The sequence below is a fragment of the Eucalyptus grandis genome, chromosome 9 (assembly GCF_016545825.1).
Source record: "Eucalyptus grandis isolate ANBG69807.140 chromosome 9, ASM1654582v1, whole genome shotgun sequence".
NCBI classification, from domain to species: Eukaryota; Viridiplantae; Streptophyta; class Magnoliopsida; order Myrtales; family Myrtaceae; genus Eucalyptus; species Eucalyptus grandis.
Window position 1 is genome coordinate 13,779,235 of NC_052620.1, and position 72,089 is coordinate 13,851,323.

General features: G+C 41.0%; 1 protein-coding gene and 1 pseudogene across 1 annotated transcript; both read right to left on the minus strand.

The window, feature by feature from the left end:
- Nucleotides 1-7,595: 7,595 nt before the first annotated feature.
- Nucleotides 7,596-29,273, minus strand: LOC120288406 (annotated as a pseudogene).
- Nucleotides 29,274-41,842: 12,569 nt separating this feature from the next.
- On the minus strand, nucleotides 41,843-45,765 carry LOC120288407 (plant intracellular Ras-group-related LRR protein 5-like). Its single transcript, XM_039302369.1, has 2 exons — nucleotides 45,169-45,765; nucleotides 41,843-42,307 (listed from the first exon to the last, which is right to left on the minus strand). Exons 1-2 carry the CDS (start codon nucleotides 45,763-45,765, stop codon nucleotides 41,843-41,845), a joined length of 1,062 nt encoding a protein of 353 aa, XP_039158303.1.
- Nucleotides 45,766-72,089: the final 26,324 nt, after the last annotated feature.

Here is a 72,089-nt window from a genome sequence, read left to right on the forward strand (position 1 = left end):
CAATTTTATCTTCGGTAGATGCTGGCCATAATCTGATTGCGAACTTCTTTCACTATGTGCTCATCAAATGTATGTTTGAGAAGTTGGATATTCCATTCATTTTGTACTGTGTTGATGTAGGCTGCGACTGTTCTTGGTTCATCCCTATTAGGAGGTCCACATATTCCCATAGGTAGCCATTTATCGTGTCTCACATTGATTCTCTGGCCATTGCCAACTGACCAACTTAGCTTAGGAATAATTGAATTTCGGCCCAGTATAAGACTTCGCCAACCCCAAGAGGGTCGGGATCCCTGTTCTGCATGCCAAAAATCTGTAGATGGAAAATATAAAGCTTTGAATAGATTGCACCACAAAGATTCAGGGATTTTGAAAAGTCTCCATGCCTCGCTTTCCCGAGAAGGGCTTTATTAAAAGATAATAAGTCACGAAAGCCAATCCCCTATACTTTTCCTGTCTTTTAAAGTATCCCAAAGACTTCCAAAGTGAATGCCGACTTAGTGCTAGAATGTTGCCACCAAAACTTAGCCATCTTTTGTTCAACAGACTTGCATATAGAGACAGGAATCTTAAATATGGACATTGCGTACTGTGGTAGAGCTTGAATCACAGCCTTTAGCAGAATCTCCTTCCCTCCTTTAGAAATCAATTGTTCTTTCCACCCAGCCAATTTAGCATTCACCCTTGTGTGAATCCAAGCGAACATATCTCTCTTGGAGGACCCCCAATCTGAGGGAATACCGAGATACTTTCCGGTTTATCAAGGATAGGCACTCTTAGTACTCCCCATATTTAACTTGAGGGACATAGGATAGTTTTTGCTTGCAAATATGCCTGATTTATTTCTTTTATCTCGCTGTCCCGTTGCAATACAATACCGGTTTAAGATGCTCGCCAAATTTTGACATTCTATCGTTTTACCATCCAGAAAAAAGATTGCATCATCGGCAAAGAATAAATGTGATAAAACAGGACAATTTCTGTTAAATTTCAGTCCTCGGAGATGACCCATGTTTATAGCATTCTGAATTAGAGTTGATAACATGTTAGCCACAAGTATAAAGAGGTAGGGTGAAAGAGGATCTCCGCCTAATTCCCCGGTTGGTATAAAGTAAGGTAGATCTTCGCCATTGACTTTGACACTGAGTGAGGTAGTTTTAACACATTGCATCAGCCAAACCACCCATCGATCATGAAACCCAATCTGACGCATATAGTCCTCCAAGAAGTCCCACTCAACCCTATCATAAGCTTTCTGCATATCCAGTTTTAGGATTGCCTGGAATCTCTTCTTTCTCTGTCGAATTCTAAACTGATGTAAGACTTCTTGAACGATTAGAATGTTATCCTGTATCTGTCTGCCTGACACAAAGGCACTCTGTTTTGTGGCAATCAAATCTGGTAGACAGCATTTTAATCGATTTGCTAGGACTTTGGAAATAATTTTGTATAGAAAATTACATAAACTGATGGGGCGAAATTGATCTAACCTCTCTGGATTCGGTACTTTGGGAATCGCATATAGAAGTTCTCGTTTATAGCAGCGGGCAACACTCCAAAGAGTGAAAAAATTCTGCACCGTAGTGAACACATCATCCCGTAGAATGTCCCAATGACTATGGTAAAAGAGGCCATTAAAACCATCAGTCCTGAGCTTTCGTTGCTCCCAACTGGAAAGTAGCTAGCTGTACTTCCTCTCTTGTGACTTCCGCTATTAATTGATTATTCATTTCATTTGTAACGATCTTTTGACATTGCAGTAAAGTAGGGCTATAATCTCTAGGACCAGCAGTAGAATAAAGGTTCTGAAAAAAACAGTTGGTCATGTACTTCACCTGTGCTGGGTCCCGAATCCACTCCTCGTTTATATCTTTGAGCATGTTGATTCTGTTTCTCTTCCGTCGTTGAATCGTAGTAGCGTGAAAAATTTTGTGTTTCGATCCCCCTCAACCGCTTGATGCGAGATCGCGTTGCCCAAAGAATGTTCCTCCCGTATCCATATTTTCTGAATCTGGTCCTGCAGCGATTTAACCCGATTGTTATTATGACTTGCTAGCGTGTTGATTAATATGATACTTTGGAGCCGCCGCTTTAAGAAATCTAGTTGATGATGAGCAGCAGAAAACTTCTTTCGACTCCAATTTGCCAAAGCTGTAGTTATTAGCTGTAATTTTTTGGAGATGCTAAATGGATGATTTAAGGCTGTCGACCATACATCCGATACCACCCTATGACATTCATCATCTTGAAGCCAAAAAGACTCGAAGGTAAACCTCGTTTGTCTCCTTTTTGATTTGACTTCTGTATTTAAAAGAAGTGGACAATGGTCGGAGCCTATAGCAGGTAAAGCATAAACTTCAGCTTCCGGATAGTTTAATCGCCATTCCATTGTACACACAGCCCTATCTATTCGCTCCTTTACAGCTTCGTCACCATTTCTATTGTTCACCCATGTGTAGGTACATTCCTTGGTTTCAAGGTCCATCAAGGCACGTAGTCTAATAAATCTCTAAAAGATTGCAATCGATATTGCTTTGAGGTAAGCGTTTTCCAACTTTCTCCCGGTGATTCGAATTTCATTAAAATCGCCGATGCACATCCAAGGTAGGGTATGTAGATGGCCGAGCCGACGCAAAGTAGTCCATAGTTGTTGCCTCTGTTGAAATACGGCTGGAGCATGCAGAAAAGTTATACCCATGGTTTTCCTTTTAAGAACATCTGAGCAGATAGTATCAATATGATGCTGGTCATGAGAGTGGATAGATAGATTGACCCGATCATTCCAAAAAGAACCAAACCTCCAAACAAACCTAGGGATTGATCACAAAAAGGTTTTCATAATGAAGAGTTCGCTGCAAACGCTTGATGATCGGTTCCCGGTTTTGGATTCCATCAAAAAAATAATATCGGGCCGTTCATGAACCACTAGGTCCTTAAGAGCTTGAATTGTTAGGGGGTTGCCCAGCCCCTGACAATTCCAACTTATAATTTTCATTGTTCCGGCGGTGGCTGTTTTGGGCAAGCCACCACAACCCTTGTGTCTACCCCTTCAAAGAACAAAGATTGGGGTATCCATAAGAAGTGAATCATCCGAGGTACTTGAGCAAGTAGAGAGAATCCCATAAGGGTTGTAATGCTTTGATTTTTATGGGGATCGGCCTTAACCACCATTCCGGGTTTTTAAGTTTCTTGCTGTTCACCACAGGTTCTGTTAATATCGGTTCGGTAACAGAAGAAATCTGCAGGGTAGGTAAGGGACTGCAATGAGGGTTCTTAGTGGTATGAAGCTCCTCGGATGGAGTTTGAGCCTTTATACTTGAAGGTGCTTTGCAGAAGTAATAAAGGGATTGCACCGGAGTTTCTGGTATAATTTCTTCAACTTCATCCTGGTCTGATTGTTTCTCATAGAAAACTTTCCAGAATGGACTGTGCTCTTTGACCTCGGCCCTCAGCCAGGGGCCATAGGATAGCTTGTCTTTCCCTTCGGTCTTAGCCTCATCAAAGGGAATATTGTGACATTGTGTTGCATAATGGCCTAATATACCACATGAGTAGCAATAATTAGATAGGCGCTCATATTTGAAATCAATCCATATATTCTGTCCCTCCAATCTGAGTAGCTTGCCAGATTTCAATGGTTCATTAAGATTAATATTCACTGCACCCGCCCGTTTTAATCGCTGAGTTTTCTTTTGTTGCTATGCTTACTTCCCGAACTCGACCAAGATGTCGAGCAGCCTTGGCAAACATACTCACAGCATCTTTCCGTAGGGAGTCCTAAAATATGCACCCAGAAGTTGCATGTGGTGAAATCATAGCAGTGCAGAGGCATAGTAGGAAGCCAAGGTTTTAGTATCAGAAGATGGTGCCCAAACAGCCAATGGCCACTATGTAAGATTCTTTGACGTTCGCATCGAATTAAATTTAAAGACATACCAACCTTCTTCGGGTTGAGAAATTTGCACACGGTCATTACGCCGACTCTTGTTAATGTACTCGCAAAGCTTGAAAATTAACCGATGGGTCCGAGAGAATTTTACCCACTAAGGTTGCCTTGCATTCTTGCAGCGTTTCCGCGGTATTTCGTCATCCTGCATCCACATCTTCTTCCGACCAGAGTCGGCCAAGTCGATTACATAGGGCGGCAAGGCGAGCATCTTCCGAAGGGTGAGATGAAGTCATAACGGAAACTGTCTAGAGATGGCGGAGAAATCCACATGCAAAGCCCCGATGAAATGAAAGAAGAAAACCCCATCACTTGACTGCCAGGGAAGCGAGAAAAGAAGAACATCCTCAAACCGGAGAAGAGGAGAGTGAATTGTAAGAGAAAAGGAAAACGAGGTTAGGAAGGGGGTTTAGTCGAGAAGAAGAAAGATGAAACTGGGATAACCCAGAAAAAACTCTGCATGTCGAGAGAGAGGACTCTGCATTTCGAGAGATGATGAAACCGTCCTTGTTTGATTGTCTTTGTTTGTCATTGTTTTGCATTGCATGATCATATTACTTGGCATATGTGATTGTTTAATTAATTGCTCGCTCATTTGATTGATTGGTTGAGAATCAAGGCCATATGACCTAAGTGCTTGCTTTTTCTCTCAAATGCATGTGATTTTTAGATGGATGATTTAAGTGCAATGCATGACCACGTGGGGAACCTTTGGGATAACCTAGACCCAAATTAGGACCATTCAATCTTAATTACCACTTGTGAACACAAGTGATAATTAATTATCGATGATCATGAATTTAGTTGATTAGGTGTCATAAGAAGGGATGACGTATGCAAATCAAAGGCCGATCTCAAGGCCATGTTTGATTGGTTGAGTGCATTTCCTCAATTCATTGAATTGATTGTCCTCGCTTGAGTTCATTGTTGTATGTTGTATGATCTTATATGTTAGTTTAGCATTAGTTTAGAATTAGGATAGGTGCAAAAGGCAATCCTTGGAGGTGGTGACCTGAAGGGATGAAGATGGTGGATGGTCGATGTTTGATCTGGCCTTTTTCATTTGTAATATTCATTTCTTAACATATGTCTCGGGTCCCTTCTACATTATATAAATGTCCGACGAGTTGCGGGTTTTCCTTTCTCGCACATAAATTTGTTTGTTTAGGTTTTTCTTGTTATACCTTTAAACTATATGGATGTTTACTTTCCCACTCTGTCATTTCAATTACTTGTGTGCTTCATTTTTATACTTTAGATAGTTAGTATAGAAATGGTACAAATGAACCATCCGTATGTGATCACCTATCTTTTTTTTTTTTTGGTAACCGAGGACTCCACCACGGCCCCCCGTGCTTGGACGGCACTGAAGGACCGGGCCCTTATACCTCAAGGGAGACTAGCATAGGACCCCACCACCATGGTCTCTCACTTAAGACGTGTTAGCAGCTGCAAAGTTTCAACCCTGGGACCTTTGCGATGAAGTGCCCAAAGCCGAACCAACTCAGCTGCCCATCGGTGGGTATAGAAATGGTACAAATGAACCATCCGTGTGTGATCGCCTATCTTTTGACTTGCACGAAGATGTAAAAAAACTGTATGACCACTTTAGATAACAACTGTACTCATAGGTATCGAAAGAGCGCTAATAGAAATCTTTAGCGTAAGTCAAGTCTCCGAACCCACGAAATCTCTGGTTCTATGAAAATTAAGGGTGGTCTCTCAATCCTTGATTGGGTTTTTAGCTGCTCCCCAACAAAGAGGTCAGTGGCAACTCATAGATAATGGTTTTAGGTAGTGTAACAACTTAAAATGAAATGTGGTCACATGAAGTATGAGTTTGAGAGGACTCGAGTTTATAACTGACAATCCGTTTGTGTCGTTAACAAATTGGGAACCCATTCAAAACTGCCGTTCGTATGTGCCATTTAGATTTTATATCCGTTTGAGGGGGTTTTTCCGCATTTCATTTGAGAGTTTCATTTGTATGAACCATTCGGATTGACTTTATAAACAAATGCTTCAAAAACCTATTTCTTGGGATTGTAAGGCCTAGATGGGTAGGTCGCAACAGTCCCTAAGTCAATCTTATAGGCTTGAGGTTTCCTCATTCACACAAATAATTTGACTAACTTTTGGATTATTGACCAGTAATGAAGGAACTCAACGACACACAATGTAGAAGTTATACAAAGTCATAAAAGCTTGAGCGAAATTAATCAAGCAAGTCATTTATAGCAAGCAATCTGAGATCTTGGTTTATTATTAAGGAAGTACTAATAATGAACGTTATAGAGGTTTGCCAACACGTTAGTTGAAGAAAGAGATAGTGGATCGACAAGAATGCACAATTGCTGAGTGGTTACACCAATAGTCTCGAGATTTGTTACATCTTGCATATAATCATTGCTAGATAATAGGAGATTGTGTCTAGAGATTTTAACTTTCTACCCGTAACTGCAAGTGGGGTTAGGAAGTTATTTGTAAATACAAAATCAATAACTGTTTTGCAAAGGTTCGTCCAATTAATCACATAACTTGTGTTCGTGCATATTTATGTTTATCTTTATTTTCCCAACAAATATTTCTAGCACTTTAGATTCCTAGCTATTGCATTTTCAATTCCATTACATTTCAAGACATTTATATTCATGTCCAGAATAAACAAAGGAAACTTTCATGATTTTTGCATATTCAATTCAATCCATCCCTTTCCAAAAGATTTTTTTTTTTTTGCTTGTTTGGTGAAACATTCGGATTATAACTTCGATAGAATAAGCACGGCTCAAATTTTTAGAGCAGATTTAGGTAAAGTGCTTTGATGTCATGATTAAGAAAAGAAAATACTAATACATACTGTAAAATCAATATATAAGGTTTTTTTTTTTTGTTTTGGTTGATTGGCAGAATATGTAACGCTTTAATAGTGGAAGGGGATGAAAAAGTTGAACTAAACATGAGTTCTCGACTGAAGTATGACTGAAGTATGACTCTTCTTCTCACAAAGTTTTTCTTTGAGGTAAGCCGCTATGACCATAATCAAAGTGAAATTACCAATCAAAGGTATCATCGAATCCATTCTCTAATATGAGTTAATTGTTTTGTACAGCCTGAAGGACTGTTAGGAAAATATTTGAAGATGTTACAATAGAATTCCAAGCCAATTCACCAAAGATAGAAACTTTGTATGTCAAAACACCTAGCTCTGTAGTAATTTATTGTAAATGGGCAAAAGTATAGTAGCTTCAGAAAGACCAAAAATCCCTTAGCTTCCCACGAAATACAGGAAGCCAAGAAGAGTAGATTCAATTTAATATTTGGATGGCTCGGGATCACATGTTCCAGAAGAAAAACAGTTTAAAATTGAAAATAGGAATTCGTCAATTATGTTCGGATGCTTCAAACATGTATAACTAGCACACATCGGAACGCAAGATAGAAATATATATATATATATATATATATATATATATATATATATATATAAAAGCATAATTCTACGATAGATGCATCTGTAGCGACACTGTCTCCATCACTTGCTGGTTTTCCCACAAAGCAATCTGCACAAGAAAAAAAAAAGTTGTTGGACAATGATAAGACAAGGTTGGAGCAATCTTAGGTCGAGCGTATCATGCTAAAACAACTCACATTAGTTACTCGATTGGCTTGCAGAGAGATGAGCGACAACTATTACCAGTACAATGAGCAAAACGGCGACTTGCAATTTAGATCGTCATAAGCTATTGTTCTCTTTTTGTTTGGTTTGCTGTTCAGCACATAGTTCCAAGACCAGCCAAACAATGTGAGATGAATAGTTGTAAACTCACCAGGACAGAACTATTTGTGGGTTTAGTCGCAAGGATGTAAGATTTCCTGTCGAAATTTACAAACGGAATTTGTTTTAAGTAGAAAGGCATAATCAATATCCACTCCACGGAGAGAGAGAGAGAGAGAGAGAGAGAGAGAGAGAGAGAGAGAGAGAGAGAGAGAGAGAGAGAGAGAGAGAGAGAGGGAGGCATGGAGATGTCCAGAATCTCTACAAGCCTTCTGTACCCTCGATTATGCTCAATGTTTTTGTAGCATTAGGATCATTCTTGTCAACCTATGGGAGCCAAAGGCATAATTTGGTGAGTAATTGATATAGCTAGTATAAGCACCTAGAGGGAGTGAATAGGTGTAGAAATAATTTTTCGAGATATAAAAGCAATACTAGGCAAACAATAGAAAGGAAGCTCTCCTTTAGTTAACAAAACAAACTATGATCAAAGTAAAGCAGGGAGTAGGAAGAGAAAATTGAACACAAGGTTTATAGTGGTTCGGCTTATTCCAAGCCTACGTCCACTCATCCGCACCGACAGCCCACCGGCTGGATTTCACTATGAACAAAAGAGATGTTACAGCAATGCTTTCCCTTGATTCCACAAAGTGTAGATACTCGCCACACTTCCTCAAGGTATCTCAAAATATAGACTCTCTTTGCGTACAAGATTTCGCTCGCAAGTGAATTGACTAAGAATCAAAGAGCTTCGACTTTGGAATTTTTCTATCGTGCACCACCTCGAACAACTGGAACGTCTTCCTTTATACTCCTTTGTGCCATCATACGCGTTGGCACTTACCAAAGGAATTCTTCCAATCCTCCCATTGACAGAATCAATTAGGAAGATCATTCGAGCTATTAAAGAAACATGTCGATAGCCCATCAATCCCGCCGCCCATACAATCGGATTTTGGTTTCCATAAGTAAAACATTCCAAGAATACTTTGCCAATCATCGGATCTTTAATCATTCTTGATTTGAATAAAGGAATCCATTATGTCATATCCAGCCAAGAGATCTTCTCCAGTCGATAAGGCCAAATCCTTAATGAAGCACTCAGATTTGGATAGCCTTTTCTTCAACGGGTTAGAAACTGTCAATGAGAATAGACTTTGAGTCTTGAGTCTGGTAGTCCGGAGGTCTTCAGACTTTAATAGTTGAGTCTGCAAATCTTCGTACTAGACCGATAGAAACGTTTTGTCATCTTCAAAATATTCCGTAAAGATTTCTCCAACAATCTCTCCCTTTTTATGGTGACAAAACTTTCCTGCATTTGAATAACTTTGACTCCGCAAAACATTACTCAAGCAAATATGGATATCTCATAAAGATTAATGGCTTAATGATAATACTAGAATCTGCAACCACGGAAAATAGGTTAGTTTTGCATGAGAGTAAAGCCATTCATAAGATATCAATAGTTCTTAATATAAGCAAAGTCAAATCCAAATCCACATTTAGTCACCCACATCCGACACAAACACACAAGTCAAACATCAAAACAAACTGAATTTTCAACAAGTTTAAATTCAAAGATTTCAAATCTCGCATCTCTCCCCTTTTGTCATCATAAAAAGGTTGAGATGGGAATAGAATGGAGTCAAGTTTGCTTGGGAACGCGAACAAGCCGGAAATCTCCCATGGACTGGATGATGCCTTTAAGCTTTTTCAATTCTTCCTTCAGTTGATCCACCTCTTCACCTTTAGCATTGGCTTGAATATGAAGAGCAAGGGTTTGGATCTGATCAGATAAGGTATCAGCATAATCACGCAAATTTGGCGATGAAGCATCATGTCCCTCCTCTGGAAATTGAGAGGCATGGATGTCCTCTGGATCTGCTGGAGAACGGCTGACTCCTTCACTGTTAACAGGATATGAGGACATTCCTCTTTTCTCACCATCTCTCCCTATTTCCATGGCTTCAGGTGGAGAAGAGTGTTCCTCATGCTCTCCTTCCTCTTGATTTTCTCTTTCTTCTTCTTCTTCAAACCTTTCCTCCTCTGCTTCTCTTTCTTCAGCTTCTCTCTCCTTTTCTTCCTTCTCCTCTGCTTCTTGCTCCTCTGCTTCAGTCTCTTCTTCTTCTTTCTCCCATCCTTCTCTCTCCTCTGCTTCTTTCTCCTGTCGTTCCATTGATTCTGGAACAGAACGACTCAGCTTCTTCAATGCTATAGCAGAAATTGTGAGGTCATCCTCATCATCTTCATCAATGATGAGAGCTTTTCTCTTTTTGGATGGAGTAACCATGGGCTCCTTCCCTTTTCTTTTCGCCGTTGAAGAGACTTGATGAGATTTGACAGGGGTTTTCTCCTTAAATTTCTCCAACGCCTTGTCGAGTTCTTTCAGACGCATTTTGGACACCATTTTCAGTCACACCACCATTTTGTCACATGGTCGAACACATAGAATTTGTGGAGGCTGAATATTCAAATGTCTGAATATCTTTGACACAAGACCTGGATAAGGAAGTTGGCCCTTGTCCTTCACCACTGCTTTATACATGTGGAACAAAATAGTGTGAGGAAGAGAAAACTTTTTCCCAGCATTGATGGCATACATCAGCTTTGCCTCTAAGTTAGAAACATCAGTCTTGGAAGTTGATTTCAGTCTGAGGCAATTGATCACAATCTTGTGAAGCAGAATGTTGAACGCACGCATCCTTGAGTAGGAAATCCTTCCCTTTGTCCTTCTGTCTTTAACAAGTTCCAATGTGGCATGAGCTATAGAGACACTGATGGGTTGATATCTCCCTCTCTCAACCCGAATCACATCCGCCAACATATCCACATCCACTACAAAGTCTTGATCTCGGACACTGAAAGAGAATCTATTCGCATTCAAGAAACTAAGATTTGAATAGAAATATGCAGTTAATTGAGCATAGGCTTCTGTGGTGTCAGAACAGAACTGTTCAAGTTGAAGAAAACTGAACTTTTCCCTCAAATTGACATTCACATCATCAAGGAAATCAAAATCCACACTCCTAGGGTTTATCACCCCATGCTTCAACAATTTGGAGTATAGATCCTTTTGTTCCTTCGATCTAAACAACTCTGTTCTTTTTCCTCGAATTTTTGCCGCAACACCAATTCTCGGTTGAAATTGACTGTACAATCTGTCATCATCATTTCCATCTATCGGATTAAATCCCCCAACACGTGGATCACTTGGGATATTTGCAAGGGTTTTTTTCTCGCCAACCCTTAGAGCAATTTCCAAACTCTCCATTTTTCGCAAAAGATGTACTCATTCCCATATCCCTTGTCCTTAAGAAACTCATCGATGTAGTTCAATGGAGTACCAATGCTCTTTAAAGCACGGTAAAGCTTATAAATAAAAGAGGGCCTTTGAATTCTTACAGGATCTGCGTCTTCAACGATTTCTTCCTCTTGTTGATGACCAAAGACTCCGTGGACTAGATGGTGGAGAATGATGCTGCCGAGAATGTTGTGGGCTCTGCTATCGACTTGGTGACTCCTCTTCCTCGGTGAGATCAAAGTGAGTAGGCCCCTCACTCATTCGCCGTGGTCCCCGCTTGTGATCCTCGAAGAATTTTTGAGGACGACATCTTTCTCGCTTCGAAAGATTCCTTGCTTGACTTTCCCAAGAAAGATGACAACTTTTCAAGATCAAACAAGGGAAGAAGACAGAATGGATGATCGATGCTTTTTAGGGTTTTGGAGTTAAGTGAAGAGGAACCGACTGTATATAGCTCAGTCGAAATAGGGGGAATGCTAAACATCATAAAGGAAGGTTAAAAGATGCCTTTAAAAAAAAACTGCCTTTTCAAAAATAGATAACTGCCATTAACTCTTTTTGAAAAGGAAAAATTGCACTTTTCACGGAAATTGAAGATAGCATAAATCAATTACAAATAGATAAATGATCGTACCTTTACGAGATTTAATATAAGAGAAAATAAAATAACTTACAGTCAAGAACCATGATTGTCTCGAGTCCGAGAGTCTCTAGACTTTAACTTCTTCAAGCTTCAAGATGTTGAGTCCGGAACGGATGATTTCAAATTGATTTTTCTCCGAGGCTTTGTAAATATATCCGCCTTGGTTCTTTGAGTCAACAAACTGAATCAAAACTTCTCCATTTTGAACATGATCTCTAATGAAGTGATGTCGAATCTCTATATGCTTTGCTCTTGAGTGAAGAATTGGATTTTTGGTAAGATTGATTGCACTGGTGTTGTCACAATTAATCTCCGTGCATGAATCTTCAATTCCAAAGTCTGTTAGCTGTTGTTTTATCCACGTAATTTGTGAACAACAACTTCCGAGAGCTACATACTCGCTCGCCAGAAAGAGCTACTGTATTTTGCTTCCTTGAAAACCAAGACACTGTCCTGCTTCCAAGTAACTGATAGGTACCCGAGGTGCTCTTTCTATCAACTCTGCAACCTGCTAGATCTACGTCTAAGTATCCAAGAAGAGTAAAGTCTCCTTTTAGGATACCAAAGGCCGATGCTTGAAGTTGAAGCAATGTATTTGATAATACGCTTTGCGGACTTAGATGAGATTCTTTAGGGTATGCTTGAAATCTAGCACAAATGTAAACACTAAACAAAATGTCGTCTAGAAGTAGTAAGATAAAGAAGTGAACCGATAATACTCCCGTATAGCTTCCGGTCAACTTTCTTTCCTCTTTCATCTTTGTCTATCTTCAAGGAACTTGACATTGGTATATCAGTCTTTTTGCAATTTTCCAGTCAAACTTTTGACAAGATCATTAGCATATTTTTCTTGATGAATAAAGTCCCTTCCTTCAATTGTTTCACTTGAAGTCCAAGAAAGAAGGTTAGTTCACCCATCATGCTCATTTCAAATTCATCCCGCATAGACTTAGAGAATTTCTTGCACAAACTTTCATTAGAGGATCCAAAAATAATATCATCAACATATATTTGAACAAGCAGAAAACTTTTGCTTTCTCTTTGATAAACGAGTAGTGTCTACTTTACCTTTTACAAAGCCATTTTGAATTAAAAACTTACTCGCTGTCGTACCAAGCTCGAGGTGCTTGCTTTAAACCATACAAGGCTTTTTTTTAGTCTCGAATACGGAGTCTGGCTTCCTTGGGTCTTCAAACCCAAGTGGTTGTTCCACATAGACTTCCTCATGGATAAATCCATTTAGGAAAGCACTTTTAACGTCCATTTGGAATAACCTGAAATTCTTCTAACAAGCAAAAGCAAGTAATAATCGAATTTCTTTTAACCTTGCTACTGGTGCGTAAGTCTCGTCATAGTCTATCCCTTCTTCTTGCGTATATCCCTTGGCCACAAGTCTTACTTTGTTTCTTATGACTTTTCCTTTTTCGTTCATCTTGTTCCTGAAAACCCATTTAGCTCCAATAATATATTTACCTTTTGGTTTAGGAGTCAACTCCCAGACATCATTAATACTGAATTGTCTGAGTTCTTCTTGTTGGAGAAATCTTTGTGAAGTGTTTTGAAGTTGACAAAACATTTCCATCGATCTAGTCTCGAAGGTCTGCAGACTACTGTAGTTAAAGTCTCGAAGACTTCCGGACAGCCGACTCAAGACTCAAAGTCTATCCTCATTGACGTCTCTAATCCGTTGAAGAAAGGTTATCCGTAACGGATGTTTTGTTCAGATTTAACCTTATCATCCGGAGAAGATCTCGTGGTTGGAGAAGACGTATCAGAATCCTTTGATTGATCAAGATTGATTCAATGACTGAAGATTCGATGATTGTCTAAATATTATTGGAAGGTTCTACTTATGGAAACCGAGATCCTTGATTGTATGGGCGAACAGATTGATGGGCTATCAACACGTTCCTTTAATAGCTCGAACAATCTTCCTAATTGATTCCGTCCAACGGGTAGATTGGAGGAATTCCTTTGGTAAGTGCCAACGGGTATGATGGCATAAAGGAGTATATAAGGAAGACGTTCTTAGTTGTTCGAGGTGTGCGCGATAGAAGAATTCCAAAGTCTCAAGCTCCTATTTGTTTAGATAAATCCTTTGAGCGAATACTTGTATACAAAAGAAAGTCTATATTTGTGAGAGACCTTGAGGAGGTGTGGTAAAACATCTACACTGTGGAATCAAGGCAAAGCTGTGCTGTAACTTCTCTTTGATCATAGTGAAATCCAGCCGGTGGGTCACATGGTCTTGGAAGAGTGGACGTAGGCTTGGAATAAGCCGAACCACTATAAATCCCGTGTTCAATTTTCTTCCTCACTCTCTCTACCTCAATCGTATTTCATTTTGTTAATTAAGAGATAATTTACTTTCTATCATATGTTAAGAATCGCTTCCGTATATCGATAAATTGTTTAGGCACCTATTCACCCCCTCTAGGTACTCATACTAGCAATATCAATTGGTATCGAGCCTGTACTCACTTTGTTTGAAGTGTTTTACTTGAGTTAAAGATCCATGGCTAGTATGCTAGCACCGTGGCTGATGGAAGGGCAAAGCAATACCAGACCACCCTACTTTGATGGAAAGGATTACAACATCTGGAAGAACAAGATGAAAGCTTTCCTACGATCAAAGGATCCTCCGGAATGGGACGTTGTAGAAAAAGGAATTACTCCTACCATCGCATCGGTCTCGAAAGAGGAAAAGAAATCGAAGAATCCAGCGAATGTCTCGGAAGAAATAATCAAGAGACGGACACTCGATGCAAAAGCAATTTACTCATTATATTGTGCTTTATCACCAACTGAATATAATAGAATATCTTCTTGTGGTACAGCAAAAGAAGTTTGGGACAGATTGCATATCACCTATGAAGGAACAGACGAGTGAAGGAAACAAGAATCAACATTCTTCTCGGTCAATACGAAGCCTTCGAATGAAACTGGAGAATCAATATCGACATGTTTAGTCGCTTTACGTATATTGTGAATGGTCTTGAAAATCAAGGTCAACCAACTTCTGATCCCATGAAGGTAAACAAGCTACAGTGACTCTCCAGGATTGGAATCACATAAAGACTTCGATAAGAGAGACTCGGAGAATCATGCCACTATCCGTCGACGAGCTGATTGGAACTCTTCAGTCTTATGAAGTGGAAAGGATCAATGAAGATGAAGATCCAAAAGGTAAGAAATCCATTGCATTAAAATCAAATGATGATTCTGATGATACAGATTTTGAAGATGATATGGACGATGAGGAGCTTGCTCTCATGATAAGAAGATTCGAAAACTAAATAGAAAAGGAAGAAGGTTCAACTCAAAGAAACAAAACTTTCAAAGACAGCGACCAAGTCTCGTTGATGATGAGGAACCAAATAAAGATGTAGTCCTTTGAATGCAAGAAAAAGGGACACATCGGGCCAACCTCCTCTTCGAAGAAGAAGAGAGGAAAAGCTGAAAATTTCGAAAAGCTCTCAAAGCCGAAACTCCGGAGTGATACGAGTGTGAAGAAAGTGATAATGAATATGCCAATCTATGTCTGATGGCACACCGTACTCGGACTGGATCGACTCGGGATCGGACTCGGGCATGTGAATTTGAGGCAAGTGATTTTAAAATTCTGTCAAAGTTTCTAAATATATTGATGAACTATGCTTTAGTCTTAAGACTTCTCTCAAAAGAATTTCCGAATTGAAAAAAAGAAAACTCAGCTCTAAAACAAAAGGAAAATGTTTTAGCGAAAGAGTTAAAAGTCTAGACTTGTATGTTTCCAATCTTAAAGAAAATGAAGATAATCTTTTAAAAGAAAATGCTTTTTTAAAAAGACTTATCAAATATATCAAAGAAATTTTCTATAGAGTTTGAAAAACTTGAAAAAATTCTTTCAAGACAAAGACCTTACTTCAATAAGTCCGGTCTAGGTATGACAGAAGAAACAATTCCCTTGATTGATTTTCCTAAAGTAAAAGAAAGAATTAAGAAAAGATTCTCGAGTGAGGTTTACAAAATCACTTCAAGAAAGTTTTTGTAAAACCTGTAGGTAGAAATGCTCTCGATGTTCTAAGTGCAAATACTGATCACTTTGAAAAAGAGTGTTCTATGGTATGGAAACCTGTTAAGAAAGTATGAGCTAATACCGTTTAACTTACTAACACCAAAGGACCCAAGAAAATTTGGGTACCAAAGAAAGCTTGAGACTTTATTTTAAATGCAGTCTCCGTCAAGAAACAGTAAAGTGGTATCTTGACAGCGGATGCTCAAGACACATGACAGAGACTCAAATTGCTTTATAAAGATTGCTCAAGTAAATGGTGGAAAAGTTTCATTTGGAGGAAACAGCAAAGGAAGTATTGTGGATTTGGAACCGTGAAAATTGGAACTCTCACAATAAGTAATGTTTCCTTAGTGGAAGGACTCAATTACAATCTTCTCAGCATTAGTCAATTGTGTGATACTAGTTTCAAGATCTTCTTTCAAGAAGGAACATGTTCGGAATCGCAAAGACTCTACTCAGTCTTTCATGGGTCGAAGACATGGAAATATCTATCTTCGGATGTGAAACCAAATGAATCGCAATGCCTTATCTCAATTCAAGACGAAGCAAGCTTATGGTACAAAAGCTTGGTCATGTCAACATGAAGCAATTAGCCAAAATCTCTTCAAAACAGCTTGTTCGAGGACCACCCAGATTGCCATACCAAAAGACTCGATTCATGCACTCCATGTATTCCTGGGAAAGCAGGTAAGAAATTCTTTTTAAGCCAATAAATCATGTCTCTACTAATCATGTACTACGCTTGCTGCATATGGATCTCTTCGACCAACCAGAACTCGTGAGTATTGGGGTAAGAAGTATTGCCTAGTAATTGTTGATGATTACTCCCGTTTTACTTGGGTATATTTCCTTGCAAGTAAGTCTCAAACCTTTTCGTATTTTGAAAAATTTGCTAAAAAGGTTCAAAATGAAAAAGGATGTGTTATCTCTAGTATAAGAACAGATCATGGAGGTGAATTTGAAAATCAAGATTTTACAAAATTCTCGTGATGAATCTGGCTTTAAGCATGAGTTCTCCTCTCCATATACTCCTCAGCAAAATGGAGTTGTGGAAAGAAAGAACAGATCTCTTCAGAAATGGCTAGAACTCTCTTAATAGAAAGCAAGATTTCTTCACGATTTTGGGCTGAAGTCAAGCTTCAAAGATGCTATATCATCAATAGAGTCTTCTTAAGATCTATTCTTCAAAAAACCCCTTATGAGTTATTCAAAGAAAAGAAGCCTATTGTTTCATACTTTCATGTATTTGGTTGTAAATGTTTTATATTGAAAAATGCAAAAGATCGAGTTGGTAAGTTTGAAGAAAGATCGATGAAGGTATCTTCCTTGGATATTCTACATCAAGCAAAGCTTCAAAGTCTATAACAAGAAGAGTCACCAGGAGGAGTCAATGAATGTCAAACTTCAAGACTCAACGCAAGATGAATCAAGTCGACTCATCAAGAAGAGTCTCGAACCGCCCTGCACCCTCCAAAGTCTACAACTCAAGAAGCATCTCGACTGAAAACCAGCATTAGGTTGTTAGCGAAGATCCAAATAAAGAAAGAGATCATCATCCGCACAAATCAACAAGTAACCGGAAACATAAGTCCGCCATCCCAAAGATCTTATAATTGGCGAAATTAATGAAGGAATTCGCACTGCATCCAAAAGGCGAGAAGAGTCTAGTCTTGGCACTCGTTTCTGAAATTGAACCAAAGAGCATAGAAGAAGCTTTATCTGATGAAAGCTGGATTGAAGCTATGCAAGAAGAGCTCAGATAGTTCAGCATAAATGATGTTTGGGAATTAACATCCAAACCAAAAGGTAAAACCGTTATTGGAGCTAAATGGGTATTCAAACAAGATGAACGAGAAAGGAAAAGTCGTATGAAATAAAGCAAGACTCGGGCCAAAGGGATATACGCAAGAAGAAGGAATAGACTATTATGAGACTTACACTCCAGTGGCAAGGTTAGAAGCTATTCGACTATTACTTGCGTTTGCTTGTTATAAGAATTTCAGGTTATTCCAAATGGACGTCAAAAGCGCCTTCCTAAATGGATTTATCCATGAGGAAGTTTATGTGGAACAACCACCAGGTTTGAAGATCCAAAGAAGCCGCATCACTCGCTTCGGGACGAAAAGGCTTTGTATGGTTTAAAGCAAGCACCTCGAGCTTGGTACGACAGTGCATTAAGTAAGTTCCTAATACAAAATGGTTTTGTCAAAGGTAAAGTAGATACGACTTTATTTATCAAGAAGGAAAACAAAAGCTTCTTACTTGTTCAAATATATGTGGATGATATTATTTTTGGATCCTCTAATGAAAGTCTCAGGCAAGAAATTTTCAAAGTCTATGCGATGAGTTTGAAATGAGTATGATGGGAGAGTTAACATTCTTTCTTGGTCTTCAAGTAAAACAATTGAAGGAATGAACTTTTATTTATCAAGAAAAAATATGTTAATGATCTTGTCAAAAGGTTTGGACTGGAAAAGTGCAAAAAGACCGACATACTAATGTCAAGTTCTTTAAAGATAGACAAAGATGAAGAAGGGAAGAAAGTTGATCAAAAGTCAGACAGAGCATTATTGGATCACTTCTTTATCTTACCGCTCTAGACTGATATTTTGTTGAGTGTTTGCATCTCGTGCTAGGTTTCAATCGATCCTAGAGAATCCCATCTCAGTGCTGCAAAATGCATCATTAAATATGTGGCTTCATCATCAAGCATCGGTCTTTGGTATCCTAAGAAGGGAGACTTTAATCTTCTGGGATATTCAAACGCAGATCTGGCCGGTTGCAGAGTTGATAGAAAGAGCACTTCAGAACTTGCCGCTGCTTGGAAGCGGACGGTGTCTTGGTTTTCAAGGAAACAAAGCACCGTGTCTCTTTCAACAACGTAAGCGCAGTATGTAGCTCTTGGAAGCTGCTGTCGCAAATTCTATGGATAAAACAACAGCTAAGAGATTTTGAAATTGAAGACTCATGCACGGAGATTAATTGCGACAACACCAGCGCTATCAACCTCACCAAAATCCAATTCTCCACTCAAGAGCAAAGCATATAGAGATTCGACATCACTTTATTAGAGATCATGTTCAAAATGGAGATATTTCAATTCAATTTGTTGACTCAAAGAATCAACTGGCTGATATACTCACAAAGCCTTTAGAGAAAAATCAATTTGAGTCTATATGGTCCAGACTCAACATTTTGAGGTATGAGGATATCAAAGTCTAAAGACTTTCAGACTCAGGCTTACAAGACTTTATCTACGTCTTGGCTCGACCTTTAGACTGTAAGTCTTTCTCTCTCCAATCTTATCTTGAAAAGGTACGATCATAAGACCGTGTTTAAATTGTTGCTATATTTAATTAACGTAAAAAATTGCATCGATTCATTTTCAAAAGGGAAGTTATTTTTTGAAATAGCTATTTTTGCGGATAAAGACAGGTTATTTTGAAAAGGCATATTTTTATTTCCTTTGTGACGGTTCGTTTACTCTTCTTTTAACCGATTGTGCACTTTGTCGATTCCTTTTCACTTTTCTATTCACTTTTCTCTCAAAAAAACCCTAGAAAGCATCGATCCTCCATTCCCGTTTGTCTTCTTTCGCTCAATCTTCAAAAAGTTGTCATCTTTTTCCGGGAAAGTCAAGTAAGGAATCTTCCAAACACTGAGAAAGATGTCATCTTCACGAAAGTCCTCAAGAATCGCAAAGGGGGGACCACAGAGAATGAGTGAGGGGCCTACGCACTTCGATCTTATCAAGATGAAGTTACTCCTGATCAGCAACCGAGCCCACAACATTCTCAGTGTCATTCTCCACCATCTAGTCCTCAAGGCGTTGTTCATCAGCATCAGAAGAAATCATCGAGGATGCACCCCGTAAGAGTTCAAAAGCCCGCTTTTATTTACAAGCTATATCGTGCCTTAAAAGGAATTCGTATCTTTGAACTATGTTGATGAGTTTCTTAGAGACAAAGGATATAAGAACGAGTATATCTTTCTCGCGAAAATGGAAAGTTTGGGAATCGCCGTAAAGGGGGTGGCCGAGGAAACCCTTGCGAATATCCCAAGTGATCCTCATGACCGGGACCGAATCCCGTAGATGGGAATGACGTGACAATGTTGCCCATTTCAACCGAAAATGGGTATTGCGGCTGAAATTCAAGGAAAAAGGGGAGATTTGTTCGGATCAAAGGAACAAAAGGATCTCGTACTGAAATTGCCGAAGCGTGGGGTAATAAACCCTAGAGTGTGGACTTTGATTTTCCGGATGCCGTGAAAGTGAACTTGAGGGAAAAGTTCAGTTATCTTCAACTTGAAAAGTTCCGCTCGACTAACCGAGGCTTATGCTGAATTGACGCATATTTCTATTCAAAGCTTAGCTTTTGGATGCGAATAGATTCTCCTTCAGCGTTAAAGAACAAAAAAAAACTATGTTGTGGATATGAATATGCCGGGCGTATGTGTTAGAAGTTGAGAGAGGCGATATCAACCAATCAAAGTTTCCATTGCTCGGGCCACACTTGAACCGGTGAAGGACAGAGAACAGATGAGAAGATCACCTACTCACGGATGAATGCATTCAACATCTTGCTTCACAAGATTGTGATTAATTGCCTTCGGCCGAAATCAACTTCCAAAACTCGATGTTTCAAGCTCGAGGCAAAGTTGATGTATGCCATCCTCTCGTGGAAAGAAGTTTTCTCTCCTCATACCGTTATGTTTCACATGTATAGAGCAAATGAAGGACAGAGGTCAACTCCCTTACCCAAGCCTTGTTACGAAGTTATTCGACATCCGAATATTCAGCCTCCGCAAATCTTTTGTGTTCGATCATGCGATCATATGGTGGTAGGACTGAAAATGGTGACCAAAATGCGTCCAAGGAACTGAGCAAGGAATTGAGAAATTCAAGGAGAAGACTCCCGCCAAATCTCATCAACTCTCTTCTCGCTGCTAAGAGAAAAGGGAAGGAGCCCATGGCTGCTCCATCAACGAGAAGAAGAGCTCTCCTCGTTGAGGATGAAGATGATGATGAAGACATCACCATCTCGCAATGGCTTTGAAGAATTTAAGTCGTCCTGCTCCACGTAAAGAATCGGAACAAAAGACGAAAGAAGCAGAGAAGGAAGAAGAAGAAAGAGAAGCAGAAGAAGCAAGAAGCAGGGAAGAAAGACCTCAAGAAGAAAGAAGAGAAGAAGGAGAACCCGAGGAAATCTCTTCTCCACTGGCAGGCATGGAAACAAAGGGAGATCGTGAGAAAGAAGTGACGTCTTCATATCTTGATGCAAGTGAAGGAGTCGCCGCTCGCCCGCACCCGTAAGATGTTTATGCATCTCAATTTCCGTAGAGGAAGGTCATGAAGCTTCATCGCCAAACCCGCGAGACTATGCTGATCCACCATCGCCGCTTACTCCATCGATCGAGCGAAGCAAGTACTCGACCGATAATGGAGCAGATTTTCGTAGAATCATGGATATTCTCTTGGAAATGCGAGGTCAAATTTATGCCTTGGGATGCGAAGTTCAAAGTTTGAAGAATGAAAGTCAAGCTTCTTCCCCGTTCATTAAATGATAAGATGTAAGCCCTCTCTATTCGAATCAGGCCAATGCCAAGAGTGAGGAGGTTGTACAATAAAGGAAGACTTTAAAAGGCCGGGAAGGCATCGTTCGCCTATGGAAGATTTCCAGCTTGTCCACATTCCCAAGACTTCATCTCATCCTTTTTAATGATGACAAAAAGGAGGAGAGATGCATGATTTGATCAAAACTTTCAATCATCAAAAACTTTCAATCATTTTTTAACCGTTTGTTGGATTGTGTTGTTGTTTAACTGTTTTGACGTACTTCGACTTTGTTTTGTGTCCGGATGAGAACCGAACTAGACTTGGACTTGATCGCTTTCTATTAACAAGTATTGATATCTTATGGATGGTTTTATTATATACTAGACTAACCTATTTTCTCGTGGTTGCGCATTCTAGTGTTAATCTTTTAGCCATTCATCTCTATAAGATATGCATATGTGTTTGAGAAATGTTTTGCAGTCAAAGTTATCCAAATCTGCAGGAAGGTTTTGTCACCATCAAAAAGGGGAGATTGTTGGAGAAATCTTCGTGAAGTGTTTTGAAGTTGACAAAACGTTTCCATCAGTCTAGTCTCGAAGGTCCAGACTCGTTAGTTAAAGTTTGAAGACTTCCTGACAGCCGACTCAAGACTCAAAGTCTATCCTCATTGACAAACTTCTAATCCGTTGAAGAAAGGTTATCTAGAACTGGATGTTTTGTTCAGATTTAACCTTATCATCCGGGAGAAGATCTCGTGGTTGGAGAAGACGTACGTAATCCTTTGATTGATCAAGATTGATTCAATGACTCAAGATTCGATGATTGTCTAAATATTATTGGAAGGTTCTACTTATGGAAACCGAGATCCCGATTGTATGGGCGAACAAGATTGATGGGCTATCAACACGTTCCTTTAATAGCTCGAACAATCTTCCTAATTGATTCCGTCCAACGGGTAGATTGGAGGAATTCCTTGGTAAGTGCCAACGGGTATGATGGCATAAATGAGTATATAAGGAAGACGTTCTTAGTTGTTCGAGGTGTGTGCGATAGAAGAATTCCAAAGTCCAAGCTCCTATTTGTTTAGATAAATCCTTTGAGCGAATACTTGTATACAAAAGAGAGTCTATATTTGTGAGAGACCTTGAGGAGGTGTGGTAAAACATCTACACTATGGAATCAAGGCAAAGCTGTGCTGTAACTTCTTTTGATCATAGTGAAATCCACCGGTGGGTCATCGGTGAAGAGTGGACGTAGGCTTGGAATAAGCCGAACCACTATAAATCCTGTGTTCAATTTTCTCTTCCTCACTCTCTACCTCAATCGTATTTCATTTTGTTAATTAAGAGAGAATTTACTTTCTATCATATGTTAAGATTCGCTTCCGTATATCGATAAATTGTTTAGGCACCTATTCACCCCCTCTAGGTACTCATACTAGCAATATCACTTACATAGCTTCAATCCAGCTTTTATCAAATAAAGCTTCTTCTATGCTTTTTGGTTCTATTTCAAATAAGAGCTACACAAGACTAGACTCTTCGCGCCTTTTGGATCTTGTGCGAATTCCTTCATTAATGTCTCCAATAATGAGATCTTTGGGATGACTGGACTTATGCTTCCGATTCACGTTGATTTGTCGTTGATGATTACTTCCTTCATTTGAATCTTCAATAACCATTTGTTGCGGTCTTTTAGAGTCCGAGCCGTTTCTTGAGATTTAGACTTTGTATAGTCTCAAGCAGTTCAAATTCTTAAAGATGAGTCTCGAATGATTCATTTTGCATAGAATCCTGAATTTGACATTCATTGATTCCTCCACAGATTGACTCTTCTTGTTATAGACTTTGTAGGCTTTGCTTGAGGTAGAATATCCAAGGAAGATGCCTTCGTCGCTTTTTCTTCAAACTTACCAACTCTATCATTTGCATTTTTCAATATAAAGCATTTGCATCCGAATACATGAAAATATGATACAATAGGCTTCTTTCCTTTGAATAACTCATAGGGGTTTTTTTTCCTAATAGGCCTTAGAAAACTCTATTGATAATATAACATGCCGTTGAAACTGCCAAAATTTCAAAATCGTGAAGAGATGTTACTTTCAATTAAAAGAGTTATAGCTATTTCTTGAAGCGATCTATTATTTCTTTCCACAACTCCATTTTGCTCGAGTATATGGAGAGGAGAACACATGCTGAAAACTGATTCATCACAGAATTTTGTAAAATCTTGATTTTCAAATTCACCTCCATGGTCCTTCATATACTCGAGATAACATACCCCTTTCATTTTGAACCTTTTTTAGCAAACTTTTCAAAGTAAGAGAAGGTTTCGACTTACTTGCCATGAAATATACCCAAGTAAATCGTGAGTAGTCATCCACAATTACTAGGTAATATTTCTTACCTCCAATGCTCAATTCGTTGGTCCGAAGAGATCCATATGCGTAAGCCAAGTACACGATTAGTGGAAACTTGATTTATTGGTTTAAAGGAATTTCTACCTTTCCCAATACGCATGGTGTACATAGATTAGACTTTTGGTATGATAAATTGCAGACCACGAACAAGCTTCTTTGCTGAAATTTTGGCTATTTGCTTCATATTGATGTGCCCAAGCTTTCGTGCCATGTTTGCTTCATCTTGAATTGAGATTAGACATTGCGATTCATCTGGTTTCACATCCAATAGGTAGATATTTCCATGTCTTCGGCCCATGAATGATCGAGTAGAATCTTTACTAGTTCCCGAACATATTCCCTCTTAAAAGTTGATTTTGAAACTAGTATCACACAAATGATCGATACCGCAGATTGTAGTTGAGTCCTTCCACTAGGGAACATTGCTTATTGTGAGGTTTCCAATCTTTACAGCTTCCAAATCCCACAATTCTTTCTTTGTTGTTTCCTCCAAATGAGACTTTTCCACCATTTACTTGAACGAGCTTTATGAAGCAATTTGAGTCTCCTGTCATATGTCTTGAGCATCCACTATCTAGATACCATTTTACCTTTTTCTTGATAGTGACCTGCATTTAAAAAGATTTAAGCTTTCTTTGGTACCCATATTTTCTTGGGTCCATTGGTGTTAGTATGATATGCGGTTTTTGCCCATACTTTCTTAATGTGTTTCCAAACCATAGGACACTCTTTTTCAAAATGATCCGCACTATTGCACCGTGAACATCTGAGAGCATTTTGACCTATTGGTTTTACAAACACTTTTTGAAAATGATTTTTGTAAAATGTCTTTGGAGGTCTTTGCTTAATTCTTTCCTTCACTTTAGGAAAATCAATTAAAGGAATGGTTTCGCTGTCATTCCTAAACCAGATTTATTGAAATAAGGTCTTTGTGCCGAAAGAATTTTTTCAAGTTTCTCGATCCTATTGAAAATCTTTTTGAAATATTTGATAAGTAATTTTTTAAAAATGCATTTTCTTTCAAGAGATTATCTTCGCTTTCCTTAAGAGTAGAAACATTCATGTCTAAACATTTCAACTTTTCTTTCAAAACATTTTCCTATTGTTTTAGTGCAGAGTTTTCCTTTTAAGTTCGGAAATCCTTTTAAGAGAAGTCTTAAGACTAAAACACAGCTCATCAATGTATTTAGAAACTTTAACGGGGATTTTAAAGTTACTTACCTCAAATTCACCGGCTCCGAATCTGAATCTGTCTCAAGTTTGATTCTGAATCCGATTGTGCCATCGACATATATTGGCATAATCATCATCACTTTCTTCACACTCGTATCACTCCGTGTTTCGCTTTAAGAGCCTTTCGATTCTTTTCAGCTTTTCCTTTTCTTCTTTCTCAGAAGAGGACAACTTGGGTCTGATGTGTCCATTTTTCTTACATTCAAAGCAGACTACATCTTTGTTTGATTCATCATCATCAATAGACTTGGTCTTTGCTTTTGAAAACTCGTTTCTTTGGATTGAATCTTCTTATCATGAGAGCAAGCTCCTCATCGTCCATATCGTCTTCGAATCATGACATCGTAATCATCATTGATTTTAATGCAATGGATTTCTTACCTTTAGGATCTTCGTCTTCATTGATTCGTTCCACTTCATAAGACTGAAGAGTTCCAACCAACTCATCGACGATAGTGGCATGATTCTTTGTGTCTCTCTTATTGAGGTCTTTATGTGATTCCAATCTCTGAGAGTCCACGCAGTAGCTTGTTTACCTTCATGGGGTCAAAAATTGGTTGACCTTGATTTTTAAGACCATTCACGATTTCTGTAAAACGACTAAACATGTAAGTTATAGATTCTCTTGATTTCATTTTGAATGCTTCTTATTGACCGAGGAGAATGTTGATTCCGGTCTCTTTCACTCGATCATTTCCTTCATAGGTGATATGTAATCTATCCTGCACTTCTTTTGCTGTAACACAAGAAGATATTTTGTTATATTCAGTAGGTGACAAAGCACAATATAAAGAATAAATTGCTTTTGCATCAAGAGCTTGTCTCTTGATAATCTCTTCCTGAGTCATTTCACTTGACTCAACAGTTTCTTTTCCTCTCTCTGAGACAGATGCAGCTTTAGGAGTGATTCCTTTTTCTACAACGTCCCATTCCAGAGGATCCTTTGATCGTAGGAACGCTTTCATCTTGTTTTTCCAGATGTTGTAATCATTTCCATCAAAGTAAAGTGGTTTGGTATTGCTTTGCCCTTCCACCAGCCCTGGAGCTAGCATACTAGCCATGGATCTTTAACTCTGAAGTAAAACACTTCAAATAAAGTGAGTACACAGCTCTGATACCAATTGATATAGCTAGTATAAGCACCTAGAGGGGGGTGAATAGGTGTAGAAATAATTTTTTGAGATATGAAAGCAATACTAGGCAAACAATAGAAATGAAGCTCTCCTTTAGTTAACAAACGAACTATGATCAAAGTAAAGTAGGGAGTAGGGAAGAGAAAATTGAACACAAGGTTTATAGTGGTTCGGCTTATTCCAAGCCTACGTCCACTCTTCGCATTGACAGCCCATCGCTGGATTTCACTATGAACAAAAGATATGTTATAGCAATGCTTTCCCTTGATTCCACAAAGGTAGATACTCTACCACACTTTCTCAAGGTATCTCAAAATATAGACTCTCTTTTAGCGTACAAGATTTCGCTCAATAAGTGAATTGACTAAGAATCAAAGAGCTTCGAGACTTTGGAATTCTTCTATCGTGCACCAACTCGAACAACCGGAACGTCTTCCTTTTATACTCCTTCGTGCCATCATACCCGTTGGCACTTACCAAAGGAATTCTTCCAATCCTCCCGTTGACAGAATCACTTAGGAAGATCATTCGAGCTATTAAAGGAACATGTCGATAGCCCAATCAATCCTGCCGCCCATACAATCGATTTTGGTTTCCATAAGTAGAACCTTCCAAGAATATTCGCCAATCATCGGATCTTTAATCATTCTTGATTTGAATAAAGGAATCCGTTATGTCATATCCAGCCAAGAGATCTTCTCCAGTCGATAAGGCCAAATCCTTAATGAAGCACTCAGATCTGGATAGCCTTTTCTTCAACGGGTTAGAAACTGTCAATGAGAATAGACTTTGAGTCTTGAGTTTGGTTGTCCGGAGGTCTTCGTACTTTAATAGTAGAGTCTGCAAAATCTTCGACTAGACTGATAGAAACGTTTTGTCAGGTTCAAAATATTCCCGAAAGATTTCTCCAACAGAATGTCCCAAACAGTATGTTAAAAAATCATAGTGTGAAAAGCATGGAGATGGAAAAGCAAGCGAACAAATGAAAACATCAACTACTATTGTGGCCAAAAGTTGGATTAATAGATCATCAAGAATATTCTACCCCACACCAAGAAGCGTAGGAGAAATTCCGCAACGCTTCGAGACTTAAGTTATAATTGCTTCTATTAAAGCTACCACTAAAGGAAGTGGTTCCTCATGCAAAAATATCTTTGCAGAAGACAAAACTTTTTTTTTTTTTCACTTCACGGTGCATAGTACTGTCACATCCATTTCGGATTCAAGATAGCTAGCCTTTACATACAATTTGGTTTGCTGTATATCCACTCAAATCGAGAAGATTTTGCAGGTTATAAGGTCTACTACACTTTCAAGTTAGAAATAATTAAAATACATGTATAAAAGATGGTGCATTCTAGTTTTTGACTTCATACCTTGGACTTTAGCGTACAAGAAAAATCATAGAAAGCACCATAAACATCAGCCATTGTCCTTGTGCGATCCCTAACTTTAGCAGCAAGACCTGAATAGTATAGGTAGACAGATGGAACAACTGAAGAATTATTATCTCGTGAGCTACTACGTAACATAAACAAATGTACAAAGGCTTATGGATAGACACAGCCTTGACAAATGATGAATGGTGATAGTCCGACAAGCTTTATTTCCATCATGCCTGGACCTAGTTCTTTATTATGCCTCATTATTTCATGGTGTAAAAGTATCTTCTACATGCCTAGTGCCATTCAAGCTCTTTCGCATGCCTAATCATTTCATCGTCTCTATGATAGCTCTAATTTCAATGATGAAAGAAAATATCAGCAAATCATTTTCTTATCTAGCCTGATCTTTACTTACGCCTTTGAAAACTTGAATATTGTTGTAGGATAAAACTAAATTTCCAATTGCCATTATCTAGAAAAAGCAGAAAATGTTGGCGAGGAGCTTCTCCCGATAATCAAAAGATTAATGGCATTAAAAAAATATCAACGTTCAACTACATGAAAACAAATGAACCACGTACAGAAAGTCTTAAGATTATGAAGAGTGAGTTCAGAAGTGTGAACAACTGATTATAATAGGGAAATTTTGTAAAGTCAATGTGTGAAACCAAATCTTGTGCACATGTGCGCACAAAGAGAGAAAAGGAACAACTTGTGTCTGTGCACCTGCTGTGCACGTGCGCAAATGTGTGTGAGAGGGGGCAAAGAAGTGCAGAGGTTGGGCTTGCGGTATGTCCATGAGAAAAATTCTAAGGCAAGTTTTATGTAGGAAAAATTTTGAGATCCATAGCTACCTTCAATATTTTTAATATATAAGATAGATGTAAGGCAACAACTTCTATTCATAGATAAGAAACACCGTTGTCTTGAAGAATCGATAATGTACCTGAAAAATAGCCCAAAACCGGAATATCGCAGATCCCTTAAAGTAGACATGTATGTCAAACTGTCTTCAACATGTGTCAAAGCATTTGTTACCATCTCATTTAAACATTGTACTACCTTCACTGAGTTCTCCTCATACTTCAAGTCCTATGTAGATAGGGCCAATTATAGAAAAGAGAAAATAAGGATGTGCATGCGGCGCGAAATTCAGCATTGTAGGTGCATAATATCTTAACAATTCATCTTCAAAGTAGGTGATGGAAAATCAATTTTATATGGTGAAAGGGCTAAAGCGCAATCTATATAAGCCTTTAATTGTGCTGAATCATGTTGAAGAGGCATACCTCAAGTTTGTTTACATATTTACCCCAAATCTAACGAGGCCAAAACATGTGTGACTTTGGAATCGATTGATATCTTCCAAATAATCTCAATAATGTCTTGTTCTGATATTTACATCCATAAAATAATGTTAGAAATCCAAAATATGTGGTCATGTACATGAAACTCAGTGTCTTTCAAGTACCATGTAGAATCAAAGCCATTGAATTGGATAGAGAATCTGGTGCCAAATCTTCAGTCCGGGAAGCATGGAAAAGCTTTGACAGACCTAAACCTATAAGTCCCGACACATAGTGGCAATATCCATTGTAATCATCAATTGTTTCCACCTGCAATATGGAAGAAATTAGTGGAACTCTTTGTCGGAATAACCCATTTAACATATTAATCTCCACTACGAGCAATTCTTCCGAAAGTGCAAGACTATAATCGGCACTAGTTTGATTTTTCTCGTTGTTTTAGTACCTTGTGTCCGTATTTGAGTCCTCGAGATTTCACGACCACCGAGAGCTGCCGATGCTCGAAAATGGTCATTGTGGCTTGAAGAAAATTGACCACGGGTCATTTGCACTAAAAATTTCTAAAAGCTACTCGGTAGCCTAGGTCTTGCTAAAATCGCGCAGATTGAAATTAACTACGAATTTGAATTCAATTTTAGAAATCGAAAGTTCTGTCATGTCACGAGTCATTTTAGGAACGCCAACTCAGTCTCCGAAGATTTTTCTGCAAACCGAGATTTTTGCGGAAAAAAGTTGAGATAGGGCCGTTTTCTCTGGAAAATGCGGTTGACCGTTTTTATTGCGAAATTGGGATGCAAGTGGGATCTATTGGTGAGAAAATGCCAATTTGATCAAGGGTATGATGGTTGAATTTTTAGGGCCAAATTGATTTAATTCAAGAAGAAATTGAATCCAATTTGAGCCAAATGTATACAAAATTTCGTATGCCCCTTGGACCCAACAATTGGACCACTTCAAGGCTTCTAGAAGAAGACTAGGCTATTGGAAATGTGCTGAGGAAGCTAGCTGCTTGGTGGGCCAAGGTTGAGGGGACAAAAAAGATGAGGAAGAGACCATTGGGCCCCCTCCTTATTGCAGCAACTGGTTCCCCCTCTCCTTCTTCCCCATTACCGCGACCGTTATTGACTGCCCAATTATAGATTTTATTTATTATTTCAAAAAAAAAAGGGTATAGGCAAGAAAATAGAGAATTTTGAGGTGTTGGGTTTTGGACGCCAAATTTTACGTGCTTAATAAAACAATGGGGTTTTAAAATAGAAGTGTGCAAAGTTTGATGGGTTGATTTCAAATACGTGATCACGTACGAATATTTTATTGGGAATTTTTAAGTGTGATTTTGCCAAAGTTGATTATTTGAAAATGAACTCTTTTTGTTCTAGGTTAATTAATGACAATAAGAATTTGTTTGATTGCTAGTGTGCTTGAGTGGTCATTTAGTCAAACCCCGTCCCCCAACGGGAGTTTGGGGGTGATGCTCAATTTTTATCAAATGTCCGGGAGGGGGTTCCAGATGCCGAGTCACGATTGAGACCGGACCGATGCTCTTTTATGAAATGCCGTCTATGCGAGGGTTTTAGACGATGCCGTGCCTGATGGGTTGGGACAATGCCGGTCATGCCGAAGACTGCTGACTCTTGTGTTGACTATGGCTTGAGGGGTCGTAATAATTGGAACACGTGTTGACATATGCCTAGAATATTTCAATGTGTATTGATTATTATTTATGCGTGTTACAATAATATTGTCACGTGAGATGTACTAATATATAAGGGTGTGTTAAGGCGATGTAAGATTGGTCTCCGAGGCGAATTAGCTTCCTAATGAGGTTTAGTAAGTTGACTCCTTGAGATTTATATCTTTTACCTCGTTGTTATTTTCAGGACCGTAGCATTGAGAATTGTTAGGTACAATTAAGGTGGGTGTAAAATGCGACACTTTTTGACTGGCCCTGCTGTTAGTGAATTTTAGGTTACTCTTGACCCCAGCAAGTTTTTGAGTTGGTCGGTAGGAAGTCGCCTTTTGGGGCTTGTAATTGTTAAACTTCATAGGGTTAACAAGCAATATATAAAGGTTGTGCCTTTGGAAATATTTGCTCTGTTTTACTATCCGTGTTGTGAGGTTGGGATCTCGAAGATTTGGAGCTCCCTCCTGAGGCTGAAACTCCAAGGGTTTCTGTCAATGGTCGCTCCTGGTTTTTGTGGCCCCAACTCCTGGCATGCCTGTAAGTCAAATATGGACACAAAGATCATCTCTTGCTGCTGAACATGTGGCTGCTGGTAATTTTGATACTGCAATGAGGTTGTTGAGTAGGCAACTTGGAATACAGAATTTTACTCCTTTGCGGTCAATGTTCCTTGATCTCCACACTGGTAGCCACACTATCTAAGTGCATTTCCTTCTGCTCCAGTGGTATCTCTGGCTGTCGAGCGTGGTTGGAATGAGTCTGCTAGCCCAAATGTCCGGGTCCACCAGCACTTGTGTTTAACTTCTCTCATTTGGAAGAAAAGCTCAAGGCTGGTTATCGTGCCACTCACAGCCGGGAAATTTACTGAGGCTCTTCGGCTTTTCCTGTGTATTCTCCACACGATTCCGCTTATTGTGGTTGAATCAAGAAGGGAAGTTGATGAAGTCAAGGAGCTGATCATCATTGTTAAAGAATATGTCTTGGGTATGAAAATAGAGCTTAAGAGGAGAGAAATTAAGGACAATCCAGTTCGCCAGCAGGAACTCGCGGCCTACTTCACTCACTGCAATCTTCAAATGCCTCACTTGCGGCTCGCCTTACAGAATGCGATGAATGTTTGCTACAAGGCAAAAAACCTTGCTACTGCAGGTAACTTTGCTCGGCGGCTTCTGGAGACCAATCCCATCGTTGAAAACCAAGCAAAGATGGCAAGGCAAGTTCTGCAGGCTGCTGAGAGGAATATGGTAGATGCTTCTGAGCTGAATTATGATTTCAGAAACCCATTTGTGGTCTGTGGGGCAACATACGTGCCTATATACCGAGGGCAGAAGGATGTCTCTTGTCCATACTGCAGCTCCGGTTCGTGCCAAGCCTGGAGGGACAGCTTTGTACTGTGTGTGATCTTGCTGTGGTTGGGGCAGATGCTTCAGGATTACTGTGTTCCCCATCTCAGGTGCGATGATCTCTCCTGCTGAAGCAAGAAGAATTTTCCAACCTTTTTCTCATGCATTAGAGTTGCAGCTGTTAGTTTTGTTTACATGTGCAGCAGTTAAGAGGTGAGAAATGTCAACTGTCAGCTAATAGTGAATTGGTTGTGTTGTCTTCTTTTCTTCATCATCATTGGATTTTGGATTCTCCTTTACTGCTAAGATTTCCTGTGTAATAATTGAATTCAGAATTTTGTAATGGGTAGATGTTGATAGATATGAATGTGTAGAGGCCTTTGTCAGATTTTGATGGTGATACTAGGCTGGCCAACTTTCATACAAGTGACTGCAGATGCACTTGGCAGATTTACTAAAAGATTTGATGATGATTGGGAGCAGCGTTTGAAGAGTTCAGTGGATTTACGTTTCTTTTTTGGTTTTTTGCACCCTGTATCTTATTATACCATTTGTAGGTTATCCTTTGAAGTACTGTTTTGTTGTTCTCTTGTTTAGTTTTTTCAATTCATTCTTCCCTGAGCAAATCTAGATTTGCTTTCTTGATTTGGAGCGTCTGGTTTTAGTGGGATTAATGAATGAAGATGAATATGCATTTTTTGTTGTGTTGGTTTTGGTTAGAGGTGTTCTGTCAATTTTGTGTACAAATTGCTGACTATTACAATGTACCGGTTGGATTTTTCTTTATGATGCACCATATGTTTATCGTCATGTATTTTGCGAGTTCAGAAGGTCGTCTGAACCTCGCAAGTGATTGAATAGAGAACCTGTGTCCTGGCTTTTCGTTTGTCTTACAAAGAGGGATTGGATTTGGTTGATCAATGCGAGGCTTTAGTTCCAAAATGCTGCAACTTTACCATGAGTGAACGCCCAAAAAGATCTGTCTTTGGTGTTGTGCTGCGCTGCACAAATAAGAAAATAATTGGCTGTGCCACATTGATTGTCGCTTGATTTATGAAATAAAATTTTTAGACACGATTGTAGTCCTTCTGTGGTTAATGATCGAGATTCTAGAGAGAAGCATAGATGTATTCAAACTATGTTGATTTTAAACTTACATCTTTGTGTGCTGGATCATCTTAATTAATTTACAGATACTTATGGGGTGCATGATAAAAATTATTTCTGTTCCAGAAATGATTTTTTTGTTCCGCATCAATTTATGGAATGAAACTGTTTGATAACGCTTATCAAATTTTCTATTTCGGAATAGATTTCTATTCCGTAAATAGAAACGAGGAGAAATCATAAATAGAAATTTTCTATTTCGATTTCTTCATAAATCAATTTCTGATTTCTCCTAACCTAATTTCACTCTTCTCCTCTCCCTCGTACGCCTCTTCTCTGCCTCCTCCTCCGCCTCTTCTCTACCTCATCCTCCTCCTCCGCCTCTTCGCCTCTCCTCCGCCTCTCCTCCGCCTCTACACCGATGCCTCCGCCTCCCTCCGCCTGCACCGACGCCTCCGCCTCTCCTCCGCCTCTCGCACCGACGCCCCTCCGCCTCTTCTCCGCACCCCCGCCGCTCGTTCCCCGCGGCCGAAGCCCTCTCGCAAATGATCCGAGCACCGACGCCTCCGCCTCTTCTCTCGCACCCCCGCCGTTCCCCGCGGCTAGAAGCCCTCCGTATCCGAGCACCGACGCCTCCGCCTCTTCTCTCGCACCCCCCGCCGCTCGTTCCCCGCGGCCGGCCCTCTCGCAACAGATCCGAGCACCGACACCCCAAGCCGCTCCCGCTCGCTCCATCTCACCAAAAGCCGCCATCGCCCCGCGACCTCAACCCACGCGCCCTCTCCTCATCCATCAACGAGTTATCAAACAGATTTTTTCCTCGAAATTGCCTCTAAAATAGAAATAGAAAAATTCATTTCTGTTCCGTAAACTATTTCGAATGTAAATGTTGTCATGCACCCCTTAGTTGCTCAACCAACCAATTGAGGTTGCGATGATATAACTTCAAAAAATTCTTGAGGTGCATTTGTTTTTCGGAAAACTCAACGATAAAGAAAATATTATTTGAGAAATTGTTTTCTTGAATTATGGTTAATTTTTCTTTTGTTTGTTGATATATGATTGATTGTAATTTTTCGACATTTGGATCTCATTTAAAAATGATTTCAATCTATGATTTTTTTAGGCAAAAAGAACGGAATTTTTAATAATTTTATTTATATGTTTTTTAAAATGATTTTAAATTATTTTAAAAAAAAATTCTAATAATTAATTAATTATTTTCTTAAAAATTGAATTTTAATTTTTTTAATTGAATAATTATTTTTATTATATTTCCTTCCTTTCCTTTTTGTTTTGTTTTGTTTTGTATTTTTTTTTTTTTTTTTTGGTTTCTCTACTATGACTAGTTGACGATGGCCATAGGCGAGCTTAAGGCTTAATTAATAATGACCACAAGTGAGCTTGAGTCTTGCCAAAATGGTGAGGCTCGAGCTTGCCTGTAACTGATTATTGGCCTTCATCGTGACTGAATGGTCGAAGAAGAAGGAAAAAGAAAAAGAAAAAAAAAAAGAAAAAGAAAAATTATATATGAGCAATTTCAGAAAGTATTTTCACTTCTTTAAATAGAGGAATTGACTTTTTAAATTTATATATGAATTTTTGTTGATTGAAAAGTGTTTTTAGTTAACTAGTCATTTTTCGTGAATCAAATGGATGACAGTTTGGAAAATCAACTCTTGAAAAACATTTTCTCCCAAATACACATAGCGAAGGACACTGAAAATGCCAAAAGTTGTATACGGCGTACACTTTAGTGTCTAGTTTTCATCGAATTATTTAAGTGTCAAATTAGAGAAAAATGATTACTTCAATGTCAATAACGAAATTTCGACCAAATTGATTATATATATTTATAAATAAAAGTTCTAAGTGACATCTTATATTTTCAGAAACATAATCCACGTAGAAGTGTGAAAATACATTGCTTAGTCCAACATGGCTGGGTAATGAACAAATGACATCGCTTGCCATCCAAGGCAAAAAGTGACGTCGTTTGAACTTGAGTAAAAAGGCTGGCCTCATCACATCGATCCTTGTTGCTCGCTCATCGTTACTTGATTGTTGTTGCATGCCTTCCCTCGCTTACCATTCGTTCATCGTCGGTTGCTCATCACCCATGGTAAAAAGGTGCGATTCTCTCTGTGTTGCTCAATTGGCGGGAAAAATTTGGGTTCGTAAGGGAAAAATTTGGGCTCATAAGAGAAAATTAGTGCTCTGCAAGGGGAAAGATTAGGGTTGTGAGTTGCTGTTGAAGTTTCTACTCTCTATTTGTAAGATTGAACTGTTAATTTTGGAGGCAAACTAAAATGGGGAGTGACTTTAGGTTCAAAGGTTAGTTAGGGTTTGAAATTGGGGGTTATCTTTCAATTTGGGGATTTTGGGTTCTTACTTGGTAGAAAGGTACTAGATAGTGTTGTTTTAGGGTTTATATGCCAACTAGACTCTCGAGTAGGCCACGACGGCTTAAGAAACTAATAAAAAAGAGGGCAATGTCAAATTTTTGATCAAACATATCGGAGTTAGTATTGAAAATATTGTTTTTAAAAGAGTTTAGCACTTAAGTGATATAAAAAGAAATTTTTGCTACTTCTAGCACCTCATTTGGGAGGTCAAGACAGCTACTCCATGTGTGTCAGAGGCAACAAACGAGCGAGTCTATATCCACTACAATTGTCGCCTCTCTTGCCAACTTCCTCCTCTCAATCATCAAAATACACATATAAGCAAACTATATCGATATTATATTGTCTACAGTTATCTGAGAGCAGAAGGTCAAAGACCTTAAAAATCCTTCCTTAATTAGTTATGCGGCGACGGAATCTTCGTTGATAAATCTCAGTAGATAATTGATTTGGAAACGGGATCCAACGAAATTTCTGTAAATGAAACAACGGGCTCGGAAGCATTCATGATTTTTTTTTTCCTTTAAATTTTTACATTCCTGAATTTTGCAAATGTCGACTGTCAAAAGATTCTTGCGAGTTGAGAGGCTTGGTAGTTAATAGAGAGAGCTCTTGATCTCTCTACTTTTTTATTTTAGATGTTCCCCTCCTTTGCAAGGGGACCCATATTTATATGGACATGGGAGAGGGGCTCGAAAACGCTCTAATAGCATGATTCCGACGATTTTCAAGAAAGTTTGTGTTAGAACGATGAGACATGCACTTGAGAAGGTTTGCCCTCTTAAACTCAATCCAACGGACAAATAACTATGAAAACGCTGTTGTAGCATGATTTTATGATTTCTGATGGACGGACTTCTTGTGCTCCATGGCATTCCTATCAGAAATTTATGCAGAATAGAGACAAATTTCACGAAGAAAAGTTATTGCAATGATGAGATACGCACTTTGAAGATTTTTGCCTTCTTAAACTGGGAAAATTGTCCAAAAAGTCCAAAACATATTGCACTTTTGCCAATTTAGTCTTAAACCTTTTAATTTTGCCAATTTAATCATAAATCTTTTCACTTTTTGCCGATTAAGTCCATTCGGCCAATTTTGGCCAGAAAATGACGCCGACGATGCCACGTAGGACTCCGGTGCCGACGTGGACAATTTTTAATAATATTTTAATATTTTTGAATATATTTTTTTATTTTTATATTTTCTGTTTTTTACCTTTTTTTTTTTTTTTCTCTTTTTTTGGCTTTTTCCTTAGCCTTTTCTAGTGGCCGGCCATCGGCCACAGCGACGGCCGGCCACTAGCCACCATGGGGCCATTGGCGGGCTCGCCCACCACGAGGTGAGGCTAGAACGAGTGAGGAGGAGCACCGCGAGGAAGCCCGCCTAGGTGTGGCCCGGCGACCCTCCCTAGGCTAGGTGGCCCGCCGGGCGTCGGCCGAGCGACAGTGATGTCGGGCGAGGCCACCCCGGCCCCGGCGAGGGTCGGCCTCGCCGGGGCTCGCCCTGTCCTTGGCCGGGCGGGCGTCGGCTTGTGGCTAGGGGCGAGGCCAACACTCGCCTGGGCGAGGGCTCTCCTCTCCAGATCTGGTGAGGCTGGCCCTCGCCGGGGCCAGGGTGGCTTGGCCTCGCTTCGACGCTTGGCGAGGCCACCCTAGCTCCTGGGAGGGTCGGCCTCGCCTGGGCGACCCGCTAGGCCGTGCCTAGGCGAGGGCTTCCCTTGCCGGTGCTCCTTGCCCGGCCGGGCCCGCCTATGGCGGGCGAGGCCAGCTGGCCGGCTGTGGTCGGTGGCCGGCAACCGAAAAGGCCAAGGAAAAAGCCAAAAGAAAAAGAAAAGAAAAAGGGGAAAAACAGAAAATAAAAATAAAATAAAATTCAAAAAATTATAAAATTATAAAATATTATTAAAAATTGTCCATATCAGCGCCGGTAGTCCTACGTGGCACCGCCGGCGTCCACGTCAGCATTTTCCGGCCAAAATTGGCCGGATGGACTTAATTGGCAAAAACATTTTACGAGAGAGAGACTTTTAAGTTTGGTTTTCATCTACCAAAAGGAAGCTCGATTTCAGTGATGCCGACATCCCAACAGACTGAATCTCAATCATATTAGGGCAATGACGTACATACAATGTCCATAAGCTATATGGTATGGATAAGCACCAAAGGTTGCAGTCGAATAAAGATAAGTGCTGCAATTGTGAAAGTCCCCTGAGTTGAATTTCTTGCAATCCCGAGCAATTAAGCGTCAAATCTCCAAGAACTTTCGAGTTAAATAGTGGCATCCTGTGGAGCTGAAATTGTGAGGATTTAAAGAACGTAAGGAAGGCGGTAGCTGCCGAGGGTTGCAGACTAGTCCTCTTCAACGAAGATGTTCTAGCAGAGAAAGGAGACCCAACTCGAACCAGTGCAGTGAACTTGAGAAAATACAAGCTCAACTCTTTTAGTTTGGATAGCCATCCAATCCAAGCCCGCGGCCGGGGGCTGTGGGCGGCACTGACGGCGACGATCTACGATCGTGCTCCGGTGCGCGATGGTCGTGTGACATTCGGGCGGCTGTTGTGCAATGGTCGTGCGACTGCCGTGCGGCATTTGTGTGACGGCCGTACGGCGGTTGTGTGGTGACGGGTGGCGGTCCGTGAGTGAGAAGAAAAAACCTATAAATGAAAAAATTTATAAATTTTTACCGAACTCATTGCTATTCTTTTTCTTTTCCTAGAATAGAAATTTTGTATAATTAGCAAATACCTTATTTTACTCAGAAATTGATCCCGAAGCAGAAATAGAGAAAATAATTTTTGAAAAGAAATAGTTCCTCGAGATAAAAACCCTTCGCAATGGGCTTTGATGCGTATAATATGTATCTTCTTCTTCTTCTTCTTTTGAAAGTTGAACAAATGCAGCTCGCCAGATTGAACATGTAAACAGACTAAACTCGTTGGAAGCTCAGGCAAGTCTGTAATCTCATCACACCTCGTTAAGTCAAGTGTTAAGAGGCAAGAAAGCATGTTAATTGTTCTCGAACTCGACAGATTTTGGTAGAACATAAATCCAGGACCCTTAGAGAGGAAAGATGTCCTACCTCATTGGGGATATCGCCTTCCAACTCCTTGCGACGACCAAGATAAAGCTCCTCTAGTTTCTCCAACTTTCCAATGGCCTTGGGTAACTTCCATTGACTGGAATTTGAGCTAAGCAAACCATTGGTTGACAAATTCAGAGTGCACGATGAATTTAATTCTCCAATGAAGTTTGGAAGTTGTTTAATCTCATCGCTTGCCAGATGAAGATGTCGCAGCTTTACTAAAACTTCAATTGCACCGGGAATTTCAGCGATTCCCGAGAATTGTAGAAAGAGATCTGACAAACACTGTAGCTTTCCGACGGACTCCGGTAAGCTTCCAATTCGAGTAATTGAAAGGTGCAGCTTCTTTAATGATGCCAAGTCGCCGATAGAGGTGGGGAGTATGCTCACACCGTAGGAGCCACACAAAGAGAAGCGCTCAGGCTTCGCTTGCACTCCAATTTCATCACGCACATGCTCAATGAGCTCACAATCAGTGATATTTAGTTCATGCAAGTGCGTTGACTTTCCAATGGAGCTGTCTATTTCCTTCAACCTCCCACGATTATCAAAAGTCAACCTCTCTAAAGTTGAGTATCCGGACAAGTCTAGCATTCTTCTAATGCAATGACATTTTACGAGAGAGAGAGAGAGAGAGAGAGAGAGAGAGAGAGAGAGAGAGAGAGAGAGAGAGAGAGAGAGAGAGAGAGAGAGAGAGAGAGAGACTTTTAAGTTTGGTTTCCATCTACGAAAAGGAAGCTTCACTTCAGTGATGCCGACATCTCTACAGACTGAATCTCAATCATATTAGGGCAACGGCGTACATACAATGTCCCTAAGCTATATGGTATGGATAAGCACCGAAGTTCGCAGCTGAGCAAAGATAAGTGCTGCAACTGTGAAAGTCCCCCGAGTTGAATTTCTTGCAATCCCGAGCAATTAAGCGTCAAATCTCCCAGAACTTTCGAGTTAAATATTGGCGATCCTGTGGAGTTGAAACCGTGAGGATTTAAAGAAAGTAAGGAAGGCGGTAGCTGCTGAGGGGTTGCGGGACTAGTCCTCTCCAACGAAGATGTTCTAGCGAGAAAGGAGACCCGGCTGAACCGGCGTAGCGAACTCGAGAAAATACAACCTCAATTCTTTTAGTTTGGATAGCCTTCCAATCCAAGCCCGCGGCCGGTGGGCTGTGGGCGGCAATCCTGTGGCGACGATCTACGATCGTGCGACGGTCATGCGGCCGTCGTGCGACGGTCGTGCGGCATTCGTGCGACGGCAGTGCGGCGGTCGTGCGGCGATCGACCGCAGTCCGTGAGTAAGAAGAAAAAACAGATAAATGAGCAAATTTAGAAATTTTTACCGAACACATTGCTATCCTTTCTCTGTTCCTAGAGCAGAAATTTTGTATAATTATCAAATACCTTATTTTACTCGTAAATTGATCCCGGCAGAAATAGAGAAAAATGATTTTTGACGAGATAAAAACCCTTCGCGATGGGCTTTGATGCGTATAATATGTATCTTCTCCTCCTTCTTCTTTTGAAAGTTGAACAAATGCAGCTCGGGATTGAACATGTAAACAGACTAAACTCGTTGGAAGCTCAGGCAAGTCTGTAATCTCATCACACCCCGTTAAGTCAAGTGTTAAGAGGCATGAAAGCATGTTAATTGTTCTCGGAACTCGACAGATTTTGGTAGAACATAAATCCAGCACCGTTAGAGAGGAAAGATGTCCTACCTCATCGGGGATATCGCCTTCCAACTCCTTGCGACGACCAAGATAAAGCTCCTCTACTTTCTCCCACTGTCCAATGGCTTTGGGTAACTTCCATTGACTGGAATTTGAGCTAAGCAAACCATTAGTTGACAAATTCAGAGTGCACGGTGAATTTATTTCTCCAATGAAGTCTGGAAGTTGTTTAATCTCATCGCTCGATAGATGAAGATGTCGCAGCTTTACTAACACTTCAATTGCACCGGGAATTTTAGCGATTCCCGAGAATTGTAGGAAGAAATCTGACAAACACCGTAGCTTTCCGACGGACTCCGAGGCTTCCACCCGAGTAATTGAAAGGTCCGGCTTTTAATGATGCCGAGTCGCCGATAGAGGTGGGGAGTATGCTCACACCGTAGGAGCCACGCAAAGAGAAGCGCTCGAGAAAATACTTCAGCACTCCAATTTCATCACGCACATGCTCAATGATCTCACAATCAGTGATATTCAGTTCATGCAAGTGCGTTGACTTTCCAACGGAGCTGTCTATTTCCTTCAACCTCCCACAATTATCAAAAGTCAACCTCTCTAAAGTTGAGTATCCGGACAAGCCTAGCATTCTTGTAATGCAAGGACATTTTACCAGAGAGAGAGAGTTTTAAGTTTGGTTTTCATCTACGAAAAGGAAGCTTGACTTCAAACTAAACTCGTGATGCCGACATCCCTACAAGTAGCATCAATCTCAATCATATTGGGGCAACGGCGTACATACAAAAGTGTCCCTAAGCTATATGGTATGGATAAGCACCGAAGTTTCTCGCAACCGAGCAAACATAAGTGCTGCAACCGTGAAAGTCCCCGAGTTGAATTTCTTGCAATCCCGAGCAATTAAGAGTCAAATCTCCCAACTTTCGAGTTAAATAGTGGCGATCCCAAACACTGTGGAGCTGAAATCCGTGAGGATTTAAAGAAAGTAAGGAAGGCGGTAGCCGCTTGAGGGGTTGCAGGACTAGTCCTCTCCAACGAAGATGTTCTAGTAGAGAAAGGAGACCCAGCTCTGAACCGCGTAGCGACCTCGAGAAAATACAACCTCAACTCTTTTAGATTGGATAGCCTTCCAATCCAAGCCCGCGGCCGGTGGGCGGCAATCCTGCGGCGACGATCTACGATCGTGCGACGGTCGTGTGGCCGTCGTGCAACGGCCGTGCGGCATTCGTGCGACGGCCGTGCGGCGGTCGTGCGGCGACCGTGGCGGTCCGTGAGTAAGAAGAAAAATAGATAAATGAGAAAATTTAGAAATTTTTACCGAACTCATTGCTATTCTTTCTCTCGTTCCTAGAGCAGAAATTTTGTATCATTACCAAATACCTTATTTTACTCAGAAATTGATCCCGAAGGAGAAATAGAGAAAAATGATTTTTGAAAAGAAATAGTTCCTCGAGATAAAAACCCTTCGCGATGGGCTTTGATGCGTATAATATGTATCTTCTCCTTCTTCTTCTTTTGAAAGTTGAACAAATGCAGCTCGCCGGATTGAACATGTAAACAGACTAAACTCGTTGGAAGCTCAGGCAAGTCTGTAATCTCATCACACCCCGTTAAGTCAAGTGTTAAGAGGCAAGAAAGCATGTTAATTGTTCTCGGAACTCGACAGATTTTGGTAGAACATAAATCCAGCACCCTTAGAGAGGAAAGATGTCCTACCTCATTGAGGATATCGCCTTCCAACTCCTTGCGACGACCAAGATAAAGCTCCTCTACTTTCTCCCACTATCCAATGGCTTTGGGTAACTTCCATTGACTGGAATTTGAGCTAAGCAAACCATTAGTTGACAAATTCAGAGTGCACGGGGAATTTATTTCTCCAATGAAGTCTGGAAGTTGTTTAATCTCATCGCTCGATAGATGAAAATGTCGCAGCTTTACTAACACTTCAATTGCACCGGGAATTTCAGCGTTTCCCGAGAATTGTAGGAACAGATCTGACAAACACTGTAGCTTTCCGACGGACTCCGGTAGGCTTCCAATTCGAGTAATTGAAAGGTCCGGCTTCTTTAATGATGCCGAGTCGCCGATGAGGTGGGGAGTATGCTCACACCATAGGAGCCACGCAAAGAGAAGCGCTCGTAGCTTCGCTAGCACTCCAATTTCATCACGCACATGCTCAATGAGCTCACAATCGGTGATATTCAGTTCACGCAAGTGCGTTGACTTTCCAACAGAGCTGTCTATTTCCTTCAACCTCCCACGATTGTCAAACGTCAGCCTCACTAAAGTTGAGTATCCAGACAAGTCTAACATTCTTGTAATGCAAGGACATTTTACGAGAGAGAGAGAGAGAGAGAGACTTTTAAGTTTGGTTTTCATCTACGAAAAGGAAGCTTGACTTCGTGATGCCGACATCCCTACTGCATCGAATCTCAATCATATTGGGGCAACGGTGTACATACAAAGTGTCCCTAAGCTATATGGTATGGATAAGCACCGAAGTTCGCAAACAGCAAAGATAAGTGGTGCAACCGCGAAAGTCCCCGAGTTGAATTTCTTGAAATCCCGAGCAATTAAGCGTCAAATCTCACGAACTTTCGAGTTAAATAGTGGCGAGCCTGTGGAGCTGAAACTGTGAGGATTTAAAGAAAGTAAGGAAGGCGGTAGCCGCTGAGGGGTTGAAGGACTAGTCCTCTCCAACGAAGATGTTCTAGCAGAAAAGGAGACCCAGCTCTTGAACCGGCGTAGCGAACTCGAGAAAATACAACCTCAACTCTTTTAGATTGGATAGCCTTCAAATCCAACCCTGCGGCCGGTGGGCTGTGGGCGGCAATCCTGCGGTGACGATCTACGATCGTGCGACGGTCGTGCGGCCGTCCGTGCGACGGCCGTGCAAAGATTCGTGCGACGGCCGTGCGGCGGTCGTGCGGCGAACGCCGGCGGTCTGTGAGTAAGAAGAAAAAAACAGATAATGAGAAAATTTAGAAATTTTTATCGAACTCATTGCTATTCTTTCTCTCGTTCCTAGAGCAGAAATTTTGTATAGTTACCAAATACCTTATTTTACTCAAATTGATCTCGAAGGAGAAAAAAAAAAAAACGATTTTTGAAAAGAAATAGTTCCTCGAGATAAAACCCTTCGCGATGGGCTTTGATGCGTATAATATGTATCTTCTCCTTCTTCTTCTTTGGAAAGTTGAACAAATGCAGCTCGCCGGATTGAACATGTAAACAGACTAAACTCGTTAGAAGCTCGGGCAAGTCTTTAATCTCATCACACCCCGTTAAGTCAAGTGTTAAGAGGCAAGAAAGCATGTTAATTGTTCTCGGAACTCGACATATTTTGGTAGAACATAAATCCAGCACCCTTAGAGAGGAAAGATGTCCTACCTCATCGAGGATATCGCCTTCCATCTCCTTGCGACGACCAAGATAAAGCTCCTCTACTTTCTCCCACTGTCCAATGGCTTTGGGTAACTTCCATTGACTGGAATTTGAGCTAAGCAAACCATTAGTTGACAAATTCAGGGTGCACGGTGAATTTATTTCTCCAATGAAGTCTGAAGTTGTTTAATCTCATCCTCGCCGATGAAGATGTCGCAACTTTACTAACACTTCAATTGCACCGGGAATTTCAGCGTTTCCCGAGAATTGTAGGGAAGAGATCCGACAAACACCGTAGCTTTCCGACGGACTCCGTAGGCTTCCACCCGAGTAATTGAAAGGTCCGGCTTTTTAATGATGCCGAGTTGCCGATAGAGGTGGGGAGTATGCTCACACCGTAGGAGCCACGCAAAGAGAAGCGCCAGCTTCGCTAGCACTCCAATTTCATCACGCACATGCTCAATGATCTCACAATCGGTGATATTCAGTTCACGCAAGTGCGTTGACTTTCCAACGGAGTCAGTCTATTTCCTTCAACCTCCCACGATTGTCAAACGTCGCCTCACTAAAGTTGAGTATCCAGACAAGTCTAGCATTCTTGTAATGCAAGGACATTTTACGAGAGAGAGAGAGAGAGAGAGAGAGAGAGAGAGAGAGAGAGAGAGAGAGAGAGAGAGAGAGAGAGAGAGAGTTTTAAGTTTGCTTTTCATCTACGAAAAGGAAGCTTCACTTCAAGATGCCGACATCCCTACTGCATCGAATCTCAATCATATTGGGGCAACGGCGTACATACAAAGGTCCCTAAGCTATATGGTATGGATAAGCACCGAAGTTCGCAGCTGAGCAAAGATAAGTGGTGCAACTGCGAAAGTCCCCCGAGTTGAATTTCTTGAAATCCCGAGCAATTAAGCGTCAAATCTCACAGAACTTTCGAGTTAAATAGTGGCGAGCCTGTGGAGCTGAAACTGTGAGGATTTAAAGAAAGTAAGGAAGGCGGTAGCTGCTTGAGGGGTTGCAAGACTAGTCCTCTCCAACGAAGATGTTCTAGCAGAGAAAGGAGACCTAGCTCTTGAACCGGCGTAGCGAACTCGAGAAAATACAACCTCAACTCTTTTAGATTGGATAGCCTTCAAATCCAAGCCTACGGCCGGTGGGCTGTGGGCGGCAATCCTGCGACGACGATCTACGATCGTGCGACGGTCGTGCGGCCGTCGTGCGACGGCCGTGCAGCATTCGTGCGAGGGCCGTGCGGCGGTCGTGCGGCGACCGGCGGCGGTCCGTGAGTAAGAAGAAAAAACAGATAATGAGAAAATTTAGAAATTTTTATCGAACTCATTGCTATTCTTTCTCTGTTCCTAGAGCAGAAATTTTGTATAATTACCAAATACCTTATTTTACTCAGAAATTGATCCCGAAGGAGAAAAAGAGAAAAACGATTTTTGAAAAGAAATAGTTCCTCGAGATAAAAACCCTTCGCGATGGGCTTTGATGCGTATAATATGTATCTTCTCCTTCTTCTTCTTTTGAAAGTTGAACAAATGCAGCTCGCCGGATTGAACATGTAAACAGACTAAACTCGTTGGAAGCTCAGGCAAGTCTTTAATCTCATCACACCCCGTTAAGTCAAGTGTTAAGAGGCAAGAAAGCATGTTAATTGTTCTCCGAACTCGACAGATTTTGGTAGAACATAAATCCAGCACCCGTAGAGAGGAAAGATGTCCTACCTCATCGAGGATATCGCCTTCCAACTCCTTAGAACGACCAAGATAAAGCTCCTCTAGTTTCTCCCACTGTCCAATGGCTTTGGGTAACTTCCATTGACTGGAATTTGAGCTAAGCAAACCATTAGTTGACAAATTCAGGGTGCACGGTGAATTTATTTGTCCAATGAAGTCTGGAAGTTGTTTAATCTCATCCCTCGCCAGATGAAGATGTTGCAGCGTTACTAACACTTCAATTGCACCGGGAATTTCAGCGTTTCCCGAGAATTGTAGGAAGAGATCTGACAAACACCGTAGCTTTCCGACGGACTCCGGTAGGCTTCCAATTCGAGTAATTGAAAGGTCCGGCTTCTTTAATGATGCCGAGTCGCCGATAGAGGTGGGGAGTATGCTCACACCGTAGGAGCCACGCAAAGAGAAGCGCTCAGGCTTCGCTAGCACTCCAATTTCATCACGCACATGCTCAATGATCTCACAATCGGTGATATTCAGTTCACGCAAGTGCGTTGACTTTCCAACGGAGCTGTCTATTTCCTTCAACCTCCCACGATTGTCAAACGTCAGCCTCACTAAAGTTGAGTATCCAGACAATTCTAGCATTCTTGTAATGCAAGGACATTTTACGAGAGAGAGAGAGAGAGAGAGAGAGAGAGAGAGAGAGAGAGAGTTTTAAGTTTGCTTTTCATCTACGAAAAGGAAGCTTGACTTCAATGATGCCGACATCCCTACAGACTGAATCTCAATCATATTGGGGCAACAATGCGTATACAAAGGTCCCTAAGCTATATGGTATGGATAAGCACCGTTCGCATTCGAGCAAAGATAAGTGGTGCAACTGCGAAAGTCCCCCGAGTTGAATTTCTTGAAATCCCGAGCAATTAAGCGTCAAATCTCACAGAACTTTCGAGTTAAATAGTGGCGAGCCTGTGGAGCTAAAACTGTGAGGATTTAAAGAAAGTAAGGAAGGCGGTAGCTGCTTGAGGGGTTGCAAGACTAGTCCTCTCGAACGAAGATGTTCTAGCAGAAAGGAGACCTAGCTCTTGAACCGGCGTAGCGAACTCGAGAAAATACAACCTCAACTCTTTTAGATTGATAGCCTTCAAATCCAAGCCCGCGCCGATGGGCTGTGGGCGGTAATCTCGCGGCGACGATCTACGATCGTGCGACGGTCGGGCCGTCGTGCGTGCGACGGCCGTGCAGCATTCGTGCGAGGGCCGTGCGGCGGTCGTGGGCGACCGGCGGCGGTCCGTGAGTAAGAAGAAAAACAGATAATGAGAAAATTTAGAAATTTTTATCGAACTCATTGCTATTCTTTCTCTCGTTCCTAGAGCAGAAATTTTGTATAATTACCAAATACCTTCTTTTACTCAGAAATTGATCCCGAAGGAGAAAAAGAGAAAACGATTTTTGAAAAGAAATAGTTCCTCGAGATAAAAACCCTTCGCGATGGGCTTTGTTGCGTATAATATGTATCTTCTCCTTCTTCTTTTTTGAAAGTTGAACAAATGCAGCTCGCCGGATTGAACATGTAAACAGACTAAACTCGTTGGAAGCTCAGGCAAGTCTTTAATCTCATCACACCCCGTTAAGTCAAGCGTTAAGAGGCAAGAAAGCATGTTAATTGTTCTCCGAACTCGGCAGATTTTGGTAGAACATAAATCCAGCACCCGTAGAGAGGAAAGATGTCCTACCTCATCGAGGATATCGCCTTCCAACTCCTTAGAACGACCAAGATAAAGCTCCTCTAGTTTCTCCCACTGTCCAATGGCTTTGGGTAACTTCCATTGACTGGAATTTGAGCTAAGCAAACCATTAGTTGACAAATTCAGGGTGCACGGTGAATTTATTTCTCCAATGAAGTCTGGAAGTTGTTTATTCTCATCCCTCGCCAGATGAAGATGTCGCAGCGTTACTAACACTTCAATTGCACCGGGAATTTCAGCGTTTCCCGAGAATTGTAGGAAGAGATCCGACAAACACCGTAGCTTTCCGACGGACTCCGGTAGGCTTCCACCCGAGTAATTGAAAGGTCCGGCTTCTTAATGATGCCGAGTTGCCGATAGAGGTGGGGAGTATGCTCACACCGTAGGAGCCACGCAAAGAGAAGCGCCAGCTTCGCTAGCACTCCAATTTCATCACGCACATGCTCAATGATCTCACACCGGTGATATTCGGTTCACGCAAGTGCGTTGACTTTCCAACGGAGCTGTCTATTTCCTTCAACCTCCCACGATTGTCAAACGTCAGCCTCACTAAAGTTGAGTATCCATTGCTACAAGTCTAGCATTCTTGTAATGCAAGGACATTTTACGAGAGAGAGAGAGAGAGAGAGAGAGAGAGAGAGAGAGAGAGAGAGAGAGAGAGAGAGTTTTAAGTTTGCTTTTCATCTACGAAAAGGAAGCTTGACTTCAAACTAAACTCGTGATGCCGACATCCCTACAAGATCAATCTCAATCATATTGGGGCAACAGCGTACATACAGTGTCCCTAAGCTATATGGTATGGATAAGCACCGAAGTTCGCAGCTGAGCAAAGATAAGTGGTGCAACTGCGAAAGTCCCCCGAGTTGAATTTCTTGAAATCCCGAGCAATTAAGCGTCAAATCTCACAGAACTTTCGAGTTAAATAGTGGCGTGCCTGGGAGCTAAAACTGTGAGGATTTAAAGAAAGTAAGGAAGGCGGTAGCCGCTGAGGGGTTGCAAGACTAGTCCTCTCCAACGAAGATGTTCTAGCGAGAGAAAGGAGACCCACTCTCTTGAACCGGCGTAGCGAACTCGAGAAAACACAACCTCAACTCTTTTAGATTGGATAGCCTTCAAATCCAAGCCCGCGGCCGGTGGGCTGTGGGCGGCAATCTCCGCGGCGACGATCTACGATCGTGCGACGGTCGTGTGCCGCCGTGCGACGGCCGTGCAGCATTCGTGCGAGGGCCGTGCGGCGGTCGTGCGGCGACCGGGGCGGTCCGTGAGTAAGAAGAAAAACAGATAATGAGAAAATTTAGAAATTTTTATCGAACTCATTGCTATTCTTTCTCTGTTCCTAGAGCAGAAATTTTGTATAATTACCAAATACCTTATTTTACTCAGAAATTGATCCCGAAGCAGAAAAAGAGAAAAACGATTTTTGAAAAGAAATAGTTCCTCGAGATAAAAACCCTTCGCAATGGGCTTTGATGCGTATAATATGTATCTTCTCCTTCTTCTTCTTTTGAAAGTTGAACAAATGCAGCAAGCCGGATTGAACATGTAAACAAACTAAACTCGTTGGAAGCTCAGGCAAGTCCATAATCTCATCACACCCCGTTAAGTCAAGTGTTAAGAGGCAAGAAAGCATGTTAATTGTTCTCGGAACTCGACAGATTTTGGTAGAACGTAAATCCAGCACCCGTAGAGAGGAAAGATGTCCTACCTCATCGAGGATATCGCCTTCCAACTCCTTAGAACGACCAAGATAAAGCTCCTCTAGTTTCTCCCACTGTCCAATGGCTTTGGGTAACTTCCATTGACTGGAATTTGAGCTAAGCAAACCATTAGTTGACAAATTCAGGGTGCACGGTGAATTTATTTGTCCAATGAAGTCTGGAAGTTGTTTAATCTCATCCTCGCCGATGAAGATGTCGCAGCTTTACTAACACTTCAATTGCACCGGGAATTTCAGCGTTTCCCGAGAATTGTAGGAAGAGATCGACAAACACCGTAGCTTTCCGACGGACTCCGGTAGGCTTCCACCCGAGTAATTGAAAGGTCCGGCTTTTTAATGATGCCGAGTCGCCGATAGAGGTGGGGAGTATGCTCACACCGTAGGAGCCACGCAAAGAGAAGCGCTCGAGCTTCGCTAGCACTCCACCTCCCATCACGCACATGCTCAACGATCTCACAATCGGTGATATTCGGTTCACGCAAGTGCGTTGACTTTCCAACGGAGCTGTCTATTTCCTTCAACCTCCCACGATTGTCAAACGTCAGCCTCACTAAAGTTGAGTATCCAGACAAGTCTAGCATTCTTGTAATGCAAGGACATTTTACGAGAGAGAGAGAGAGAGAGAGAGAGAGAGAGAGAGACTTTTAAGTTTGCTTTTCATCTATGAAAAGGAAGCTTGACTTCAGTGATGCCGACATCCCTACACACTGAATCTCGATCATATTGGGGCAACGGCGTACATACAGTGTCTCTAAGCTATATGGTATGGATAAGCACCGAAGTTCGCAGCCGAGCAAAGATTAGTGGTGCAACCGCGAAAGTCCCCGAGTTGAATTTCTTGCGATCCCCAGCAATTAAGCGTTAAATCTCCCGAACTTTCGAGTTAAATAGTGGCGATCCCCGTGGAGATGAAACTGTGAGGATTTAAAGAAAGTAAGGAAGGCGGTAGCCGCTTGAGGGGTTGCGAACTAGTCCTCTCCAACGAAGATGTTCTAGCGGAAGGAGACCCAGCTGAATCGGCGTAGGGAACTCGAGAAAATGGAACCTCAACTCTTTTAGTATAGATAGCCTTCCAATCTAGGCCCGCGGCCGGTGGGCTGTGGGTGGCAATCCTGCGGCGACGATCTACAATCGTGCGACGGTCGTGCGGCCGTCGTGCGACGGCCGTGCGGCATTCATGCGACGGCCGTGCGGCATTCGTGCGACGGCCGTGCGACGGTCGTGCGGCGACCGCGGCGGTCCGTGAGTAAGAAGAAAAACAGATAAATGAGAAAATTTAGAAATTTTTACCGAACTCATTGCTATTCTTTCGTTGTTCCTAGAGCAGAAATCTTGTATAATTACCAAATACCTTATTTTACTCAGAAATTGATCCCGGCGTAAATAGAGAAAAACGATTTTTGAAAAGAAATAGTTCCTCGAGATACAAACCCTTCGCAATGGGCTTTGATGCTTATAATATGTATCTTCTCCTTCTTCTTCTTTTGAAAGTTGAACAAATGCAGCTCGCCGGATTGAACATGTAAACAGACTAAACTCGTTGGAAGCTCGACAAGTCTCGTAATCTCATCACACCCCGTTAAGTCAAGTGTTAAGAGGCAAGAAAGCATGTTAATTGTTCTCGGAACTCGATAGATTTTGGTAGAACATAAATCCAGCACCCTTAGAGAGGAAAGATGTACTACCTCATCGGGGATATCGCCTTCCAACTCCTTGCGACGACCAAGATAAAGCTCCTCTAGTTTCTCCAACTGTCCAATGGCTTTGGGTAACTTCCATTGACTGGAATTTGTGCTAAGCAAACCATTAGTTGACAAATTCAGAGTGCACGGTGAATTTATTTCTCCAATGAAGTCTGCAAGTTGTTTAATCTCATCGCTCGCTAGATGAAGATGTCGCAGCTTTACTATCACTTGAATTGCACCGGGAAATTCAGCGATTCCCGAGAATTGTAGGAAGAGATCTGACAAACACTGTAGCTTTTCGACGGACTCCGGTAGGCTTCCAATTCGAGTAATTGAAAGGTCCGGCTTCTTTAATGATGCCGAGTCGCCGATAGAGGTGGGGAGTATGCTCACACCAAAGGAGCCACGCAAAGAGAAGCGCTCAGCTTCGCTAGCACTCCAATTTCATCACGCACATGCTCACTGAGCTCACAATCGATGATATTCAGTTCACGCAAGTGCGTTGACTTTCCAACGGAGTTGTCTATTTCTTTGAACCTCCCACGATTGTGAAACGTCAGCCTCACTAAAGTTGAGTATCCAGACAAGTCTAGCATTCTTGTAATGCAAGGACATTTTTTGAGAGAGAGAGAGAGAGAGAGAGACTTTTAAGTTTGGTTTTCATCTACGAAAAGGAAGCTTGACTTCAGTGATGCCGACATCCCTACAGACTGAATCTCAATCATATTGGGGCAACGACGTACATATAGTGTCCCTAAGCTATATGGTATGGATAAGCATCGAAGTTCGCTGCTGAGCAAAGATAAGTGGTGCAACTGCGAAAGTCCCCCGAGTTGAATTTCTTGCGATCCCGAGCAATTAAGCGTTAAATCTCCCAGAACTTTCGAGTTAAATAGTGGCGATCCTGTGGAGCTGAAACTGTGAGGATTTAAAGAAAGTAAGGAAGGCGGTAGCTGCTTGAGGGGTTGCAGGACTAGTCCTCTCCAACGAAGATGTTCTAGTAGAGAAAGGAGACCCAGCTCTGGAACCGGCGTAGCGAACTCGAGAAAATACAACCTCAACTCTTTTAGTTTGGATAGCCTTCCAATCCAAGCCCATGGCCGGTGGGTGGTGGGCGGCAATCTTGCGGCGACGTTCTACGATCGTGCGATGGTCGTGCGGCCGTTGTGCAACTGTCGTGCGGCATTCGTGCGACGGCCGTGCGACGGTGTCGTGTGGCGACCGGCGGCGGTCCGTGATTAAAAAAAAAAAACAGATAAATGAGAAAATTTAGAAATTTTTTCCGAACTCATTGCTATTCTTTCTCTGTTCCTAGAGCAGAAATTTTGTATAATTACCAAATACCTTATTTTACTCAGAAATTGATCCCGAAGTAGAAATAGAGAAAAACGATTTTTGAAAAGAAATAGTTCCTCGGGATAAAAACCCTTCGCGTTGGGCTTTGATGCGTATAATATGTATCTTCTCCTTCTTCTTCTTTTGAAAGTTTAACAAATGCAGCTCGCCGGATTGAACATGTAAACAGACTAAACTCGTTGGAAGCTCGGGCAAGCCTCAGTAATCTCATCACACCCCGTTAAGTCAAGTGTTAAGAGGCAAGAAAGCATGTTAATTGTTTTCGGAACTCGACAGATTTTGGTAGAACATAAATCCAGCACCCTTAGAGAGGAAAGATGTCCTACCTCATCGGGGATATCGCCTTCCAACTCCTTGCGACGACCAAGATAAAGCTCCTCTAGTTTCTCCAACCGTCCAATGGCTTTGGGTAACTTCCATTGACTGGAATTTGAGCTAAGCAAACCATTAGTTGACAGATTTAGAGTGCACGGTGAATTTATTTCTCCAATGAAGTCTGCAAGTTGTTTAATCTCATCGCTCGCCAGATGAAGATGTCGCAGCTTTACTAACACATCAATTGCACCGGGAATTTCAGCGATTGTCGAGAATTGTAGGAAGAGATCTGACAAACACTGTAGCTTTCCGACGGACTCCGGTAGGCTTCCAATTCGAGTAATTGAAAGGTCTGGCTTCTTTAATGATGCCGAGCCGCCGACAAGTCTAGCATTCTTGTAATGCAAGGACATTTTACGAGAGAGAGAGAGAGAGATAGTTTTCTGATATGTTTCCTGAAGAATTGAGAACATAGCAATAGTATGAGAGTTTTATGATATGTTTCCTGAAGAATTACCTGGTCTGCCACTAGAAAGGGAGATCGAGTTCATGTTTGAGTTGGCCCCTGGGATGGAGCCAATCTGTAAAGCTCCTTGTTGTATGGCATTTTGATAATTGAAGGAACTAAAGTTGCAAGTGTAGTGAATATTAGACAAGGGATTTATTCGTCTTAGTGCATCACCTTGGGGAGCACCAGTGTTGTTTGTGAGGAAACGAGATGGGTCCTTGTGCCTTTGCATCGACTACTGGCAACTGAATTGGGTAACGATCAAGAATTGACGATCTGTTTCATTGGTTGCAGGGAGCGTTGATATCCTCAAAGGTTGACCTAAGGACTGGTTATCATCAGCGAGGATTAAGAATGAGTTGAACTGGATATAGTGTCGTTGCATGGAACTTCTCAAAGATTATGATTGCGACATCCTATATCACCCTGGAAAAGCTAATAAAGTTATAGATTCATTGAGTCGAAAGTCATCGATTGTGCCGATAGTGATTCAAGTGTGGATTTTACTTGAAAGAGCTAGCGATTCGGATTTCAAATTTGAGGTAGGCCACATTTCAAATCTTATGGCCACACTTAGGATTGACCGGAAGTATAGCTAAGAATCAAGATGTTCCGGTTGATAGATACAGAGATCTAGAAGATTTTGTAGGAAGATATAGAATAGAGAAATGATGAAATCTCAATCAATGGTTGTAATTTGAGGACCTCAATTCTAAGAAGGGGCGTCCTCCCCTTATTTGTGTCCATCCAACCATTCAGAAATCAAAGGCTCATTTCTTTCTTCCTAAGCTTCTCTCTCTAGAAACTTTCTCCCTCTACCATCCGAGTCACTGTATGATCTTGATCCTAAACGATCGACCCATGACAAGTGGTATCAGAGCAAGAAGGGAGATCTATTTCAAGAGATCAAGGAGTACCAACTGTTTGAGAGAATGTCGAGCCAAGAAGATGTCATGGATGGAGAGGCTATCCAAGTCAAACTCGCGGCTAAACCAAGAGAAAAGAAGCCTCGATGTAGTCGCGCTCGATAAGAAGCTCGTGAAGTAAGGTGTGCAATAGCCGAGTTCATGGAGGGACTCAATGATGTGATTGACCACATCATGGAAGTTTAGGTCTCACTCTGTGAAGACTTCACGAACAGCATCAATCAGGCAACAACCCCATTGTATGACAGGGACAAAGGCGTTGAAGCATCGATCGATGTGTTGAGGGAACGCATCCAAGTGATTGAGGAAGAAAGCCCTCGTAGGGACGAAGTCGAAGCCATGAAGGCGAAGATGCGAGAGCTTAAGTCCAAGCTTGCCTTATGTAGGTTGAGCATCATCAATGGGACAATGCCTACACAAGTGGTGGCTATGCTAGAGGAATTCAAAGGCAATCGATCCGCCAAGGAGGTGGCTAACTCATATGGAGCATGGGGCTGTACTTTGGCACGTTCAACATCCAAGTAAGTCGATCAAGGTAAGAACCGCGTCCATGTTACTCATGGATATTATAATGCTTTGGTGGCGTAATAGATGCAACGAGACCAAGCGCGGCACCGACCCTATGGACACATGGGATGATTTCGTGAGGGAGTTCTAAGTTTACTTCTTCTCGAGTTTGCCGAATAGAAGCCCATAGCAAGCTCCATCGCTGCGTCAAAGAAAGAGGAACAATCCAAGAGTATGTGAAGGAATTCACGAGCTCAAACTCTAGATTTGCAATCAAGGAGAAGAGGATGGTCTTGGAGTGTTGACAAATGGATTGAAGCCATGGATGCACTAAGTGTGACCGAGTCCCTAGTCGACCTCACCAAAGCATATTCATCAAGGAACCGTACAAGGGATTGGAGGTGGGATCAACACTCTAAGGATGAAGGTGGAGACACTTCCTCGTGCATCAAAATATCAAGGGCGCCGAGTCAAGTCATAGGGATAAGGAACATCCAGGTCGTCCTCCTTCCAAAAGGGATGACCCCAAGTAGACTACACCATGAGTAAGTTCAATCAACCGCCACCATCTCCTTGCTTTATTTGCAACAGTCCGCCTTGTCCGAAAAGTGCAAAATCAACTCCCTCCTTGCCATAGAAAAAGTCGAGGAGGAGCCCAAAGTAGAGAATCGGCAAAGTCAACTTCAAATGGTGAAGTATGTCAATACCGTTCAAGCCTAATCGTCATCTGAAAACAATAAAGCTACCTAGAACATGGACATGTTCTTCATGGAGATCAAGGTTTGTGGGCGAGCCCTATACGCCTTGGTTGACACAGGTGCTTCGAATATGTTCATGTCGACTAAGGTAGCCAAAACCTTAAGAATTCGCAGGCGTTGGGACGACTCTTGATGTGGACGTTCGGCTCGAAGGATGGAAGGGCCAACTCTTCTTAGAGGTAATCCCTCTCGTTGATTATGATCTCATTCAGGACATGCAGTTCTTCCATAGTGTAAGGTCCATGATCGTAAGGCCGTCAAAATTCGACCCTATTTAGGATATGATAAAGGGTTTACTTCTATCAATACACAATTAGTGGCAAAAGTACCAAAAAAGTTATAAACATATTGCATTGCTACCAATTCAATTTTAAACTTTTCCATTTGACCAATTTAGTCCTAAACTTTTCAATTGGACGAATTCAATCCTAAACCTTGAGCGCCGACATGAACATTGACAGTGACTGGATGCCGATGTGGCATTTTTTAAAATATTTTTTTTTTTTAATTTTATTAATTTTTTCCTTTTTCTTTTCTTCCTTCTTCCTCCTTGGACTGTTCCGACGTTGGCTGGCAACCTTCTGAAGAGGCTTGCTGGCGGCTAGTGAGGGCTTTGTGGCCCTCGCTCAGCGTCGCTTGGATCTGGGCGAGGCTGGCCTCTCCCTGGCTTTGCCATGGGCGATGGCCGCCTTCGCCTGTGCCAAGGCCAGCGCAAGGTTGAGCGAGGGCTGTGAAGCCCTCCCTAACCATCGGCGAGGGTCGCGACCCTCGCTTGGCCTCGCCCAGGGCTGCGAGCGATGGCCGCCTTTGCCCACGACAAGGCCTAGTGAGGGTCGCGTTGTCCTCGTTGGCAGGGGGCGAGGCCGCCTTCACCGGCAGCAATGCTGATGCGGGAGCATCCAACGTAGCTCCATTGACCAACTCAAAACCATCGTGCTAATAAAGGCTTTTTATTAAGTTCCTAGGTGTTTTTATTGTATGTAGCTCAAGGGTCAAACGTTTAAGTTCTTAGGTCTTTAAAGTTTGTTTTTAATATTTACTAAAGCTGAAATCCTCCTATAAATAGAGGAAACTATCCAATGTAGGGGAGATACGAATTTTATGAATGAAAATGGTGAGATGTCCTCTACTTGAGTGAATTCCTTCGGAGAGTGGATAACTCCTGTCGGTTTCTTTAACCTTGGGGAGTAGATCACTCCTTGGTGGTGAGCCAAGAAGCCCGGTATCCTTGGCTGGTGGAATCTTTAAGCCTTGGTTGTGAGCTTCTCCAATCCCGAAGTCCTTTATGCTTGGCTGGTGGAAGCTTTAGGTCAATTTGCATCCTTGGTTGGTGGCGCTGCCTTTATACCTTGGAAGGAGATTGTTTTTATCTTTTCTTATTCAATTTCATTTCTTCCCCATATACACTACTCCATAAACTTAAGATCCCCTTATAAAAAAAATCATTATGGAATCACTTACCCCATCATGCATCAAAATATTGGTATTAGAGCTGAAGGTTCAACTCATTTGATTGATTCCTTCCTTCCATTACAAATTCCTTATGGATGATCTAGTTCCAAGAGGCTTGACTCTGGAGCAAGCGCACAATGAAAGGCCAGATCGTGCAATCCAAAATCTACAGCAACAAATGGAGTGAGTTCTCAATCTTCTAGAGAATCCTGCGAGACAAGGACAACCAGCAAGGCGTCCCAACGAATGGCATCAGCGTGACGATGTCGAATCTCGTGAACCTTTAGCCTTCCCAAAATTTAAGCTCCTCCCTTGACCAGAAAATAATCCTCCTGAAACTTCATCAATTGGTCATAGAAAACATCTAAAATGACCTCCCTTTGATAGTTATTGATATACCACAAAGTTATCGAAGTTAGTCCCCAAAGAGGTGAGTACAACCACTCAGCAATTAAAAGATCCATTAAACTACTCAATGCATCAAACAGAACAATCATGACATCATAGACAAAGCACATATCATTCATGCATCCAATCATAACTTACCTTGCAGACATGCATATGTCATCACACCACATGTGCATATACAACCATGCACTCATCATCAAGCATTCATGCATATCCATGCCTCATGTGCACATACTCCATGCACTCATACATATCATATCATACAGCCATACCTACATATCACCATACCATAGATGATTCAATTTCAACTTTTTATCTTTCAATTGGATCACAACATTTTTCTTTCCCGGGACTAGTGATTGCATCCCCCATTTTATCGCTCACACCCCACCTGGCATCGCGAGGAATGTCCGGCACACACCACCAAGCATCTGGCACCCCCGCATTTCGGGCATCTCTCATCCCAACTAGCATCACGATGTATCCTCTCGGCACACACCTCCGAGGCTTCCGGCACCCCCACGTCCCGGGCATCTCGAAACTCTCGAGGACATTCAGCACCCCCACATCCCATGCATCCGGCACTTTCCTTTTTCCGAGCATCTCGACACTCCCGGGGCATCGTCGGCTCACCCCTCCGACGGTATTCTCATTTATAATAACTCATATTCACAATTTATGTCTCAATATCAACATGGCACATGATGTGATGGAAACAAGGTCAATTTCAACTTTTGATTTGATATGTAATGCCAAATATCATCACATGTGCAGCAAGATTTATTCACTTAATACAATTTATAGGGCTTATACAAAACGGAATGGTCCAAAATGACCTTTAAAAATTATGAAATTCGAGCATGTAATAGTCAAGACATAAAAGTAGATATTTCATGCAGAACACTACACCAAAAGACCCTCATACAATTCGGTATAGACCAAGCATCACAGCACTACTATTATAACAATTCAACTTGCACAGTTTTTGAAACATTTTTGGTTAAATAGGTAAATGAACTTTCAAAATTACGAAATTTAAACATATTGTAGGGAAGACATAAAGAAAGATATTTGATGCAGAACACATTGCCGAAAGAACCTCATACAAAACAATATAGTCCACGCATTGAAACTGACCAAGTCCAAACACATCAGATTACCCAGTTTTAGAAACATTTACGATTAAATACCCGGATGACTTTAAAAAATTATGAAATTCGACTATGTGATAATAAAGACCCTAAGGTAGAATTTTTATGAAGGAATCAAAGACAGATTCGTCCTAGGTAATTAAATTTAACCGGTTAAAACTTCTGTTTCTAGTGCCGAAATTTCCAGATCTAACTACCTCCGAAAAACCACGATTTCACCTACCTACTCTTGTTGAATTTCTCTAAATTTTTGATATGTTAAACCTCAGGATGTCCTTTACATCTTTGTTAAGAAATCACAGTGAAATTTCAACCAAAAGTTAGCCTTACAGTCCATGCATTCGTCAAAGGTAGTTACCGAAATCTCCAGATTCAGTCTTTCCAAAGAATAAAGATTTCACCCACTTATACTTATTCGTTTTGTACCAGATTTCACTCCAAGAAGTCCTTAAGAACTTTTATTGAGAAGTCAAGGCCAAAATCCAACTCGAACATCACATACAAACCACTAGACATTCAAGGTCGAGCTGTTTTCTCAAGAACAGTTTACTAGCCTAAAACGCCACTCTTAAAACTTCAGCTTTTCACACCCTAGACATCTGAAATTTATCACCATTCAATCACACATACTAGGCACAACATGCAAGAGTAGATCAAGGATCCCACTTGCCTCTAAACCGAGCAAGCAACGAGCACAACGGCAACAGGACACGGCGGTGACGAACGACGAACGCACGGCGGACGGTCGAACGGCCCTCCTCCTTCCTCTCTTCCTTTCTCCTTATCTTCATTTCTTCCTTTCTTACTTCTCTTTCTCTCCTCTCTCTCTTTCTCAGAAGAACTCCCTCTCTCTCTCCCCTCTCTCTTGCTTAAACCGGCATCATCTTCCCTAATTTTTCTTCCCCTCCCTCATTAGCCATCACTAGATCATGCATGGAGGACACTTGGCAATCTTCTTGGGAAAAATGGGGGAGGCATGCAATCGGATCCCCCCCTCCTTTGCATGTTGATAGCCCCTCATGCGCTTGGGCCAGCCATGGGCCGACGGCAGCTCTCCTCCTTGGGCTTCGTGGGCCGGACAAGAATGGGGAGGCAATGGGCTAGTTTGGGCCTTTAAATGTCTAGCCCATCCTCATCCTAATAATCCACCTAATACTTAATTATATAAACACCTAATTGAGATTTATTATTCACCAAAACTTTGTGACCTAATTTAGTAAATTTCAATCCATAATCCACATGGCCAAAAATAGAATTTTCCTATCAAATAATTACCCACCAAAAGCTTGGCCAAAATCTCAATGCAAAATCATGAATTAGAGCACGTCTAAGGATTGACAAGAAGTATGCTTACGCAATCATGAATTAGAGCACGTCTAAGGATTGACAAGAGCCTAATTTATCAAATAATCCACAAGTGTTTACAAAAGCCGAATTTTAAAGATAGTATGCTTATGCAATCTGTTATTTTGGAAATGATAAGTTCTTTATGTTGTGAATTTTAAAAATGCTATATGACTATGCAATTCCATAGTTGAAAAGCACAAGCATTCGTTGCATTCTATAATTATAAGTAATGAAAGACTTTTTGGAACGGTAATTTGCTAAGGTTGTTCGATATAATATTGTCATTGGATGTGACTTGTGATGTTATTGGATGTGCCTGTTCTATGTGATGTTCTTTGGCATTAATGGCAATGTTTTATATGTGTTCATTAGAAGTAGTCTTGACACATTTATTCATTGTCCATGGTCAATGCGTGAGAACACTCTAACCCTCCGAGATAGAATATTTGATGGTTGTTGGACGTGCTCGAAAGCACGTCGGGTGAAGTCTCTCTCTTGGATTAGCAATACTGAGGCGTATCACCCCCAAACCAAGGTTGATACTATATCAGCAATCATGTCACGACAAGTCGGGTCTATCTTGGCCTCGGAGCGATATTGAGATGTATCGTTCCCAAGCTAAGTTTGGCACTAGGCTGGTGATCATGTCACAACAAATTGCTCTTGGTCTTGATGTGATTTTCAGGTGTATCATTTCCGATTCTAATTGCACATAGGCCGGTGCTCAACGTATCATGTTAAACCACGGACTCTCATTTCGTACTCAACATATTTTTTCGATATAGTTTTGAGAAATCATGACACGCACTTCGGTTGGCATGCCAAAACACTTTGCCATCCCGATGCATATCATTATGCAGGACGATGCTCGATTAACTATCACTGGGAGGCCATTTTAGATGTCTTGTATGACCAATTGATGAAGATTTTAGGAGGATTATTTTCTGGTCAAGGGAGGAGCACGAATTTTGGGAAGGCCAAAGATTTATGATTGTGGTTCAAGAATATGGAAAGCCAAAGGTTCAAGAATACGGTTCGAGAATACTCAAAGCTAAAGGTTCAAGAATGCAGAAGGCCGAAGATTAAAGGCATTTAGTTCCCTTGTTAATAAAGACTTTTCTTTAGTTTCTAGGTGTTTTTATTTTTATGTAGCTCAAGAGTCGAAGCTTTAAGTTCCTAGGTCATTAAAGTCTATTTTTAATATTTCCTAAAGCTAAAATCCTCCTATAAATAGGGGAAAACTATCCAATGCATGGGAGATATGAATTTTATGAATGAAAATGGTGAGATTTCCTCTGCTTGAGTGAACATTTTCAGAGAGTGGATAACTCCTTTCGGTGTCTTTATCCTTGAAGTGTAGATCACTCCTTGGTGGTGAGCCAAGTAGCCCTTTATTCTTGGCTGGTGGAATCTTTAGGCCTTGGTGGTGAGCTTCTCCTATCCTGAAGTCCTTTATCCTTGGCTGGTGGAAGCTTTAGGCCTTGGTGGGGAACTTTGCAGATCTTGATCCTCATCCTCGCCTTGGTGGCGTGGCCTTTAAACCTTGGAAGGAGATCGTTCTATCTTTTCTTATTCCTTTTCATTTCTTCCTCGTATACACTACTCCATACACTTAACCACAAAAATCCCCTCTAAAATATTTCCGTTCTTGAATCACTCACCCCATCACGCATCACGTTCGCTGATAGATTTCGGAATGAAGCTCCTTATTGGAATGCCGTCCTGATGCATATGCATACGTAGGACGATGCCCAGCCTGATGGGGCAAGACGATGCCCAGTGACATCGGATGACTGCAAACCTTTGGGTTGCTCAATGGTTGTAATAATCTAGCCATGGTTTTGTAAAAGTGCATGAGTGCATCGATGCATATTGTGAGAAGTGATGTTATAGTCAGTAGGCATCGCATGACTATACTATATTTCGTAACAAGGTCTCGAGGATAGCATGGTAGTATTGGATGCCAAGATATTCTTGAGACGTTAACATATGATAAGAATGATGCCATGCACATGTGAAGCACGGATACACATGTGTTACATGAGAAAAGTGCATGAATTAAATGCCATTACAGTGACTTAAATGGCACATGCATGCTTTGATTGACCCTCTTTATGAATTGAGAGTCATGAAGAAGTCCTTTAGGTTGATATTCGAGTCAGAAAGGCATGGCTAAGGTGGTGGATTTGGACGCCTTTGACATTTAAGTTGCTGCACTACGCATGGTAATATTGTTATTCATGCCTATATTATTTAATTGTAAACAGTCTATGCTTCATGGGATGGTGTACTCACGTAGTAATTATTATACTACAATTGGACATATGATACAAAGTGTCGCATGTCCAGTAGCCTACTTCCGTTAATAGATAATGTAAAGCAAACGCCTTGTTATTGATTTGTCATCGATACAAAAGTTCCATGTTTAGAGTGTATCCGAGACAAAGAACCTTCTATGCGAGCTTTAAGGAGTTTACTTGCTGAGTTTATCTCATTTCTCGATGTTTAACTTTTCCAGGCGCTAATCATGGCTATCCGAGCTCGAGCGAAAGTAATTTGAGGTGGACGCGTACTAACATGTAGGGGATATCACTTGTTGTGGTCACCCTTGTAGAATAGAAGTGCTAGGCTAAGCTTTTGTTGTAAGAAAATATTATGTTTGACGGTAGATGCATATATCTAAAATTGGGTCATGATGTATGCCTTTTACTATCCCCATCGTTTGTTGATGGTTGGGAGATGTTTGTTCTATTTCCGTTTGCATATAATCAAAAGATAAAATGAATGGGTTGGTGACGCTTCTTGGGATGTCGCAATTCCATGACCGAAGAGATCAAGGGATGCCGCATGCTCGATTCCTCAATCCACAATGCTTGGCGATGATCCCCATGATGAAAGGATTGATCAACACCAAGACCTATTACGATCCTCAAGCCACAACCAAAGCCATCGTCCATGGAGAAGCCAAAGGTAGAGTTAGATTGTCATGACCCCAAATCCATCCCCAAGGTCATGAGTAACAAGGGTTATTTTTGTGACGTCTCAAGTGCGTCGCAATACTATTTCTTTTTATCCTTTCATTAAGGACATGCGGAAGTGTATATATAACACCCAAACAACAACAAGTAGTTGGAAAACGACCATTTAAAAATATACAATTACATCAGTTACATTTACAGACCCCTTTGTCACGTTACACCCACTACATTTTCTACGCTCTAAAGTTTAGGTAAACATTAGCTTCTCTAGGAAGACTGCAATTTGAGCACTAGTGGCAAACCTCAATGCCTAAAATTCTGAAAAAACAATTGGGTGAGTTGTGGACTCATTAACTAAAACTCACTAATTTCCAGGTAGGAGGATGTCTCGCCTATTGATGCAAAAGCATCCAACGTAGCCCTATAGATCAACTCAGAACCATTGATGCTTATCCAAGCCAATAAAGATGTAGGGCATTATGTGCTTCGATGAATCATTTTAAATGAATATTGTTAATTACTTATCGGTACTTCGTATATCGACAACTATCAATGGGAGGCCATTTTAAATGTCTTGTATGACCAATTGATGAAGTTTCGGGAGGATTATTTTCTGGTCAAGGGAGGCGTTCGAATTTTGGGAAGACTAAAGGTTCACGAATGTAGTTCAAGAATATGGAAAGCCAAAGGGTCAAGAATACGAAAAGCTAACGGTTCAAGAATGCGGAAGGCCGAAGAGTAAAGGCATTTAGTTCCTGCGTTAATAAAGGCTTTTATTAAGTTCCTAGGTGTCTTTATTTTTATGTAGCTCAAGAGTTGAACGTTTAAGTTCCTAGGTCATTAAAGTTTGTTTTTAATATTTCTTAAGGCTAAAATTCTCCTATAAATAGGGTAAACTATCCAATGTAGGGGAAATACAAATTTTATGAATGAAAATGGAGAGATTTCCTCCGCTTGAGCGAACTCCTTTGGAGAGTGGATAACTCCTTTTGGTTTCTTTATCCTTGGAGCGTAGATCACTCCTTGGTGGTGAGCCAGGAAGCCCTTTATCCTTGGCTGGTGGAATCTTTAGGCCTTGGTGGTGAGCTTCTCCTATCTCGAAGTCCTTTATCCTGGACTAGTGGAAGCTTTAGGCCTTGCTGGTGAGCTTCGTAGATCTCAATCCTCATGCTCGGTTGGTGGCATGGCCTTTATACCTTGGAAGGAGTTCGCTCTATCTTTTCTTATTTCTTTTTGTTTCTTTACCATATACACTACTCCATACACCTAACCACAAAAATCCCATCTGAAAAATTTCCGTTCTTAAATCACTCACCCCATCACGCATCAAAATATTGGTATCAGAGCTCAAGGTTAAACTAATTTGAGTGATTCCTTTCTTTCTTCAGTTACAAATTTCTTATGGATGATCAAGTTCCACGAGGCTTGACTTTGGAGCAAGTGCACAATGAAAGGCGATATTGTGCAATCCAAAATCTTCAACAACAAATGGAGCGAGTCCTTAATCTTCTAGAGAATCCGGCAAGACAAGGACAACTGGCAAGGCTTCCCAATGAACGGCATCGACGTGCTGATTCCGAATCCACTGGAGACAACCGAACGATTCTGTACTCTAGTGATTCTAAATCTCCAATTTGAAGACGAAGACGAAGAGGAGCGCATAAGGAGGATGAAAGAGACATTAAAATGGAGGTCCCTGAGGTTGACGGTAATCTCAATGACAAAATAACATGAGGAACTTTTTTCTACGATGAAACATGAGAATCCTCAGTAAACGATATGCAAGCATAACTCAATATTGACCCATAACATGAGGAACTCACACCTCACTCAATATTATACCGGCATAACCAAAATCAATTTCATAATCTGACAAACTCATGCACACGAGATTCATTTATTAACAGTCGAAATACATCGACTCTTTTGGAATCCACCGAGCATCTGAACATAATCGAGCAACATCCCCTAATTGAAGGGTGACGGCTAGTATTATCACAACATCTCGTCCTTCTAACGAGGCATCCCGCTGGCGTGGGGGCATCTTGTTCTTATTAACGAGGCATCCCGTTGTTCAGCTCGGTATAAGCTTATCTCTACTCTCTCATGCTTATGCTACTGGAGTCTACTAGCAATCGATGGGAAGTTATAGTCCTTTGTGTGCCCACTTATACTTAAGCCATATCAACCTAAGTTCACACTTAAAACATTGTCAACATTTAACACTTGTGTCCTCGCTTTTCGTTTGTCTTACAAAGAGGGATTGGATTTGACATGCTAAATTTTACTGACCATATAAATGTAATCAGACTATTAAGGGCTTGGACTATTTTAAAGTGGGCCGGATGACGGCTTGATCGACCGTGAGGAAAGTATGGGCTTAAGCAACTAATGGGCCGCATGAGGGTATCGTGCATATAAGCTTAATCGGTCGAAGGTTAGGATATGGACTTGGGCTTGGCTTGGAAGGGCCAAGAGTCAAATTCATTAAAATTCTAAATTAGGTCTAGTGGGCCGTGAAATGTCATCGGATGAGCCCCATGGACCAGAGATGGGTATTTAGGCCCGAGTGCTTTCATTTTCGATTAGATTTATAGATTACTGTTATGAGGGATTTAATTCTATTGTCGACTACTAACTTTAGTAATTTCTCGCGATATATGCTTGTTTATAGATTAGTGCTGAGACGTTAACGTGTCAATTCGATTCGTGCAAACTCATAGATTCGTATATTTACAACAGGATAGAAAATTTGTGAATTCGAAACGAAACTAAGTAGAAGACGTTAGAAACTAGTAGACTAACTAACGACATGAATTAGAAGTTAACCAATCTCGGGCACTAGGTGTCAACCATGAAAAAGAATGCATGCATGGGAGCCAGCACACTCATCTCTTCCCTTTCGGTTTCTCTCCAACTTGAAGCTTTAGAGGAGACATTATTATTATTATTATTATTTTGGTGAAAGGTATTAAATATAATGAGGAGAGCCAAATGTACAAAAGATCACGGCATCAGAGGATGCACTCAATATGGTAGATCATAATGAGTGGAAGCATGCCGGGATGTAAAAGCCATAGCCGAGGAAATCAACAGAAGAAACATAGAGAAAAAACACGGCAAGTACAATCGGCTTCTCGAACAAAAACTAACAACTAGGGAAGAGAAACCACAAGCAACCAGCGAAGCCCGCTTCTCCCAAAATCTGACCGCGCACTAGCTGAAAGGAAGGCCGCTAAGCATCCCTAGAGAAGATGACTAAGTCAATGCCCCAAGCCCGCTGAATTCTTCTATTCCCGAAGTTGTCTTTGACTTTCAAGAGGTGGTTCTTCATAGCCGAGCAAGAAGAGGCTGTTATGTGAGAAAATAATACTATTCATGTTCTTCCAAATAATATGTCAAAGTGCTCACATGGAAAAATGAGCTATGCATTTATAAATTTTCTTTCCCATCAGCAAGGTGGTGTCTCATTGGAGGTTCTCCTCCCAAAACCTATTACGCTAGGGCAAATTGCATTTTGCGGCCAAAAAGAAGGCAACCCTAGCTGTGATGCGACAACCAAAAAACAAATGGTCAATGGAATCTGGCATTTCATTGAAAGGCCATAAATACCATTCTCAATCCTGGCATATGATAAAAGCGCCTGAGTGGGTAGCCTGCGCTTGGCCAAAAGCCAAAGGTTAAACTGATACCGAGGAGTAATTGCGATGTTCTAGACAAACACATGCTAGTGGACCTGCCTCCTCTTGCACTTGAGGACCTCTTGATGCGAGAGCATCCAAGGTAGCTTTATTGACCAACTCAGAACCATCGATGCTTATCCAACCCAATAAAGAAGTTGGGCATTATGTGCTTCGATGGATCATTTTGAATGAATAATGTTAATTAGTTATCGGTACTTTGTGGTATATCAATAACTATCAATGGGAGGCCATTTTAGATGTGTTGTATGACCAATTGATGAAGTTTTAGGAGAATTATTTGCTGGTCAAGGGAGGGGCTCGAATTTTGGGAAGGCTAAAGGTTCATGAATGCGGTTTAAGAATATGGAAAGCCAAAGGTTCACAATGCGGTTCAAAATTCCAAAGAAGTCCAAAAGAAGTTTGAAGGCGATGCAAGGAAATGCTTTAAGTGCCATGGTTTTGGGCATTTACAAGCAAATAGTCCAAATCAAAGAGTTATGACTCTTAAAGAAATTGAGGAGATCAATTTGGCGCTTCAAGAGGTTGAGAACAATCAAGACCAAAATAATGCCGAATCAGATGGGGAAGACAAAGTTGTGGAGAAAGCCGGTGATGGCGAGATGTTGATAATTCGAAGAGCATTGCATGTCGAAGAGCAAAGGGAGAATATATTTCACACCCGTTGCACTATTAACGGAAAGGTGTGTTTGCTGATCATCAATGGTGGGAGCTGCACCAATGTTGCTTCGACAACTCTTGTTGACGAGCTGAAGCTTCCAACAACGAAACATCCTCAACCATACAAGCTCCAATGGTTCAATGGAGGGCATGCCACTTGTTATTTGGTAGACCATGGCAATTTGATATAAATGCTATGCATGATGGTGGTAAAAACATACACTCTTTTCATAAGGAACAAAAAGGCATTACTCTTTTGCCATTGAGTCCTTCTTCGATACATAATAATCAACCTGGGGAGGGAAACACTTGTAAGGAAAATTTATTTTTGAGTGAGACATGGGGTTGAGAGAGCCATTAGCAAACAAAAGAATGTATTTGCTTTACTTGTGGTCGAGAAAAAGAGTGAGATAGAGCAACCCATTCATCCAAAAATGCATTGCTTGTTGAAAGAATCTGCAGATGTGTTCCCGGAGGATTTGCCACATGGATTACCTCCCATAAGAGGTATTGAGCATCAAATTAATTTGACCCCCGGTGCTCCACTACTAAACAAGCCAACTTATAGATGCAATCCAGAGGAAACAAAGGAGTTGCAAAAACAAGTCGATGCACTTGTGAAAGGATACGTCCGAGAAAGCATCAGTCCTTGTTCTAGTAGAGAAAGGAGACCCAACTCCGGAACCAATGTAGTGAACTTGAGAAAATACAAGCTCAACTCTTTTAGTTTTGATAGCCTTCCAATCCAAGCCTACGGCTGGTGGGCTATGGCTGGCAATCTTGCGGCGACAATCTACGATCATGTAGCGGTCGTGCAACGGTCGTGCGACATTCGTGCGGTGACGGGCGACAATCCGTGAGTGAGAAAAATAAATAAAAAAGATTTATAAACTTTTACCAAACTCATTTCTATTCTTTTTCTATTTCTAGAATATAAATTTTGTATAATTACCAAACACCTTATTTTACTCAGAATTTGATCATGAAGTAGAAATAGAGAAAAACGCTTTTTGAAGAGAAATAGTTCCTCAACATAAAAACCCTTTGCAATGGGCTTTGATGGGTATAATATATGTGTGTGTATATATATATATCTTCTTCTTCTTTTGAAAATTGAACAAATGCAGCTCGCCAAATTAAACATGTAAACAGACTAAACTCGTTGGAAGCTCAGGCAATTCTGTAATCTCATCACACCTCGTTAAGTCAAGTGTTAAGAGGGAAGAAAGAATATTAATTGTGTAGCTCAACTCGACACATTTTGGTAGAACATAAATCTAGGACTCTTAGAGAGGGAAGTTGTCCTATCTCATCGGGAATATCGCCTTCCAACTCCTTGCGACGACCAAGATAAAGCTCCTCTAGTTTCTCCAACTTTCCAATGGCTTTGGGTAACTTCCATTGATTGGAATTTGAGCTAAGCAAACCATTAGTTGACAAATTCATCGTGCACAATGATTTTAATTCTCCAATGAAGTCTGGAAGTGGTTTAATCCCATCGCTTGCCAGATGAAGATGTCGCGGTTTTACTAACCCTTCAATTGCACCGGGAATTTCAGTGATTCCTGAGAATTGTAGGAAGAGATCGGACAAACACTGTAGCTTTCTAATGGACTTCGGTGGGCTTCCAATTCGAGTAATTGAAAGGTCCGACTTCTTTAATGATGCCAAGTCGCTGATAGAGCTGGGGAGTATGCTCACACCCTAGCAGCCACGCAAAGAGAAGCGCTCAAGCTTCACTAGCACTCCAATTTCATTAGGCACATGCTCAATTAGCTTACAATACCGAATGTGTGTTGATAGCCGGGCCATCAACAACATCACCATTAAGTATAGGCACCCTATACCTAGACTTGATGATATGCTTGATGAATTATATGGTTCTTATTTAAAACAGGTATTCAATGTCTTGAGAGATCAAAAACTGTATGCTAAAATGGAGAAATGTGAGTTCTTCTCTCCAAGCATTGTGTTTCTTGGTTATGTTGTTTCCAAAGATGGAATCTCTGTTGATGAAACCAAGGTGGACACTATGAAGAGTTGGCCGGTTGCAAAGTCCATTTCTGATGTAAGAAGTTTTCGTGGACTTGTTTCTTTCTATCGACGTTTTGTCAAAAATTTTTGTACCGTCATGGCTCCTATAACTGAATGCATGAAGAATGATTCTTTTGAATGGACAAAGGCTGCTCAAAACGCCTTTGAGGTAATCAAGCTGAAAATTTGTGAGTCTCCTATTCTTGCACTTCTTGATTTTGATAAAGTTTTTGAAGTTGAGTGTGATGCAAGTGGAGTTGGTATTGGTGTTGTTCTGGTGCACGCACAAAAACCATTGGCATATTTCAGCAAGAAGTTATCCGATTCCAAGAGGAATTATTCAACTTATGCCATTGTCCAAGCTCTTGCTCATTGGAGTCATTATTTGAAGCCAAAGCAAATTGTCCTTCATTTTGATCATGAGGCGCTTAAGTTTATTAGCGACCAACGCAAACTTAATTCAAGACATGCAAAATTTGTAAAATTTCTTCAATCCTTTTCTTTCGTCTCAAAATATAATCCTGGGCACACTAATGTTCAAGGTATATATTCATTGCATGATGGTTTTCTTTTTAAAGGACATAAATTATGTGTGGCGAAGAGTTCTTTTCGCGAATTACTAATTCAAGAGGCGCATGGTAGAGGGTTGGCTGGTCATTTTGGTATTAACAAAACTATTGAGGTTCTGCAAGAGCATTTCTATTGGCTAAAGTTGAGTGGAGATGTGCATGCTATCATCTCAAGGTGTGCAACTTGTTAAAGATCAAAAGGCCATTTCCATCAAGGTCTGTATACTCCACCTTCGGTACCATTGCAGCCCTGGGAAGATGATAGCATGGATTTCATTGTGGCTCTACCAAGAACTCGAAGAGGAAAAGTTGCTATCATGGTGGTCGACGATCAATTCTTTAAAATGGCTCATTTCGTGCGATGTCACAAGACCAATGATGCATCTCGTATTGCTGAATTACATTTCAAAGATTATTCGCATTCATGGAGTACCAAAGACCATTGTGTCGATTGTGATTCCAAGTTCTTAAGCTACTTACGAGGACTCTATGGAGAATGCTTGGTACAAGACTCTTATTCAGCACAGCTTGTCATCCCCAAACTGATGGCCAAACGGAGGTAACAAATCGTACTCTAATCACTCTTCTTCATGGTATGGTGAGTAAATCGTTAAAAGATTGGGATTTAAAGCTTGTGCATGCGGAATTTGCTTGCAATCAATCACCAAGTTATACTACTGGTCGATTGCCATTTGAAGTTGTTTATGGAATCAATCCTCTCACACTCGTTGATTTGATTCCAATTCCATCTAACTCTCAAGTAAGCTTTGATGGCAAGAAAAGAGCTGAATCAATGAAGAAGTTGCATGAGCAAATTCAATCCAAGATTGAAAAGGCCAATGAATCTTACAAGAAGAAAGCTAATCAACAACACAAGAAGACTCAATTTCAACCGGGCGATCTTATATGGCTTCACTCGAGGAAGGAGAGATTTCCATTTCGACGAAAGAACAAGCTCATGCTTAGAGCTAATGGTCCCTTTAAAGTTATTGAGGGTATTGGTGACAATGCTTACAAGATTGACCCTCTGGGAGAATTTGGAGTTTGGCAACATTAAACGTGGAAGACCTTTCTCCTTACTTGGAGGATGAGCACCTTCTAGATTTGAGGACGAATCTCAAACAACCCAGAGAGGATGATGCGGGAGCATCCAATGTAACTCCATCGATAAACTCAAAACCACCAATGCTTATCCAAGCCAATAAAGAACTTTTGACATTATGTGCGTCGATGGATTATTTTGAATGAATAATGTTAATTACTTATTGGTTCTTTATGGTATATTGATAACTATCAATGGGAGGCCATTTTAGATATCTTGTATGACCAATTGATGCAGCTTCAAGTGGATTATTTTTTGGTCAAGGGAGGAGCACAAATTTTGGGAAGGCCAAAGGTTCACGAATGCGGTTCAAGAATATGGAAAGCCAAAGGTTCAAGAATACGGAAATCTAATGGTTCGAGAATGCGGAAGGCCGAAGATTAAAGGCATTTAGTTCCCGAGTTAATAAAGGCTTTTCTTAAGCAGGTGTCTTTATTTTTATGTAGCTCAAGAGTTGAATGTTTTGAACGTTTAAATTCCTAAGTCATTAAAATATGTTTTTATTTTGTGTATGTTCTGTAGTAGCTCTGAGATAATGATTGCTTAGTTGTTCCGTCTGCCTACCTATACTTTCAAGGTCTTGCTGCTAAAGTTAGGGATCGCGAAGGACCATGGCTGATGTTTATGGTGCTTTCCATGGTTTTTCTTGTTTGCTGAAGTCATAAGTACGTAGAGAAAGCGAAGCCATACATACGTAAAGAAAAGAACATACGCTGGAGTTCTTGTTTTTGGGTGTACGTAGAACGTTTCTATTTTGAGCTTGAACACGTAGTAATTTTGTACCGTGAGTTTATCTAGGTTTGGGAAACACTCTAGCATGTGAGTGATTGTAAATTCCGATTCTCTGATTATAGTGGATTATTTGCTTCTTGCTCTTCCCCATGGACGTAGGTACCGATACTCTAACCGAATCATGTAAATTTTTTTTTTGCCTTTTATTTCTTGTTTATTTCTCTAGTGATTTCACGTTGACATAAATTGTAAGAACCTGTCGTTTTTGCATATTATATTCCAACAATTGGTATCAAAGCTTGGTTGGGATCAAATTTATTGATTGTGATTTCGAGCTTTTACTTGTTTGATTATTATGTGGAAATTCTATTATTGCAATTATTTCTGATAGGGAATCTGAAATTGAGAAATTTAATGGGAGCAACAATTTTGTGTTATGGAGCATTAAGATGCGAGCGTTTTTTACCAACCAAGATTTGGCCAAGTCCTATTATAATCAAAGCCTCTAAGATTGATGAGTCTACTAAGTGTGTGAGTGGTCTGGTTATGGGACTAAATTGTACGGCATGGAATGGGATGTGTCATAATAATTTTACCCTATAATCAGGACTCGTGTGATTAAAAATGGTGTATCTTGATTTCGAAACTGCACTTGTCATTGCATTAAAGAGCTCCTACATTATGTTGATTGATGGGCCTTCTATTTATTCTCATTTCTGCAAAATTTTAGTACGAGGCTCGGAGCTTTATGGACTTCTGCCTTTTTGAGTGAGTACCTTTTGAAAATGTGCCGGGGGTGACTGGTAGCAGAGGCATATATTCTAGTCTGAAATATTAATCCCCAAAAGGGGTGAGTACAATCACTCAGCTGTAAAAGATCCACTAAACTATATCGTGCAAAACCATTACTATCTAGTTTCCTGCAAGATAGACAAAAATTGTGATCAAAGAAATGGGTATGCATCAAATTTATAAAGCTCTTTAATGCAATGACAAGTGCAGTTTCGAAACCAAGATGCACCATTTTCAGTCACACGAATCCCGATTATAGGGCCAAATTATTATGAAACGTCCCATTCCATACCATACAATTTAGTCCCATAACAAAACCACACACACACACCTAGTAGAACCATCAGTTTTAACATTCAAAAGGTTTAATCCCCCAGAGGACCAATGTTTGCGTCCTTCTGGGATTTCGCACCCAAACTAGCGTCGCGAAAGCCTCTGGGCATGTATTCATAATACAACTAGGCATCCAGAGCGTGTTGCGTTACACCTTTAGGCATTTCACATCCCACTTGGCATCACGAGG

Excerpts from the sequence above, each read along its gene's own strand:
- LOC120288407 (XM_039302369.1), bottom strand. The coding sequence starts at position 45,765 with ATGCTAGAATTGTCTGGATACTCAACTTTAGTGAGGCTGACGTTTGAC. Across the intron at positions 42,308-45,168 it reads AAGGCGATATCCTCGATGAG|GAAATAGACAGCTCTGTTGG; the intron begins GTAGGACATCTT and ends GGGAGGTTGAAG.